The 66860-nt window shown below is 39.1% G+C and overlaps 2 protein-coding genes and 2 pseudogenes across 9 annotated transcripts; all 4 read right to left on the minus strand.

Moving 5' to 3' along the window:
• Positions 1-5864: 5864 nt before the first annotated feature.
• Positions 5865-12690, minus strand: LOC119540995 (annotated as a pseudogene).
• A 3894-nt stretch (positions 12691-16584) lies between these two features.
• On the minus strand, positions 16585-26918 carry ZKSCAN8 (zinc finger with KRAB and SCAN domains 8). The gene is made up of 6 exons (XM_037844884.1): positions 26754-26918; positions 22704-23183; positions 21901-22033; positions 20090-20181; positions 19680-19803; positions 16585-19004 (listed from the first exon to the last, which is right to left on the minus strand). The coding sequence occupies exons 2-6, from the start codon at positions 23118-23120 to the stop codon at positions 18043-18045; spliced, it is 1728 nt and encodes a 575-aa protein (XP_037700812.1). The 5' UTR covers positions 23121-23183; positions 26754-26918; the 3' UTR covers positions 16585-18042.
• Positions 23053-55641, minus strand: ZSCAN16 (zinc finger and SCAN domain containing 16). Of its 8 annotated transcripts, XM_037844907.1 has the most exons (6): positions 55536-55641; positions 54699-55158; positions 53658-53796; positions 43675-44094; positions 30687-30772; positions 23053-23183 (listed from the first exon to the last, which is right to left on the minus strand). In XM_037844907.1, the coding sequence occupies exons 2-5, from the start codon at positions 55071-55073 to the stop codon at positions 30762-30764; spliced, it is 945 nt and encodes a 314-aa protein (XP_037700835.1). In that variant the 5' UTR covers positions 55074-55158; positions 55536-55641; the 3' UTR covers positions 23053-23183; positions 30687-30761. The 8 variants fall into 8 exon arrangements, with proteins under 8 accessions (XP_037700835.1, XP_037700830.1, XP_037700832.1 ...); XM_037844902.1 differs by lacking the exons at positions 23053-23183; positions 30687-30772 and adding an exon at positions 39147-41546; XM_037844904.1 differs by lacking the exons at positions 23053-23183; positions 30687-30772 and adding an exon at positions 39147-41546 and having other exon boundaries at positions 54699-55114; positions 55536-55633.
• LOC119540996 lies at positions 51117-51961 on the minus strand (annotated as a pseudogene).
• Positions 55642-66860: the final 11219 nt, after the last annotated feature.

Raw genomic sequence — 66860 nt, forward strand, 5'->3', positions numbered from 1 at the left:
AACTGCAACTAAACTATATGTGATATGCAACAAACATTTGTTAATGTAACCCACTGAAATTTTGGGGTTGTTTGTTACATAACAAAAAGTCAGTAGACCATAATTAGCCCAAGCTAACTTGTACAATCTCAAGCTGTCTCACTGCACTAGGGGCTACAGAGAATGCACAAAAGTCATAGATAATCCCTGAAATCAGCGTTCATAATTAAATGAGCAGGATAAGAAACAGACAAATACAAAGCAAAACAGAAGGTGAGTGCTCCAAGAAAGCCAGAAACAATGTGCTATGAGAGGTGGCAAAAGGGAAAAGTTGCAAATGGTTACTGGAAAAGTAGTACGTTTGAAGAAGTATGATTGTTTGCTTAGAAATAGATGTCAATAGAGCTCAACCTAAGACAAAAAAAACAAACAAAAAAATTATGGTAACATATATAACTCAAAATATTCCATTTTGAAGTGTACAATTCAGTGATATTAATTATTAAAAATATTGTGCTACTCTATACAAATTAAAAAAAAATCCATAGGACTGTACAACACAGTGAACCCTAAAATAAACCATGGACTATAGTTAATAGTACAATCAAAAAATGTTCTTCCATCAATTCCAACAAACCTATCACACTAATGCAAGGGGTTAATAGTGATATATGGGACTCTGCATTTTATGCATGATTTTTCTGTAAACCTACAATTTCTACCATCACCAAAATCCATTATCCAGTTTTCATCACTTCAAACAGAAACTCCACACCCATTAAGCAATAACTCCCTTGCCCTCTCCCCACATCCCACACCCTTGATAACCTGTAAACTACTATCTGTCTCTATGAAATTTGCTTATTATAGGTATGTCATGTAAATGGGATCATACAATATTTTTGTGTCTGGCTTATTTCACTCAACATGATGTTTTCAAGGGTCATCCATGTTGTAGCTTCTATCAGAAATTCATTGTTTTTCATAGCTGAGTGTTTTGGTTTGCTAAAGCTGCTGGAATGCAAAATACCAGAAATGGATTGGCTTTTATAATAGGAGTTTATTAGTTCACAAATTTATAGTTCTAAGGCCATAGAAGTGTCCAAACTAAGGCATCAACAAGAGGATACCTTCACTGAAGAAAGGCTAATGGCATCTGGAGTTCCTCTGTCACGTGGGAAGACACATGGCCAGAGTCTACTGGCCACTCCTGGGGTTAGCTTCTGGTTTCTGTTGCTTTCTCCAAAATGTCTCTAAGTTTCTGTCTTAGCTTCTCTCTCAGCTCCTATGCGTCCTTGCTTGTTTCTCCCAGGGTGTTTCTCTCTAAGCATCTGGGGTTCGTCTCTTAGCTTTTCCAGGGCAAACTCTCCAACTCTTAGCTGAGCATTTCCAAACGTCTTTCTGTCTGCATCTCCAAGCATCTGGGTCTGTGTCGGCTCTGAGCTCTCTCTCCCCCTGAGCTCTCTTAAGTACTACAGCAAACTAATTAAGACCCAACTTTGAATGGGCACGGTCACATCTCCATGGAAATAATCTAATCCAAAGGTCTCAACCACAATAGGTCTACCCCCACAAGTTTGGATTAAAAGAATGTGGCCTTTTATGGGGTACATAATAGATTCAAACCATCACCCTGAGTAACATTCCATTGTGTGTATACCACATTTTGTTTATCCATTCATCTACTGATGGATACTTGGGTTGCTTCTATCTTTTGGCTATAGTGAATAATGCTGCTATTAACATTGATGTACAAACATCTGTTTGAGTCCCTGCTTTCTTTTGAGTATATACCAATAAGTGGGATTGCCGAGTCATATGGTAATTCTATGTTCAGCTTTCTGAGGAACTGTCAAACAGACTTTTTAATGACCTATGCTGTCACCAAGTAAGACATTTTCTAAACCTCTTTAAGGCTAAAGTGGTCTCTTTCATGCTCTTTAATACAGAATGTTGAAATCCAAACTAAGCACCAAAATTGTGATTAAGAAGATTCAGAGTTTTTCCCCTAGAAATAAATTGGCTATACTTACAAATCCTCTACTGCTCATACCCTTGTTGAAGTGGTTTGGCCTCATATATGAGCAAAAATACAAGTTCAGCTATCTATTCATCTATCCATCCCCAAACTCATTACCAAAAGGAAAAAAAAAGGACAAGTCCCTGTCAGATAATTCAGTCACGAATCTCAAGTCAGTACTTGCCCAATGCTTGCTTAAGGCGTCTTTGAAATTTAAGGGAAGCTACTTCATAATCATTTAATTTTCCATACATTTATATTCTCTAACACTTTTTATTAAGCAAAATTATCATACAAAGCAAAACCCCTAAGCATACTTAAGTCATAGGCAGAAATGCTGCACTGAATTGAAAATTTATGGAGGAGTGAACTAAAACTATACTTACAAAAATAACGTTGAGAAAAATAAGCCAAACACAAGAAGGTACCTGGTATATAAACTTTAAAAACTGGCAAAACTTATTAACGGTGTTAGAAATCAAGACAATGGTTACCCTGGGAGAACTGGAAGAGGGCATGAAGGGAAGGTTTCTGTAATGTTGGGTATGTTCTTTCTTGATCTGGGTGTGGGTTACACAGATGTGTTTACTTGGTTTAAATTCATAAACCTATGCTTACGGTTTGTGGACTTTTCTGTAGGTATGTTATAATAATAAATTTACACTAAAAATTTTCATGGGATTGTTTTAAGGCTTCCTTACAACAATCTATTTTACATTTCTCTATCATCTTAAAACTCTAGTTGAAGACAATGTCTGTTCTATTATTCAACATCCTTCACATGGGAACTCAAGCAATTTGTTTCTTTAGTTCCAGGAAAAAGTTAATCTCTGTAGTCAAATATCATTAATTTCTTTTGTTAGTAAAATGAAAAACAACATAGCTGACATATTTTCCACTTTGTCTCAATTGCCAGAAATCATCAAATCAATTTCAATGCTCCACTCTATTAAGTGAGTCATCTCTAAGAAGAGAGATATTACCATCTGTAGTAATGTGCATCTGTCAGCCCCCACCTAGATATACCTAGGTCCTAAACCTGCAATGCGATCTTATTTGGAAAAAAAGGTCTTTGCAGATGTAATTAACTTAAGGATCTTGAGATCATCCTAGATTACTGAGTGGGGGTGCTAAAACCAATGACAAGTGTTGCTATAAGATAGGGAAGAGAAGACAGAGAAGAGAAGGCCCTGTGAAGACAAGAGGCAGAAATTGGAGTTTCACAGCCACAAGCAAAGGAAATGCCTGAAGCCACCTGAAGCTGGAAGAGGCATGGACGGATTCTTCCCCAGAGCCTTTGGAAGGATCATGGTCCTGCTGACACCTTGATTTTGGACATGTGGACTCCAGAACTGTGAGAGAGTAAATTTTTCTTGTTTTAAGCCACCAAGTTTGTGATAATTTATTACGGCAGCCTGAAGGAAGCAGATGTAACCTGGGTCTGGTTTTACATATTATATTATGCAAAGTGTAAGTGTACCTTAAATCGTTTTTTCGAAGTGGGTAGAATATAAGACAGTAGCCTAACTTCCTAACCCCAATCCCTAAACCTAATACCCAAATCCTATATATACACATGGGAAACTCAGGAGAAAGATTTGGGTCCCAGAATTACTTGGTTATTATTTTTTTAAAAAACTGATTTCTCACCCCTGGGTTAACAGGCCTGAAATTCTTTTGGTCCCTGAAACTTATTCATGAGGTTCAAGATGACCACCAAATTCACAGAAATTACAGATTGCTTTGGTCCACAATGTAGGCAGGCAGGAGAGGAATACTTTCTATGAAGATGAAATGGGGGTTCACTCCTCAGTAGGATTCTGTGTTGTAGCTGTCCTACAGTAGCTGTGTTGTGGCTGTAAGAGACACTGACCCCATGAAACTCTGAGCCAACTTGTACCGTCAGACACTGAAGTCACAAATGCATGTGAAACAGCACATCATGAAGCTTCCGGTATTGGGGTGGTGCCCAAGTATTTTTAGACTTGGACGTCAGGGCTAAAGGAGAAGGCAGCCATGATTCTGGAGCCTAAGCTTAGGAAAGAGGACCTCATTCAGGGTTATGTTAGAGAAAGTAATGCACATAGTTACAGGCAGAAGTGAAGAGCCTCAGCAGAGCACCAGGAAGTTCTCTCTCTTCAGTGCTGGATATTAGTATAAACTCCTTTGCCTTGAGTCTTCCTGCCTTTGGTAATTGAAGAGTGTGGTTTCTCCTTGCTCTCAGAGATCCCTATCACTCCATTTCTGTGCTATTAACTTCAGTGTTTGAACGTTTACTTCTCTGGCCCCAGCTTTCTTGGTTTGTTCCTAGGATGGAGGTTTTCAGAGGGTTCTGGGTGGAATTGACCCTTCTGGGACCAACACTTAAGTGATGTCATACTCCACCTTAAACCAGCACAATTGTGACTACTAAGCAGTGAGTTGTGAGTATTCTGAATTGAGCTCATTAACTTTCTACCACCTTCTAAATCTGAGCTCTCCTGTTTAATATTAGGTATCAAACTTCGCATAGTCATTCAAATAAATCTTTGAAAGTCACCCTGAGTCACTGCCAACACCAACTTAACATTTCCCCAAGCTTGTTCCATTTTCAAACCTCTGAGCCTTTGGGTATGTTCCACTACACTTTGAGAAACAAAACTAAATGCAAGGATCAGAAGCACCTGAAACTCCTTGGGAGGCTTTTTGTTTTTGTTTTGTTTGCTTTGATTCAGGAAGCTCAATCAAGTTTAGGGGCTTATTGGGTCAGTAAGTCAAAAGGCCCTAGGGCTCTGGAAATCACCATGAAAAACTTTGAATCTTTTGGGATTCCCACCTAAAAAGAGCTAGTCCACCTTCTGCAAGATCATTAACCCATCTAATCATACCTAAGTGCATAGTGGTACATCAAGGACCAAAAAAAAGGAAGACCAAAACATTGTTATTCAACAAGGATATGTATCTCATATCCTGTCTCACCAATCAACATTGCTTCCAATTTCAAATTTTAATATATTTTACTATAATACTGGTAGTAACAACAACCAAAAAAAAAAAAAAAGCTTGCTTGCATAGAAAAGAATAGAATGAATGATACACAAGAGAAATAAAAACAATTTTTTAATTACTGAAGTATACTTTTACTAAATCAACACAAAGTACATTGTAGTAGATAATTTAAAAATGGCTTTACCTTAGGAGTTGTAAAACTGCATTCTCAGAATTTGATGTGATTTCCAGAGCCTTAGCCTGTCATTATGCTGATGGAGTCACTTTTCAGTGATTTCTCATTTCTTCAATATTCCAAGGGACCAAGTGCCAATTAAAGCATTAAGTTTTTTTTTTAATTAGAGAAGTTTGTGGGTTTACAGAACAATCATGAATAAAATACAGGATTCCCATATACCACCTCACCACCAACACCCTGCATTGGTGTGGAACATTTGTTACAACAGATGATACCACATTTTTATAACTGTACTATTACAGTCCATGGTTTAACACAGGGCTAAATGTTTGTGTAGTTCCATAGATTTTTTTTAATTCTTATTGTTACTGTATATACAATCTAACATTTGCCCTTTTAATCATATTCAGATATTTCAGTGCAGTTAATTGCAGTCACAATGTTGTGCTACCATCATCACCACCCATTACCAAAACATTTCCATCATTCCAAATAGAAACCCCATACATTTTAAGCCTTAACTTCCCATTCCTTATCCCTACTCCAACTCCTGGTAATCTATATTCCAGATTCTGACTCTATGAGTTTGCTCATTCTAATTTTAATCAGTGAGATCATAGACTATTTGTCCTTTTATCTCTGGCTTATTTCACTCAACATGATGTCTTCAAGGTTCTTTATGTTGTCGCATGCATCAGGACTTCATTTCTTTTTACAGCTAATAATATTCCATTGTATGCATATACCACATTTTATTTATCCATTCATCAGGTGATGGGCACTTGGGTTGCTTCCATCTTTTGGCAATTGTGAATAAAGGGCATTAACTTTTATCATTCCCTTCTTTTGGTGATAACCTGTTATGGAAAAAAAGCTTTTGGGGATATGTTCACTATATAAGTCACTGATGACACTTTCTTTTGGCATGTATTTTCTGGTGTTTATTAAGATTAGAGTGCCCACGGAAAGTCTTCCCACACTTATCACACTCACATGGTTTCTCTCCAGTATGGATTCTCTCATGTTGAATAAAGGTTGAAATCTGGCTGAATGCTGTCCCACACTCTCCACACTCATAGGGCTTTTCTCCCAAGTGAATCCTCTGGTGACTAATAAGGGCTGAGTTCACATAGAAGGCCTTCCCATACTACTTACACTCATATAGCTTCTCTCCCATGTGGATTCTCTGATGTTTGATGAGGGCTGAGCTCACAGTGAAGGCTTTCCCATACTCATCACACTCATATGGTTTCTCACCAGTGTGGATTCTCTCATGTTTGATAAGGTCTGAGCTCACACTAAATGCTTTGCCACACTCATTACATACAGAGGGTTTCTCTCCATTGTGGATTCTCTGATGTATAATGAGGTGTGCCCTCACACTGAGGGCTTTCCTACACTCATTACAAGTATAAGGCTTTTCACCAGTGTGGATTCTTACATGCAGTGTGAGGGTTGAGCGCACGCTGAAGGCTTTTCCACAGTGATCACACTTACAGGGTTTCTCTCCAGTGTGGATTCTCCGATGTCGAACAAGGCCTGAGCTCTTGGCAAACTTCTTCCCACACTCACTGCATTTATTCTGCCTTTATTCTGTGAGCCTGCCCTCATGCCATTCTAACTGGCTCTCATGCTGAGAGGCTTTTTCATACCCAGGAACCTGTAAAGTATCCCCATGATATGTACTGGGTATCTTTTTGTGGGGGTCCATTCTTACAAAACTCCTCTCTTCAGAGTTGACACCCTGTTCACACCTCTGACCTTGATTCCTGAAACAATAAACAGATCTTTCAAATGTAATTTATTCTCTGCTACTAAAGCAATATGATGTGATACAGACTTACTAGGAATTTCAAACATGTTCACTAAGACCAGGACACAACAATTATATGACAGAACAAATGTTTTCAATCACTCTGTACCATACATAATACAGTAGCATCATAAAACTATTGGAATGAATACCTAACCCAAATGGCTATTTAAATCTACATTCTGTAAAGGTATGTAAAAAATAGAATCTGGGACCTCCTGATCCTCTCAGTTTTCCTCCTCTTATACGTAACCACTTTTGTTAGTTTCTTGTCTGTCTTTCCATATGTATTTCCATACATATAGACTGTATTCCAAATATGTACTTTAATTTCCTCCTCCTCCTTTCCTACACTGTATTTTGTTCTGAATCTTGCTGCTTTAACAATAACCTATCTAGACACAGAGATCTTCATCATTCTTTTTTATAGCTGCCTTGTGTTCCACTGTGTGGTCCTTCCTTTTTCCTCATGTCTGTTTTTAAGCTTCTGATTGCTTTGCTCTAGTGCGGTGGGAAGGCTACAAATGAGTCAGGAGGTTTGTAGTCACATGGACACTGCCCTCCATGGCTGAGGAGCTGTACCACTTGTGCGTGTTGCTGTTCTATCAAGGTTCCTCTGAACAGTACATAGTAGCTCCTTGGCAACACCAAAAAAAGCTTACTCAGTGCAGTGGTAGGATGCACATGAACTCCTCATGCTACAGAGTCCAGAAACATGATTACCACCAAAGCATGTGCTATAAGCTGCTCTGCCCTTATTATCAAAACATGGAGAATTCCCAGACCTCTCCAGCCATTCTGCCACTGGCTCACACTGGAATTATCCTTGCCAGTACCTGCCCCAATGTGTCTTCTCTAATACACTCCCCTCTCAGCCTCAAACCTCTGGTATTGACTTCAGGCAAGTACAAAAGATAAAATATAAACTTTTCTCCATTATCTAATCTGAACAAGGCAATAGATTGTTCTTTCTGAGCAGTAATCAGACACCTACTGGTTAACATTTTTAACTTTAAAGGAAAGCTATCAAGGAGGATGAAGGGATGTTTACGCTCATCTTTCAGACCAAACCAAACAAAACCAAACAAAAAAACTTGGATGGGGTGAGGAAAAGCAATATAGATACCAAAAGAAAGGAGCTTTCACAAGTACAGTACTCAGCTAAGCCAGGGCAAAATGAGAATATTTCGACACAAAGTGCCAAATGACCCTCAACTACAAACGTCATAATACAACGCAAGGAGAGCTGAGGACCCAGGGCCAAGGGAAAATAGGGTCGGCTTCATCCTATCCCGTCTCCCCGAAATTCTGCCCTGTCAGAAAAGAGAGTCAGGGTCACTCCTGTGATCACGAGGCCGCCGAGACTCGGAGGGCACCACCAGGGACTGGGGGGACCCGGCCCAAGAGACTGGCCTGTTGTAGCTCTCGGCCACAGATCCTCTCCCAGAGTGTCTGGGGTGTCGGCACTGCCAGAGTGGCAAGGGCCAAGAGGGGTGAGGGGAAAGAAAAAGGGAAGGAAAGAGAAAAGGGGAAGGGTGTGAGAAAGGGAGTGGAAGAGTGGAGGAGGGAGAAAAGTGAGGGGTTAAGTCTTGAGGCAACGTGCTGCAGCACATAGTCTCCCCTTCTCCGCGGCTGTTCATCCCAGGGGGCTCACTGAAATCCCGAGGAGAAAGACAATTAGGAACTCACCTGGCAAAATGAGGTTAGACTACCTGACCGACCGACTGAGGACCTCACTCAGCCTAGAGAGGCCGATGTCGGCGGAATCTCGCCTCGGGGCACCTGGCAGTCCGCTCTAGGATCAGGCTGGTCCCCCTCAGTGGTTGGTGAGCTGACGACCAGGGCCGAGCATGAGAAGACGGGGATTCTATTCATTCCGAAGAGGGCAGTTTACACTTTTTAATCTCTTTTAATCTTGCAGGGAAGACAATACAGTCCTCCTCTCACATATACAAAAAACAAAATTTCCGAGGTCATACGACTGATATATCAGCAGAAATGAAATCTGAACCTAAAGTGGCCAGACTCAGTCCCAACTCCTTCCACCCGCATTCCAGGTAAGCTACTTTATGGTCCCGTAAGGTTTAACACTTAGGGAGTAGGCCCTAAATTCATTTGTAAATTTACTACTATTGTAATAAAAGTACCAACTTATCAAACTTTTAAAAGTAGAGTTTAAAATTCACATAAAAAAATCAACAAGCAAGACTACCTGGGAAAACGCTGAAAAGGGAAGACAACAAAAGGGGACTTATACTAAAAGATATTAAACATGTTATAAAGCCTCAATTAAAAGTGTGGTACTGGAAAGTGAGGCAGACAATTGGAACGGAATAGAAAGTCCAGAAATATATGCAAACACATGCAGAAATTTAGCATATAATAAAGGCAGCAAAACAGTAAGAAAAGATGAGTCTACTTCAATAAATTTAAGAACTGGGTAATCATCTGATAAAACATTAAACGGATTCCCACCTCACTCAGGGATAAATTCCAAGTAAATCAAAGTTGTAAAATGTTACAAATGAAGCCGTAAAAGTACCAGAGGAAAACATGGGAAGTCTTTTTTAACTTCAAAGTATGGATGACCCCAAATCCAGAGGCCATAAATGAAAAGATTGATAAATTTAATCCACACACAGAGAATCAAATCTCCTGCAAGGTAAAACAAACAAACAGAAATATCCTAATCAAAGTCAAAGACAATTAAAACATGGAAAACATATTTACAATTTATATCTCAGACAATGGGCAGCAAAGACGGAGCTCCTTAATAAAATCCTGTGGAAATAGCAGAGTTGAACTGGATGCCCTCCTGCTCCAGCCTTACTCTGAACATAACCCTACTCTGCTAAGGGTTAACAAAGGCACACTTATCTTGATCCCATTAAATAGAGGTTTTTTTGTTTGTTCGTTTTAATATCTCCTCAGGCCTTCTTCTTGGAATTTCTAGAAGACCACAGACAGTGAAAGTCTTACACTTACAACTCTCCTGTAGAGGGAAGGTCCTCTGTGATTGTCATTGCGCTGGTATATCCTTGGGTGGGAGCTGGGGAGACAAGTGTTCCTCCCTGTTTCTAGAGCTGGCATTTCTTGATTGTGTGCAAGAGCTGAGGCCTGGAAGAAACTTATGAAAGAATCTCTTTAAAAATAAGTAAATTAGCAGAACTAGAGATAAGTAGAAAAGGAGAGAAAGAAAATAATTACAACGAACACACAGATAGCACTTCCTATGTGTCAGTTTTCATGTAATCCTCATAACTTTAGGTAGGTGCTTTTATTGCCCCCATTTTATAGATAAGGATAAAGAGGTACAAAGAGATTCACTGACTTGGCCAAAATCACAGGTAGTCTGGCTTCAGACTTACATGCCTAAAAAGTAGTAGTAGCAGAAGAAAAAAGATAAGAAGCCCTAAGAGACTAAAAGTGTTAAGGTTACGATAAAGACCTCTCCCTTCGCACCTACTATCTGGAGTCATCCAACTCTCACTCCACATCTTTCAGTTTAGCCACTCCCTTCCCTCCTCCCCTAGTGTTGTTCCCAGGTCTGATGCTCCTCAGGCAAAATAGTCAGGAACTCATCCTTGACAGGCTTGTCTGGCCTCAGCCAGTGTCAACTGAGCGGGAGCATCGCTGACCTGGAGGGTTTTCTGGTAACAGAATCCTTGTGACCAGGGAAACCAGATCCTCTAAAGAAGCAGCCATGCAGTTTTTCTATAACTGGAGGGACTGTGACTCAGAAGATTCCTTTTGAGGGCGTCTTCTTCATAAATGTTTCTGTAAATTAAACTTTTTTCTCAAAGAAAAAACAAAGACTATCATAGTGTTACACTACTTAAGTTTACAGGGGTAAAGAGCATAATGTCAAATAAGGGGCTAATTTGCAATGAAGGGCTGTGCAATCACATACTGGGACAGTATGGTAAACAGCTTTGCAGCAGGCCATGGCCCTGTGCCACAGGAATCTCCCTGCCTTGTCTCTGGGCACTGCTGGAGGAGGGCTGGGGGTGGGTGGGTAGGTGAGAGAACAGCATCTCTGGAAGGTTGCTCTGGCCTAGGCGCGGATGGAAAAGTGACTCCCAAGGGGAAGGGCGATCATTTTATCGCCAAGCTGAAAAACAGAAGTCCATTCTGCATTCAAAAAGGTAAGGTCATGGGCACAAGAAATGGAACTGTAAGGGTAAGACTCTTCTGCATTTTGAGCTCCTAATAATTATTTCCAAATATTTGCAATTTCTCCTTTTGTTTGAAAAGGCGAGCTGAGGGTCCATGGCTCTGGACACACTAGTGCCACGTTTTAGTTGTGATTTAGGGAAACTGAAGACGGCAGGAAAGGTCAGTGTTACAATCCCGAGAGAGAAGCAGTCCCAACCCCGGACCCCAACAGTACTGAATCACGAGGGAAAGTGCATTTGAGTGGAACCCCAACCGCCCCTCTCGGGGATCTTGTCCACATTTCTCTGGGACAGGCCAGCCCCCAACAGACAGGATTTGAAGAGCTGCAGCTGTGTAAGGACCACCCGGTCGCCGTTGCGCGAAGACAGACCAGTCCGAGTCCGGAGAGCAGCAACCAGCCCAGCAGTGTCCCCACAGAGACGGAACTCCCCCATGGCACTTCCGGGGCGGACCCAGGAGCCCGGAAATGTCCGGAAGGGGCGCGATATCACCCCAAGCCTGGCGGGTCCTCCGCCCGCCTGGGGCGCCTGCCTCCATTCTGTCCTGCCTGTTGCATCTCTGCCCCAATTTCCTAATTCATCCTAGTGCAGGTGGCTTTTGCTAGCTGAGTTTCACTCAGGCTAGGGCCACCCTAGAATACTGGAATTTAAAAAGACTGCAACTGGGAAAAGACATCTCTAGTGCAAGTTGTACATTATCCCTAAAACTGATTCATCCAAGGGGCCGCACAAGCTTTGGTCTTCAGTAATGAACTGAAAATCAACACTGTATGTCTAGTGCTGTCTTGAAGTTTAGGAGCCAGACACAGAGGCTTTCAAAAAATGTTTATGATAAAGCAAAATCTGTCAGACTACTCAAGTCATTTATGAACGAATTTAACACAAGACATTCAGTATATTGATTTGGATACACTCCTTGTAAAAGGAATACTTTTCAATAAAATGAAACAAAGTTTGAGTCGCAATATATAAGCCCACCCATGGCGGGACATGAATTAAAAATATACAAGGATCAGACCTGGGGGGAATAACCAGCCAGAACAGAAATGGACAAAGTCTCAGGAGATCTGAATTCCACCAGTATCATTTACTTAATGGGTGACCTAGTACAAGCCATGTAGTCCTCTGGGCCTGCGTTTACTGAGTAATGTGTTGGAACACTAAATGATCTCAAAAGTCACTTCCAACTCTAGCATTCTATAGACTATGAAAAATTATACACAATAGAGTAATGCAGTTATTTAGTGTATTACATTTAAACTTATTTTCTAACTGGGGTTGATTCTTCCAAAACTGTTGAAGGAAGTACCATTGAACTGTGAAAGGAGGTTGCTTTAAAAGCCCATTTTAAAACTACTTAATTTAGGAAATCACATTTCCCCCTACATGTGTATTTGCCTTCCTAACTAGTATTAACATTGCAGGGTAAAAACTTTTTAAGTGGGAACAGGCTTTACTTGGCAAACTGCCAACTGTCTGGCTTGTGGTTTTCTCAGAGTTAGTAATTATTCCTGTCTAGAGGCTACCCAAGGGACTGCTAAAGAATCATGTGTAGTCCCCAAAGCTGTATCAGTTACACCACCCCCACCCCCCCACCCCCCCCACCCCCAAAAGAGAGAAGAGCCCCAAGTGTATTGCCTTTGACGCTATGGTAATGAACCAAGACGTGAAAGGCTGAAACTAGATTTGTACTCCTGCAACACTTTCCACTGACACAGGGATTGTGGCAGATCTGATGTTGAAAGCAACTTTAGAACATCAGTACAATTTCATTATGCTTAGTTCCATCATTACCCTGACATGTATGGTGCTATGAAACCCAAACATTAAGGCACCTTTTTCTTTTATAATCTTAAAAACCACAATCTTCACATTTAGGATTCTTTTAAATCATGGTATAGCGAATTTTCTAACTGCAGTGCCAGCATTTCCTACCTCTTTTTTCTTCCATTTACCTTAAATATAACTAAACCAGAGTTTCTCAGCCTCAGCACTACCTATATTTTGGGTCAGATAATTCTTTATTAAAGGGGCTGCTCTGTGCACTGCAGCATCCCTGGCCTCTACACACTAGATGCAGCAGCAAACGTCAGCCCCGCTGATGGGACAACCAAAAATGTCTCCAGACATTGCCTAATTTCTCCAATTAAGGACCACTGATCTAACTTCAGATACAAGGCCTACTTTGCTATGTTAAAAGCCTAAAGACCTCTTAATACAGCACTATTAAGAATCTCCTTTCTTTTTTAACCAATAAATAAGCCTGGCCAAACAAATGGAAGAGATTCTTAATTCAGCATTTCACCCATCTTTGGCTTTACTCTCAGCTATAGTCAGAGCCTGACAAACTGTATACTCTGAGGAAACAGGTCTGTATTTTCAGAGCAGACAAAATGGTAGGAAAAGACACATATCCTTGAACATTTCTTAGATAACATCATAAATAATCCACACAATAATTCAACAAGCATTTATTAAACGCCTACTGTGTGCTCAGCACTGTACTAGGCACTATGGGGCACAGAGATACAAATGTTAAAGTTATTATTCCTGCCCTCAAGGAGCTTACATTTTGGAAATAAATACAAATATAAAACGACAATACAGAGTGCTAGAAAATAATTACAAAGCAACATATTAGTAAGTGCATGGACCACAATGAAAACTAAAAAGATAAATGCTGAAGCAGCACAGAAAAAAGGAGGTCTCAGTGTGAGGTGAGGTCAATCGGGGGGCGCTCACTCAGAAGAGATACAGGATCTAGGTTTTGAAGGAAGTTATGAACATGAGCTAGGGTCAGACAGGAATCTAAACAAAAGGAATAATATGAGAAAGGCACAGAGGCAAGAGCTTGTAAGACAACAGTGGAAGCTTAAACATGACGAATCAAGGTGATTATGCTAGAGAGTAATGAGGCTGAGGCAGATTAAGCATGAAAGACAATGTACTGGAGAACCTGGAACACAATGCTGGGGATTCTCAAGCGACAATGAGATATGAAAATGGAATTTGAGAAGGGTCATGTCAGAAGCTATGTACAAGATGGGGATCCTGAGAGCAAAGAAACTGGAAAGAATTATAGTAACCTGGGTCTCAGATGATGTGGATTTGCATGGAGGGCAATAAGGAATGGTAGAAATGTAGAAGATCCAGCCTCAAGGAGAATGATTAAGAATTAAACCAACTTAAGAAGATTTTGGACATGGAGAGTGGAAAGCAGAAAGATTAAAAGACATCTCCAAGACTGGGATAGGAAATATGAAGAATATTGACTCTGTTCAAAAGTTAAGCAATGATGCCTGTTTGAAAGGAAAACAGCCCTTGAGGAAGAATGATTTCAGTTTTCAAATAACAAGTGTATAGCTACTTGTAGAAAATTCCCACATCATGAGATAATTCACAGGACAGGAAATATTAAGTTACTTAAATACAAATTGTAAGTGTAAACAATCAAAATGGATAAATAGGAATGCAATTAGAAAAAGCAGTGAATAAAATTAAGACATGGGGATTATTCTCAGTGGGGAGGAGGAGATGACGAATAAAGAAGAGCCAGAAAATGGAGAAAAATGACCTGAAAGGATCCCACAAGCCAAAAGAGAAGATAATTCTTAACATGCAAGCAGAATGAAACCGCATGAAATATATATGAGCTACAAATAAAAGGCCTTAATATTTATCCACTGGTGCTTTTGAGGACATTTCAGTGGTGTGCTAGGTTCAAAAGTTAGTAATGGAAGTTATGAGTAGATTGAGGAAATGAGGTTGAACAATGGATGACCTGTTTGAAACACCAGGAATGATAAGGGAGAAAAAGAACAGTCATTGGAAATGGGCAGCAAGGTTGAAAGTTCTTCCTGTTTTATGCTGTAGATGAACTTACTATTGTCATCCTAACTGTCCATCTGCCTATCCTGGCAAATAGATATTTCATTTCTACCACAATTTTCTTTTCTCTTGGGCAGTTTTGAGAGAAATTTATTTGAATCCGTAAGTTATTGCTTTATCCTCCCAGTTACTCTTTTAAACATATTTAATTTGCACAATTTAGCTTTCTAGTACTACCAAAACATCAAAAGCACTAACATTGAAAACTGATATAATTACAACCTGAAATGGCATTTTCAACCATTTCCCAGTAATTCTAATGGAAATGTACCATATTGCACATTCTCTTTTCCAGTACCATGATCAGGGATAAATATTTTAAAAACAGTTATCCAGAGGTAAGGTACCCATTAGAGGCAGTATAAGTATAGCACAGTAGTTAAGAGCACAGGTTCTAGAATCAGACTGTGTAGGTTAGAATCCCTACCCTATCACTTACCAGTTGTGTGATCCTGGTCAAACAACTCAACTTTCTGAGTCTCAGGTTCTCATCTATAAAATGGGATAATAACAATAATATCTACTATAAGCACAAGAAATGCTTAACATAGAGATTGGCATACATTAAGTGTGCAATAAATGTCAGTTATTATCTGGAGCTTCAGAACAAATTGCTCCATATGGGAATCAACCACCACAGTCTGGCACTGCTATCTTGCTCCATGGAGAAAAATTTTGAAAACTAAAGACATCTTTCCTAGTATTATGCTGGACTGCCACAAAGGCATACAAAAAACACCTTATCATGCCAGGTCCTAAATCAAAAAGCTAAGGATAGGAGAATTATTGGTGAACAGTTCATTTTAGATTAGAAACAAAACAAGAATCTGCAGCATAAAGGAGCTTAATGCATGTATGTTCAGATAAAATGAAGTTTGAGTCATTTATACTTACGAGCTCAAAATAAGGTCACATAGATTGATCAATGCTATTCTAATGCTAAGAGTGAGAACTAGAGACCATGAATTGGCTTCTAGTTATGCAAAAAAAAAAAAAAAAAAAAGACCACACCACAGTCTCTTATATCACTAAAAACACAAAGGGGTGGGGGTAAAAAAATAAAGAGCAATGGAAAGGACTGTTTTGGAAAAATTAATCAAGGAGTCCAGGATGACAAGTGACAGGTGGGTATCAAATGTTTTAATGAAATAGGAACAGATAACCTTGATGTTCATCTTAGTGGTTAAGGTGGGCCATGGTGGAGGGAAGGGGTGAAGAATGGATGCTATAGGGAAGGGACTTATGATCCCAAACATGGACCTCTATGATGCAGAATTTTATGAATGATTTTTAAAAACATCAATCATAAAATAACATGATTAGTAAGTGCTGTCCCTCATAGTCACAATGTGAAATTGTGTTTCTTCTCTTGGAATTTTCTTCAGAACTGTATCATATTCTTTTGAATATGCTTAGGGAATCAATTCCAATTTTGAGAATCAATTTGATTTCTGGAAATAGCTAAAAGTTATTTAATTTCAAGTCTGGTGAATAAGTAAGTAGCCAAGTGGTCAAAAACAAACAATGATTGTAGAGTAAGAACTGGTTTTCTTGTATAGTTTATTAAATGGTAATTTTGACAGTGTTCCAAATATTTGCAGGAATGGTAGCATTATTGAAATAACAGTGCTTAAAGGACAACCCACTTTTGGATGTGTAAGTTCTGGTGAAGGATACATTATCCCTCAGTATACTGAAAGCCTCAAAGATGAAATATATTGCCTGGTGATGATAAGATTAATATTATATCTTTGCTGGTAAATTGGAAACAAGGAGTACAGATGGAGGTCACCAGGATTCAGAAGAATGAGGAATTGTGAAGTGAGGTATTTGATAGATTACTACTGTGGATATTAAAGTTATAAAAGCTAATGACAAGAAACAGAATAGAGAATGATGAGTGAGGTGCTGAGGCCATCTATAAAAGTGGGACCAGGATATTGACATGAGTAACAGACAATCCAGTTAGGTGCTTTGTGCAGGCTGATAGAAGCCAGAGAGGGCCGTACTCTAACTGGGCCATAAGGGACGTGTGTACATTCTTTGCATGGATTTTTATGTCTTCTTCAATGACCTCTATCTCCTTTTTCACCCATGTGATGCCATAACCAGGATAGTGCAAGTATTTATTTGTACCATGGCTTACAGTGGGGAGGTGGAAAGGAGATTCAGAAGTCTCCAAAAGATGCAACTATCCAAGCTCAAGAGCAGCTGGGCTGAGTCTCCACTCACCTCTTTCTCTGCATCACTCCCACAATCATCACTAATGCGTCCACTTCCTTTGCTGACACAGGTACTGGGACTGGGGGTGGTGAAGCATACAGATGCTCAATGACTCAGTGGAGTCAGTGAAGGTGATATATGAAGAAAAATTCTGGAGTTCTGTTAAAAATATAGCATTCTGAATTTGCACGGGAATATGGATTTCCACTGACTGTAAGGAATATTAGAATAAAATAAAATGCGTACTTAAGCATAAATAGGTTAAATGTCTGTAAAAATTTTCCTAGAACTAAGATCTTAGAAAGCAAAATAGAAATAAAAGTCTCACATGGAGACTGCTTAGAAATTCAGAGCAGCCTCAGATCAAATTAGGGGCTACAACGGTGCCTTCAGGGGAATAAATGGAAGAAGGGAATCACAGAAGATGGGAAGCAGAGGAAATAGGAGAAGCCTCTCCCAAACCTATAGCTACTCACCCTAAAGATAAAGTTAAGTGCCTTGAGCTCCGGACAAGGAGTTTGTTGTAATGCTATTTTAGGCCACTGGGAGTTCTTCTCCATTAGACAGCTCTCAACACAGTCAAGCCAGTCAATCTGCACCAAGGCACTGGGCCCAAACTACTGAAGAGCTATTCTAACTTTTCCACCACTATTGATTCTGACACTAGTTAAAACTGTAATGGTGACAAACTTTCTGCCTTTTTACTAGGCTGAAAGGCCTGACCAGCATGTGTTTTCTCTGGTGTTGAATAGTGCTCCAACTATGACTGAAGCCTTTGCTAAATACCTATAGATTCAGATTTCTCTCCACTGTGGATTCTCTGATGTCGAATGAGACTTGACCTCTGAATAAAGGCTTTCCCGCACTCATTACATTGATAGGGCTTCTCCCCTGTGTGAATTCTCAGGTGTTGAATGAGGCCAGTATTCCCATTGAAAGCTTTCCCGCATTCTTTACACTTATAGGGTCTTTCTCCAGTGTGGATTCTCTGATGTTCAATAAGGCCTGACTTCTGACTGAAGGCCCTCCCACATTCATTGCATTTGTAGGGTTTCTCCCCAGTGTGGCTTCTCTGATGGCCAATAAGATGTGAGCTCCGCCTGAAGGTTTTCCCACACTCATCACACTCATAGGGTTTCTCCCCAGTGTGGATTCTCTGATGTCCAATGAGGTGTGAGCTATGACTGAAAGCTTTCCCACACTCATTACATTCATAGGGTCTCTCCCCACTGTGGATTCTCTGGTGTAGAATAAGGCCTGCACTTTGACTGAATGCTTTCCCACACTGATTGCACTGATACGGCTTCTCCCCTGTATGGATTCTCTGGTGCAGGATCAGGCCTGTGTTCTGACTGAAGGCTTTGCCACACTCCTTACAGTGATAGCGTTTTACTTTGTTGTGGATATCCTGATGGGATAGAAGGGCTGACCTGTAACTGAAGGCTTTACCACACACATTACACTGATAGGGTTTCTCCCCAGTGTGGATTCTCCAGTGTCGAACAAGGCCTGAGCTCTGAGCAAAGCTCTTCCCACATTCATCACATTTATGTCGTCTTTCTTGTGTGGGATTTCCCCGCTGCCTCTCTAATCTGCCCAGAAGGTCTTGGGCTTTTCCATGATCAAGACCCCTGATAACATCCCCGTTGCATTTGGTAGCTGTCTCTCCATGTGGTTGGATTCCAGCCGATATTACCTGTTTTGAAGCTAATTCCCTGTTCTCATTCCTGGTCTCACCACCTGAAATAAAAATGTAACAAATAAATATCAAGCCAATGTCGCTCTCTAATCTCTATGCTAGGACAAAGGAATCAAAGACAAAGGGAAAGGAATACACATGGAATACATAAAACTTATGTATGTCTCCATATTGGCTTCACAATATGGGAAGAACGAGCAGAGTCAAGGAGAAGTGCCACATGTCAACTGGAGAAATGGTACCATGAAAACAGAGGAAGACTAAAGTAGAGAAGGGGTCATCTAAGGATAGGTAAAAGCTGGGGAGTGGGAAGGAATATACAACTACTAAAACATCTAATGAATGGACAGAAATGGGCAAATGCCCCAAAGAGTGAATAAAAAGGAGGCGGCAGAAGAGGCCTAAGTAAGAAAAATCTATGTAAGGATCCTACTGGAACTGGGAGTAGAATAAAGGTGTGAATTCAGAGAATACTAGAGAGACATCAATTTCCAACTGGCAAACAGACCAATACTCAATTACAAACTGTGAAGTAAGCCCTGGATTGGAGAACAAACAGTTCCATTTTAGACCAGAAGAAGACTAAATATTGTATCCCTCTGTTGGATTCCAAGCTTAAACTCAACCAAGTCTTTCAACCACAGCTACCATACATGTAACAAACAAACAGACAGACAAAAAACCTTAAATATAATAACCACCAGAGCTTTCCTTACCCAGGGAGAACATGTTTCTGTAATTCTCTGGCCTGTTATCTCTACACAGATCTCGCTGTGATGGATCAAGAAGCCACTCCTCTCGTATAAGGGACACAGCCATGTCTTCAATCTTTTCCAAAGTCTGAAACAAAGCAAGATCCCCATTTAGGGACTGAGTCTATTCCATAGCTCAGACCCAACGCGTCAGAGAGAGCCACCAGTGTTGGGAGAGAATTCAAGAGGGGAACATGTAGTGTAAAGGGATGTGAGTAGCTAGGAAGAAGAGGAAAATACACCAGATTTATTGGGGGGGAAATCAAGGATCTATCATTCTCTGTGCAAAAGAATTCAGGGTGACTTTTTGGGTGGGTACTACTGCAAAAAATGCCAAGCAAAGCTATGGGGTTTCACTGAGGAACACAACTCACCTGGAATCCTGTGGTGAGAAGTGCAGCTGCCATTTCCTGATCTCCAGGGTCTCCCTTCTGGGAAGGGACAGGACTCTGAGCAGTAGTCATGGCTGAAAGAGGAGAAAGGAGCTATGAATGAGACAAGCCCTGTCCTGTAGTTGTGGGTACCAACACTAAGCCATTCCAAAATTGTTTGTATTTCAGCAGATATGCATGTCAGAGACTTTATGTATGAAGTGCTGACACTCTGGACCCTGGGAAGCATTCCTATGGTTGCCCACAAAACAACTTTTTGTAGTTAAACAGCAAAACTTAAACAAGAATCCTCCTTTTCCTGAAATCTTCACTATTACCCAAGCTACTGCTATCCTTTTGCTTGTGTACAGTATTTCTTTAGGTCTTACTCTCTCAGCAAACTGAATATGAGAACCAATCTATCTCTGTCATCTTTCTGAAATGTCTTCCTTGGCTGCCAGCATCTGCTTTCTTTACATACCAGGTAGCTTATTACCAAAATAAACAGAGAGTATGGTGTCTTGGACAACAAGCTTTAGGACTTTAGACAAGAACTATATTATAAACCAAAAAGGTTTCTATGCTACTTCTTTGGAAATTTTAAAAATCCATTTAGGTAGAATAACTTACTACAACATGCATAATTAAAAACACAAAATCTGAGGAAGTATCAGATGAGACTGGCTACCTTGTTCTACAAGAAAATAAGGACATTCACAAAAAAATGATGGAGACATGTCAAAAGGACAACAGGAGCCAAACTGAAGGGGCTTCCTCTGGCCAAATCTGAGATAATTTAGGTATCAAAATATAGTAAGAATAATTATGGAAAACATTACAAACGAGTCCATCTTGCTAAATAAAATAAAATAATAAAGTAAAACGGGGAGAAAGGAACGCTCTACCTTACAACGAAAAACAACTAACTAATAAACGCAGAAGGAATAATAACTTAGAAAAATCACCAGTTTTCAACCATCTTAGCAAGCACTGATCTAGTCAACAAGCATCAACAGTTACTTAAAAATAGTTTTTGGCAACAAAAGTTTGATGAGGAACAGGATATTTACATAGACTAGAGAGTATCTCCCCACAAATTACTTATTAATTACTAAGGGAAAATAGTAATGTTACAAAGATTAACCTGACAAGCAAGAATAACCTAATAAGAATATGCTTAATCAAGTCACAAAAGTTGACTTCACCAATGACAGGACAAATTCTTGTGTCTCCCCCAGAAGGACACAACATTACTTGTAGTGTGTTTCTGCCAAATATGTACAACCTGAATTTAAACATGAGGATACATCAGACAGACCCAAACTGCAGACAATTCTACAAAATAACTGACCTGTATTCTCAAAAGTGTCAAGATCATGAAAGACAAAAAAAGGCTGAGGAACTATTCCAAATTAAAGGAGATATCAATGTTACATTTCCTAATTGTAATGAATTTATTGTGGTTATCTAAGAGAATGCTCTTGTTTGAGGAAATACAGACTGAAATATTTACAAATAAAGTGGCACCACAATACCAGCAAAACCTCAAAAAAGCCTATGTTGTAAATACATAAATACACTGGGGTAAAAGAAATGTGTGAATACATAAGAATCCCTAAATTCTTTAATTTGTTCTTGTGCTTACCACTGGAACTGAGAGTCTGTATTTGATACCTAAATAAACCCAGATCTTGAGACTGGTCTGTAAACACTGATTCTAGGTCCTGGTTGTCCAGGAACTAGACAGGTGTACCAAATGAATCTTCTTTCCTTTCCACTTCTCTCCTCTTTACCAATGAAATCTGGTTCCTTACCTCTCTCTTGTGATTCAGTGGTTAGAGCTGAGCTCTCTTGTGGCTGGAGCTGAGTACCTGGAGCTTCCGGTGCAGATTCTGAATGTACCATGTCCTCCCAGAATACTCTATGTCCATGTGCACGAGCCGGGACCTGGAAACAATGGAACAGATGGATTACAAGGGAATTCCTTTTAAGAAATACAGTGAATGGTATAAAGAAGAGGACTAAAAACACATCCACAGAAATACATGATGGGGAACAGAAAGAAGCAGAATCTCATTCAGGGGATTCATTTCTGCTCAGGAATCATTTCTGCTCAGTGATTTCAGTAAAGGAAAAGATTTCTGCTGATGACTTCCTTGCTGTACGAAACACCAATATTTAGTGCTGCCAAGGTAGGGGAAGAAGGAGAATGACAAGCAGAAACTTAAAGCAGTGCTGTTCAGTAGAAAGAATTTTTGGTAAGGAACTAGGTGACTTGAATTCTGGACTCAGTTCTACATTTTAACTCTGGGAGTTCCTGAGAAAGTAATTAAGCTCCTTAAGCATCAGTTTCCCTTCTGGTAAATGGGAACACCAATAAAGTTATAGGGACATTGGGAGGATAAAAATTGCATTTATATGCTCTACAAAACTAAACAGAAAAACAAAAACAAAACACTACAAATACAATTCATGCCACATTACAACTGCAACTGTTTTCAACCTTACCCAACAGAAACATGTGCTCAGCATTTATCCTCACACTGTGGTGTCAATGTCCCTCCACCCAGCTTCCAGGACTCCCACAGTCATAGCATGCACACTTCCTTATACTTACTGGTCGCCCTAGTATATCAATTTGTCTTTCCAAATCCTCCAATAGGGTCACCACCTCTTCTCCATTCTCTAGCTGATGTTCCTTAACCAGAGTCTGGAGCTCCTCAGGCAGGATGGTCAAGAACTGCTCCAGCACCAGCAGCTCCAGGATCTGCTCCTTGGTGTTCAAATCTGGCCTCAGCCACTGATGGCAAAGTGCCCGGAGTTGGATCAGAGCTTCTCGGGGTCCCAGTGTCTCCTGGTAGCATAACTGCCTGAAGCGTAGGCGGAACAGCTCTTGGCCAGGAGGGTTATTTTCATGCAGACTAGATTCCTGGTCCCAACCATGATCCTCCTCTACCTTGACAATCACAAGGTCCTCTTCAGGAGCTTGGTCTGGTGGGGATGAGGCTGAAGGCTTTCTTGATTCTGCAGCCATTTAGGGCTGGCAAAGCTCAGGAGGCTTGATTTCACTCCAAAGTCCTCTTTCCTAAGGGTACTTCTGAGGGTTTGAGAAAATGACAACAGGGTTAAGAGAAGCCAAAGATCATAGTAATTTACTAAGATATCTTAATAAGCTTCCTTAAACTTCATGGTTCAGTCATTTAAATGATCCTCTCCCTGGACCCCAGAAATAACTCCCTACATACTTAACCTTCTGCCATGCCAGCCATGTCAAACCTATCTGAGGAATAATTCCTTCCTTCTGCTTTCTTTACCTGAGGATGTGAAAAACAGCTAAACAAAGTCAGGAAACCATGTAGAGTAGGTTTAATTCAAACTCCATATTTAACCTCAGCTGGCCCTCAGTGCTACTACTGACTCCTTGTAGTTTCCAACATGAGCTGTACTAACCTGTTTCCATACAGTTCAGCTCTCAACCTTTCTCTCACTCTCAAAAGATGAGATTAACTTCCATATAATCTAGCTCTAATTATACATTGTCAGGAGCTGTCCAAACACTTTCTTCTTCTCCATTTCATATTCATTACCCTACCTGTGCTCCCTATCTTCCCTCCTATGTCAAGGCTAACCTTCTACTATGTACCTTATTTCCAGCTCTAGAACTCTTTTCAGAGCACTGGTCTCACATCTCCAAGGAACCTGGATACCTTGTCAACATCTGCAATCCAAAAATCTAATCCCACACACTGACCTTCCAGAATGTTAAATGAAACCATACAGTATGTAGCCTTTTGAGTCTGTCATCTTTTAATCAGCATAATACATTTGAATTCATTAAAGTTGATGCATATATCAGAAGTGTATTCTTTATCTGGATGTACATTTGTTTATCTATTCCCCAGATGAGGGATATGAGTTGTTTCTCCTTTTTGGTGATTACAAATAAAACCATCATAAACATCTGCACATGAATTTTTGTTTGAACATAACTTTTCATTTCACTTGGGTAAATATCAAGAAGTGGAACTGCTGGGTCTTACGAAGTATATATAGCAAACCACCAAACTGTTTTTTGAGGTGGCAAGGAAAATATGGGTAAAGAGCTAAAGGATATTAAGAGAATGTGTGAGTATAAAGAAAAATTTGAAAGTATAAAAAGGACCATAACAGAAATTACAGGGATGAAAGGCACAATACTAGAGATGAAAAATACAGTAGAGGCATCAGGTCTTGTCCATTCCCTATCCAGTTCAGTACTTTTAGTGGCTAACTTTCCATATTTTAATGTCTTCCCTCTCTAATCTGAAGAGGCTACATCACTTTGCAGTCCAGTAGCAATGTATGAGACTTATGGTTGTTCCACATCCTGACCAGCACTTGGTATCATCAGTTTTTAATTTTTTTAAAATTTCAGACATTCTAATAGGTGTGTAATGGTATCTCATGGTTTTAATTAGCATTTCCCTACTGACTAATAATGTTGAGCATCTTTTCAAATGCTTATTTCCTGTCTGTATATATTCTTTGATTAATTATCTGTTAAAAATTTTTGCCTCTTTGGGTTATTTTTTTATTACTGAGTTTTAAGAATTCCTTATGTATTCTGGATGTAAGCTCTTTATGAGCTATACGATTTACAAGTATTTTTTCCCAGTGTTATCTTGTCAGTCTCTTAACAGCGTCTTTTGAAGAGGTTTTTTTTTTTGAAGACTAATATCAATTTTTTTTCTTTTAAAGATTGTGCTTTGGTGTCATATCTAAGAAATCTTTGTCTAATCCAATGTCACAAAGATTTCGTCCTGTTTTCTTCTAAAATTTTTTTTCATTTAGGTCTATGATCAGTTTTAAGTTGATTTTTATATGGAGTTTGGGATATGGATAGAGGTTTTTTTTTTTGAAGACTAATATCAATTTTTTTTCTTTTAAAGATTGTGCTTTGGTGTCATATCTAAGAAATCTTTGTCTAATCCAATGTCACAAAGATTTCTCCTGTTTTCTTCTAAAATTTTTTTTTCATTTAGGTCTATGATCAGTTTTAAGTTGATTTTTATATGGAGTTTGGGATATGGATAGAGGTTTTTTTTTTTCTTTTGCATATGGATAGTCAAGGTTCATCTTTAACTTGTGAACAACTGGCCATCTTATAATAAATACTCCTCAATAGTAGCTATAAAATGTTTTAAAGTTAAGTGTGCACCATTTAAGAACCTGACATTGCTGATGAGGTATTAAATCAATTCACAAAAATGAAACTGATATATCACCTAATTAATAGATTTCTTCATAATTTATCATACCAAATCAGGCATCAAGTCTTGTCTATTCCCCATCCAGTTTGCTACTTCTAGTGGCTAATTTTCCATATTTTAGTCTCTTCCCTCTCTAAACAGCCAGTTTTGAGGATTACAACCAATAACTAACAGATTACAAAGGTATGTGCTCCCAAATTAGTCCACCATGTACTCACCTTTCAAATGGTTTTATAGGTACACGTCATATATTAAGTTGGTAAGTACCTTTTGGATAAAAAATGCCTCTTACATACCATCCTCCCTAAAGAACATCTAGCCAAGTACACTGATTTATGAATTTAAAATAAACAATTTTAAGGTTTCTATTGGATCTCAAATGCTATAATCCTGGGAACTACTGAAGGCACAACTCCAGATTTTAACAGTATTATTTTTTCAACAGATATAGAATGTTTGCTTCCTTTGGACTAATTAAGTCTAATTTCAGAAATGTTTGGGAACTGCAAACAAAACAAAAGAAAAAAGATATTTCCCAGGTATCAAAAATCAAGAAAAGGTAGGTGAAGCAAAAAATGCTTTATAGCTATCTCAAATTGTCTTAGCTTAATGTTTTAACATCTACCACACTTTACATTTAACCACAAAAGAAATTCAGAGCATGCATGCATTTGCTAAAACAACGACTGCTGCATACATGTATTTATCTGATCGAATTAAACAACTGAAATAAGGATTGTTTTTAAAGGTAGTGGTCATGGTAGTATTAACGTAGCCTGATAAAAATCGCTCATGACTGAAATGAGTTTTGGAAATGATTTTTCAACAAGGATCTGCTTTAGTTTTGTTAAATAAAACAAGTAAGGTAACCTGAATAAGATTAGATTCTGTACTATCTTGAAATTGTCAAAAATGTTTTTTTGTACAATTATCCAGTCAACAAATCACATTTTCTGGATATACCCCCAAAACAGAGTAATTTAACAACATAAATGGAAGGTTTCCGTGGGTAAAAAGCAAAATATATCTTTAAAAAGTCACATAAGTGAGAATCTTACTGTAATTGAAACGCAAAATTGCTAAGTGGAAACAACTCTGAACATGGAACTATTTGGACAAAAAGCTAACAGTGAAGGGGCCTTTTCTGTTTTCAGACAAAATATCGACTTCAACATAATAGCACAAAACGATTAAAAATGATAAAAGCGAACCCCCAGGAGAGGTTCCCAGCAGAAACTTCGGGGACCTTGGTCCGGCCTGCACCGGCGACCAAGACAGTGCCTGAGAGTTAGTCATCCCTGAGGGCCGAGCTCAGCGCAGGACCCCTCGACGGTCCTCACGGGCCTGTCCTCACCTGCGGCCTGGTCAGGACACAAAGCCCCTCCCTTCCTCCTGCCCAGAGCCAGAACCGTACTCACAGTGAGTTCCAGAAGCGGCCCGGGATAGAGAAGGGAGACTACAAAACCTGAACGGACCCAAAGAACCAGCGGCGAGAAACAGAGGGCAAAGCTGTACTCCAGGAAGGTCCCTCCAGCCGCTAACTTCCAAACCCGCGGAGGCACAACACTGGCCGACAAGCATCTTGCCCCAAGGCACTTCCGGAAACTCTCTAGGAATCCTGGAGGTCTGGGAGCTCTATGGTCGATCTGCCCAGGAGACTAGGGCACCGCGCCCTTCACGGGCAGTAAGCTGCATCTCGGGTTTCTTCTGTGCTTGGGCGTTACAAGTTGCGCAGCCCCTTGGGACTGCAACCTGCTGAGAAATAACTGACCTTGGTGTCACCTCCGCCCCGCTCCACACGTTCGCTGGCTAGGGTAACGGTCCCCCGGGGGCAGAGCCACAGGCGTTCGGAGGTCGGGGTTAGGAACTGGCAGAAGCTAGGAAAGCGAAGGAGGAGGGTGCGCTTTATCTATCTCTATAATGCTAATTAACTGGACACGCGTTTGGTCCTGTTAGACACCCCTGCTCTTTACTGTTCTCTCTTCATAGACTAGTCCTCCCACATAGACTGCAAATTACTTGAGGAATTCCTGCCAAACAGTTCATAGTTATTTTTTTAAATCCTGGTGGGACCTAGTAATAATAATACACATTTTACTATTAAGTTTTCAAACAATAATTGTAATTGAGTAGTAAAAGTTTTGAACCTTTACATATTTCCCATCCTTTCCTATCTTAATGAATTGCAATCTCTTACAAAACCTGCTTTGTCATCTATCTTTTTTAAGGCTAAATCTCTGACATAAGCTAGGAGGTGACCACAAAGTTTGGGAAACAAATCTATGTTCATTCTTTATATACCCGTTGTATTAAAGCTTTTAATTCTTCAGACTAAATATTCGGGGGTGGGGATCGGGGAAGTGTCTTTTATTTTTGTTGTTGTTTCGGACCCGCATTTTCCCCCTTCAAACCATTCCCAGCTACCCATTTATTCTGAGTTCTCAGTTGCCCCACCCATCTTCACCTTAAATTTCCCTCTTTATCTGCTTCTGCTGATAGCCACCACCAATGTTTCTATCCTTTATTCCCGAATCCCAAAATATTTTATAATATCTGCACAATGTGGAGTTCTTTGGCATGACCCAAATTTGAATACAAGTGGAAGTTCTTCAAACATAAATTTATCATAAGGTAGAAGAAACAAATAACATACATTTTATAGGTAGTAACCTGCAAAAAATGTGGAGATTAGGTAAAAATTGAAATTTTTCATAATTGTTTCCAGTTTCAACTTTCTCTTTGTAGAGCCTGAAAAGAGGTCTCTGGAAAGCCAACTTAATACATGTAAGAAATGGCATCTGCTACCAAATAGATATATCTTTCCCTCAAAGGACAGGCTGATCATAAATATATCTCATTCATTTTCATAAAGGTTTTTGAGACTCAACTCCACTGAGTATTGTAAAGGAAGTCTCTTGTAAAGGAAGTCTTCTAGGAAAAAAGGCATTTCATTCTGAAGTTGGATTAATTACATGAAAATTGAGATGAGTATGATAGACTCAAAAGACAGTATTCACTTTTGTATTTATGAATACAGAGCAGATGCCAGTTTAGAGAATGTAGCCAACAGCATTAAAAACCAAATAGCAACATTAACTATATTCTCTGCAGAACAGTAATTTATGACATTTCTCCAAAAACTAACATATGGTGTTCAACAGTAAAAAGGCAAAAAAATCACTGGCAGTTGCTACTCAACTCAAGACACTATTTTCAACAGAATTTCATGTCTAGTTTGGTTCTCTGTTTCGGAGCATGGCTTGCTTTTCAGATGAAAAACCTGGAGAGGAAGGAGTGGAGATAGTATGGAGAAAGGAGGACACACCCAGGGCAGAAAAATACTGGGAGTAAAAAGAGGTGCATTTCTCTGGTCAGACAACTGAGTAAGGAGATAGTTATTCTGAGAACTTCTCAAATAAAGAATACTGTACTGATCTGAGAGTTGGGGAGGTAGCAGGAGCTTCTCTATGAGACTGAAGATAGCAACAGGAATAATTTTTCTCCAGGGAAGTCAGAACTAGGCATCAGTGCAGCTTGAAAGTGGCTCTTTTTTAATAGTAGAACTTTATAAGTATCTTGTTACATCACCACACATGGCAACCCCATACAACCTTGAGTTCCATCATCACTGCTGTTGAGTTTTTCCATTACGTTCTGGTACCAGTATGTAAAAGGCACCTTTGACACCCTGTTTGGTCTTGGCTGAAGTTTCAATGAATGGAAACCCATAACTCCTGGCCAGTTTATGTGCTTGTTTTGTGTCAACTGTCCTTATAGCCAAATCACACTTGTTTCCTAACAGCACCATAGATACATCAACTTGCTTAATATGCTCCCTGTAGGGGTTAATATCTGTAAATGATTGCTATTACTGGTGGCAGACACACAAAGACTTGGCCTGTCCTCATGTATTGGTCTCTCATGGCACTGTACTCCTCTTGTCCGGCTGTATTCAGTATGTCTAACAGATAGGTTTCACCATCTATAACCACTTGTTTTTGGTAAGAATTCTTAAGCTCTGCTGCCTTGGCTTCAGACAGATTCAGGACTACAACCGAGAAAAATGCTGGAGACCCCTGAACCACCATAAATAGCCCCCACCAGGGAGCAGCACTTCTGGCCCCACCCAGTACCTTTTATTTTTAATTATATTTTAAAAATTAACATAGTAAAACATCTTATCAAAATTGGAATCTAGAAATATGTAAAGTAGAAAAGCTGACGACTTCTCTATCCCCAAATGCTATTCCTAAAGTGTTGGGAGACAATTCTCCAAGGATCTTTGCTATTTTTCCAGGACTTGTGACAGATTTTCTTTCAGACTGCCTTTTCAAGGACGTATTTTCTTGTGGAGCAGATCTGCTTTCTGACCAGGATAATAAAGAAAATGCTTCGCTCTGCAACAAGGTGGACAAAGATTGGGTTTTCCTAAGCTTGAAGTTCCTTAGCTGGGACACCAACCCACTGTGTGAACAGTATCCACCCAAGGTCTTCCAAATCACCCCCACCCCCACCCGTGGGCTTTAGAGGCAAGGGAAACATGAAGCTCATGATGATTAACTTGATGTCCTTTGTCCCTGACCCAGGAATCTAGTCACATGTATAAACACCATATGTACAAACAAAACACATAATTACCCAATCTAACTCTGCATAGTTTTCTTCCAAGAAAAATGAAATACTTATTTTTCCATCAATTGCTTTTTTCCTTGGTAATTTATCATTTTAATAGCTGAATAGTATTCTCTAATAGCGTATGCCATAATATAATTATTCCCTAATTGTTAGACATTTAGATTTTTTCCTTTTTTTTCTTACAGTTAGCAAACTTGCCTACTTTTTGCTGCCCACCAGAATGTTTCTCTCTCTACCCCAAAAATCACTGTTATATTTCCCCCAGTACTCATCTCATTGTTTCCTGCTTAATCTAAAGACGGGTCAATTATTCTAATAATAGGTCTCTCTCTCTCTTCTCAAGATTGCATCATTCTATTTAGTACTCACCCAATTCTGTTTTATTTTACTTTCTATTATTACATTGGTTCTTCAAATAGACTATAAGCTTCCTCAGCTTAGGTGTCTAATATGTGTTCTGAAACCTCTTTCCCACTTACTGGTGGTGGCCCTTTAAGCATGTAGCAGATGCTCCATACATTTCTGACAGGAAAAGTGGTTTATTTTGACTTGTCTTGTCAACTAGGTAAGCTTAATCCATCTGATTCCCTTCCCCTTTCTCTTCTATTCTTAATTCCTCCTACCTAGATCTGTCCTCAGTCATCCGAGCAAGTACATATCAAGAACCTATGATGTGCCAGGCACCAAGTTAGGTGAAAGTGCTGGAGTGAACTTACAGTGACTGTCAATCTTTTGCATTCCTCATGGTTTCTCCCTTACCCAGGTCCAGCACATTTTCTTCACCAATCCTCTCACATGAGCTCTAGAAAAGCGACAAGCAGTTAAATTAGTCCTATTTATCTGATGTGGATGAAAATGATGTCAGGCATGAGGGAAGGGAGAAAGGAGAAAAATGACCAAAAGCTTAATTTTTACATGTACTTTTACTTCATCACAACCACTCTATTAAATACACACTACATTATTACCCTCATTTACACAAATGACAAAACCAAAGCTTGGAGCAGTTAAGAAATTTGCCCCCTTGAAAAAGAAGAATGAAGTTGGAGGACTCATGCTTCCAAACCTTAAAACATATTACAAAGCCACAGTTATCAAAACAACATGGTACTGGCACAAAGACAGACACAGACAAATGGAGTAGAACTGAGAGCTCAGAAATCAATCCTCCCATTTATGGCCAACTGATTTTTGACAAGGTGGCAAAGACTACTTAATTGGGAAATAACAGTCTTTTCAACCAATGATGCTGGGAAAACTGGTTCTCCATTTGCAAAAATAAGGAGGACCCCTACCTCATACCATATGCCAGAATCAACTCAAACTGGATCAAAGACCTAAATATAAGAGCTAGAACTATCAAACTTCTAGAAGAAAACATAGGGAAGAATCTTCAGGACCTTGAGTTAGGCAATGGTTTCTTAGACTTCCCAACCAAAGCACAAGCAACAAAAGAAAAAAAAATAGATAAATAGGACCTCATTAAAATAAAAAAACTTTAGCACCTCAAAGGACTTTATCATGAAAGTAAAAAGACTACCTATACAATGGGAGAAAATATTTGAAAACCAAATATCCGATAAGGGATTAATATACAGTATATATAAAGAAATTCTTCAACTTAACAACAAAAAGACAAACAACCAACTTAAAAATGGGCAAAAGACTTGAAAAGACATCTCTCCAAAGAAAATATACAAATAGCTAGAAAGCACATGACAAGATGCTCAACATCATTACCCATCAGGAAAATACAAATCAAACCACAATGAGATGCCATTTCACACCCATTAGAATGGCTGCTATTAAAAACAAAACAAAACAAAAAGAAAATAACATGTGTTGGCGAGGATGCAGAGAAATAGGAACATTGATTCATTCAATGTAAAATGGTGCATCTCCTGTGGAAGACAGTTTGGTGGTTCCTCAGATAGCTAACTACAGAACTACCATATGACTAGGCAATCCCACTACTAGGTATATACCCCAAAGAATTGAGAGCAGGGGCTCAAACAGATATTTTCACACTGATGTTCATAGCAGCATTATTTACAAATGCCAAAAGATGGAAGCAACCCAAGTGTCCATCAACCAGTGAATGGATAAATAAAATGTGGTATATACAAACAACGAATATTATTTAGCCAATTTTAGTAATGAAATCCTAGTATGGGTGACAACATGGGTGAACTTGAAGACATCGCGTTGAGTGAAAGTCAGACACAAAAGGACAGATATTGTATGATCTCACAGATTTGAAAAAATTAGAAAGCGAACTCATAGAGTCAGAGTCTAGAATATACGTTATCAGGGGAAGGTGATGGGGGTGGGATAGGGAATGGGAAGTTAAGGCTTAAAATGTACAAGGTTCCTATTTGGAATGATGGAAAGTGGTAGAGTGGTATATGTGAATCTTGTATTTTATGCATGATAGTTCTGTAAACCCACAATTTCTGAAAGAGGGAGGAAAGAAGGAAAGAAGGAGGGAAGGGAGGGAGGAAGGGAAGAAGGAAGGAAGGAAGGAACTTGCCCTCAGTCCTAGACCTAACTGGTGAAGCCAGAATTTGAACCCAAGTTTAAAGGATTCTACCGTCAGTACTCTTCACCCATTTCGTTCTGGACCTCAATTCCCTTAAGGATCAGAAATACAAACAGGGGCCACTGTTTGTCTTCCTTAGTCCCTATGGCCCTGACATCCCAAAGAACAGCAAGCAGTCAGTGAAACAGGCGTCCTTTCAGGCTTGGAAACGCCGACCCAGAAACGAGAATGGAGGGACGCTCCTCGAAGCCCCTCACCCAGGCTGACCCAAATCCGGAATGTTCCTGGTCTTCTTCTCTCCCGGAAGACGGAGGCACTAGCCAACCGTGCTGGGCTAAAGCAGCAGGACCCTCCTCTCCCCATTAGCGGTCTACTGGGATCTTTCCTAAAGCGGTAGCCCTGCGGTTTGGCTCCGCCTCCTGGAAACCCCTTGGCTTTGGCCCCTCGGCTTCGGCCCCCTCAGTGACCCGGCCCCAGACACCCGCTCTGTAGGAAGCCGCAGGCTGGTGGTGACAGCGGCGGGAAGGGCACGAACCGGAAGCCGCTGACCGCCTCAAATGCCTGTTCCTAAAGCCACTTCCGGGATGTCTCATGGGCATCCTGGAGATTTACACTAGCCGGTTGTTAGTCGACTTTGGGAGAAGCGGCCGGCCTCCGTCAGGCGGGTCCGAACCGGTTGTCTTACAGTGTGTTCTCGGATTCCCTCAGCGGGCCTCCTTTTTTCAACCTGAAAGGTCCTGGGCCTCTTTCCACCCCGGAACCTAAGTGTTTAGGGAGCCACGAAAGGTCGAGCCCCTTTCCCCGCCCTCTCGCGACCTCTAGCGCCGTCGCCACTTTCGGTTATTAACGGCTGAAGAGCGGCCCGGTAAATGCCTATGTGAGCTGGACGTCTCAAGCGCCAGGGTTTGGAAACCGCTGGGAAAGAAGGGCTGGCGGGTGAGTGTCGGGATGAGGGTGAGGAGTCTGGTGTTCACTGCCTGTGTACCGGCTGGACCTTACAGCTTAGGATTGGGGTTAAGGTGTATCTTTAAGGAGCAAGCAGTTCAGAATTATGGTCATTGTTAACATTATGAGTATTATTTAAATACACAAGAGCAACAATGCAATTCAAGAAGATCAAATATCAGTTAACTGACTGAAGCAGCTTTAAGGAGAAGAAAATGCGAAACATAAAGCTGACGAAAAGACCTAACAGCGCTAATAATGGCCCTTACAATGTGCTAGATGCTGTTGTAAACACTTTATATTTTTAGTCACTTATTTAATTCTCAGTTTTATCAAGGAGATACCATTATACCATCATTTTACTGATGGGGAAACTGAGGCACAGAGAGAGTAAGTAAATTAGCCAAGGCCATGTGACTGATAACTGGCAGAGCAAGGATTCATACCCAGCCAAACTGCTTTGTGTTCTACTGCCTTTCAATAACCTGATTTTATCTGTTTAGGAAATGTGTTACATAGATGAAAATGTAAGTTTGAACAGAGACTTGTTATTGTAGCAGTGTAATAAATTCAGGATTTTCTCATTTTCTGATTTTGTAATAAAATAAATTCAGGAGGCTTTTAAAGTTTAGATCACCTTTCAGCCATTTTGTGTGTACTATAAACATCTCTCTCTTTCACTTTTTTGCCTCCTGATCTTGGTTCCTAATGAAAATGAACAACACTCTAATATCTAGGAAGAAGGTAGTGGCTTGGGGGCAAAAAGAGGAAGAGAGAACAAGAGAATTCTTGGTAGTATCTTCATGCTGGAAGAGCAAAAAGATCTCAGTTTTTGAGGAGCAGACATCTCAGAAAGAATTAGAATGATTGAGTAGTTGAAATACAAGGACAGAAACAAACAAAAACCATTTCTTACTAGGTGGAAAGACCCACAGAGGCTTCTACAGATTGCCTTTTCTGTGGGGCTTTTCACTGCAGCATATGTGATAGATAAGCCCCCCTTCATCCTGGACTTTTTTGGGGCTCAAAATTCTCTCTCACTAATGGGAAGAATCTGTAACTGGAGCTGTAAGCCACAAATGTCTTTATACACCGCCCCCGTCAAGATTTGTAGGCATAGTAATAGGTTAATTTCCCTTTATTTCCTGGACTCCCTTGATTGTAGCTCCTGTTTGAAATTTTAGACTGATTTAACTCAAGAATATGAGGTAGAGGAATGTATCCTTTCATATAAAGACAGGGCAGTCCTGCTGCTCAGCTAATTTTTGCCAATCTTAGGAAGCTGTGCATGAGTAATTTGCTTTTTCAGGTCTTTCCTTGCATATCCAAGGTACTTGTCTTTCATAGCACCTATTATGATTTGTAATTAGAAGTTTTATATGTGTTTGTTTAGTTTAATGTCAGTCTCTTATACTAAAAGCTCCATGGTGGGAGAGAAATGTCTCTTTGTCTCTTGACCTTTGTGTATCTAATGTGTAGCTCAGTGCTTGCACTGTTAGCATAGGTACCCAAATCTGTTGAATTAAGAAATTTCTCCTTCTACTATAGCAGAGTACGGAGATTTGGAGTAAATTTTCAACTGAGACCAACTGTAAACACTCAGATGTAATGGGAAAAAAAATCTTATAAAAACTTCCAAGGGTTAACCAGGCAGTGAAGAATTATAAAGGAATCTGAAGGGGTAAGCCCAGCACTCAAAGCCATTTTGCCCTAAGGGCATTTGATAATCAGAAAAAGATAGTGTGAAACTGAGCTTCCATTTTAGTGGCCTCATAGTGGTAGGGGACCAAATTGCAAGGCCAGGGTCTGCCAATGGTGGTAACTCTTATAAACCATTCCCCACTTTAAATTGGGACCCCCAAAGGGCTACATCAGGGTAAGAGTGAGTAACAAGCAAACCAGTCCTTGCATGAACTTGCATTGAGTTTTGAGTCATTAACGGGCCGGGGAGCTTAAAGCCTTCAATCTTGATTTTCATAATCCTGGACTGGTAGCAGCTAGGAACCTGGTAAAAGCAAATGTAAATTATCTCTGAAGGAAGATACTATTATCCTTGGATTCAAATTATTCCTACAAAAACTTTTTCAAATGCAATGTCCAGCACACTCTTAGAGATAACCAGATAAGCAAGGAAACCAGTTTCAAGAAATACAGACTAAGAAGCAGACTCACAAAGATTTGAATATTGGAATTGTAGGTTGGCCACAAAACAGCTATGCTTGCTATCTTCTAAAAAATTAAGTTTGAAAATTTCAGCAGGAACTGGAAACAAATACAAATAGCATATTTGAAGATCTGGGAAAAAAAAAAATTCTAAAAAACCCCAATAACCAAAATTAACTTAGTGGATGCTTTAACAGATTAGATGTGGTTAAAGACAGAATTAGTGAATTGGAAGATAAGTCAGAAGAAACTATTCAGAATTGAGTGAATTAAGCCATTGATCAGCAGACCTCCCTTAAAGCAGAGCTTCTTCTCTTTTCTCATTTGAGATTATTGGTTCTGAATCTCATCAGGGTTGTTGGCAATTTCCCTTTAAACAAAGGAGTTCTTTAACAAGGGTTTCTTCCGTGGAGAATTTTAAGGAGGAAATAATAATAAAATTCTTCATTTTAACAGATTAATTAAGCCCATAATTCCAGATTTTCAAAGTCCCTGCTCTTGTTCCTTGCCTCTCTAGATTCTTCTCTATCCTTGTTTTGTTTCTATTAGGTTGAGTCATATGAAATTTTTATTTGACTCCTTTTGACCTACAAAAATGGCAATTTCTTATGTTTAACCTGATACATAAGCATATTTTCAGGTGAGAATTTAGGTGTCTACACAACAGTCTTTCAGCAGGTTGTTCTAACTTTATTCCCCAAGGTACTTTAAATCTGTTTATTTCTATTCATCTCCATTGCAAACCCGTGGCCCAAGCCACCACCTTCTCTCACCTGGATTTCTGCAGTAGCCTCTTGACTGATCTCCTTGTTTCTGTTCTTACCTCCTTAAGAAGCCAGAATGGTCTTTTTAAAGACAAACATCAAATTGTGTCACTCCCTTCCAGTGGTGCCCCATCACATTTAGAATATACATCCCGGCTCCTGCTCACCTTTCTGACCTCATGTCAGTCCATGTTCCCCTGATTCCAGTGCTGTAGCACAATGACCTTCTTTCAGTTCCTGTAAACACATCAGATTCATGCCTACCTTACAAACTTCTGTTCTCTGTGCCTGGAATGCCCACTGCAAAGTTTCCCAAGGCTGGACATTTGTATTTCATCTGCATTTCAGCACTCCAGAAAAGCCTTTACTGACCACTTGTAGTAGCTATTCACTCTTTCATTTCAATTCAGTATTATATTTTACATACTACTTACTTAATCTGATATTTGTCTTGTTTGTTTCCCTTTAATGCAGGCTCATAAGAGCAGAGATCTTATTTATCTTATTCCCTGCTATAGCTCAAGAACCTAGAATAGGGGATGGGTACATAGCATGCACTTAATATTTGTTAAGTGAATGAATGGGAAGAAATAAGTAAAAATCTTTGGTGTCATAGAACTTAGTCTCACAGAAGCACATAACCTCACAGAAGTGCTGTCCAATAAATAAAAATATAATGTGAACCACATGTGTAATTTAAAATTTTCTACCAACCACATTAAAAAAGTAAAAGGGGGAAGAGGGCGGCATAGAGAGGAGTGGAAGCTAAGTAGTCCCCCTGGAACAACTAAAAAAAAAACAGAAATAACTAGTAAATAATCCAGAATAATTATGGGAGGACAAACGAGACCATCCGCTCATCATACACCAACCTGAATTGGGAGGAATGCCCAAGATCACAGCATAAAATCTGTAAGTAAAACCTGTGGATCCAAGTCGTGAGACCCCTCCCCCATAGCCTGAGCTGCAAAGCCTCGTGGTGCCAGAGAGAAGCTCTCTCCCAGCAAGCGAATATAGCTCAGCTGAGCTCCAACTGGGGTTTTAAGTAGCGAGTGTGAACTGCTCACTCCAGGTATGAATCCCCAAAAAAGCAGAGACTTTGGGTGATGACTGACCTTGGAGAGCCGGAGGGTCGCCTTGGACTAGGTCTGAAGGGGACTAACTGTTTCTTTTTCGGCTCAGTGGAGAAAGCCTCAGCCATTTTCAGTTCCCAGTGCTGTGACTCAGAGAAGGGTGGAGATAGCACATGCAGAGAAAGACCACTGAAATGCTAATGACCTCCCTCTAGGGGGTCTCTCTTCTCTAAGAGGAAAGGGGTGGAGCCCTTTCCATTCAGAACCAAACCCCAGAGCCTGGGGGAACACGGCCATACCTCTGCACACCCGTCAAGAATTATAGGCTAACATGTGCCACCTGCTGGGCAGAAAATCACAGCAACCTGAGGCATCACAGGGTGTACCAATTGTCTAAGACACACCCTCAGGGAAACCAGATACTGAATATTTCTTCCTTCTGGGACCTGAGCCTGTTCTGGTCTGGGAAAGCCTGATTGGGGTAATGAAGGAAACCATGCCTAGACAACAGAAAATTACAACCTACGCTGAGAAAAATGAAATTATGGTCCAATCAAAGGAACAAACTTACACTTCAACTGTGATACAGGAATTGAAGCAACTAATAATAATTCAAAAAGTTTAGGGAAGATATGGCGAAAGAGCTGAACGGTAGAAATTGAAAGTTCGAAAAACCAACTGGCAGAAACTATGGAAATGAAAGGCACAACACAGATGAAAAACACAATGGAGACATACAACAGCAGATCTCAAGAGGCAGAAAAAAACACTCAGGAACTGGAGAACAAGGCACCTGAAAGCCTACACACAAAAGAACAGATAGGGAAAAGAATGGAAAAATATGAGCAACGTCTCTGGGAACTTAAAGACAAAATGAAAAGCAAGAATTTACGTGTCATTGGTGTCCCAGAAGGAGAAGAGAAGGGAAAAGGGGCAGAAGCAATAACAGAGGAAATAATCAATGAAAATTTCCCATCTCTTATGAAAGACATAAAATTACAAATCCAAGAAGCGCAGAGTACCCCAAACAGAATAGATCTGAATAGGCCTACGCCAAGACACTTAAAAATCACATTATCAAACATCAAAGATAAAGAGAGAATCCTGAAAGCAGCAAGAGAAAAGCGATTTATCACATACAAAGGAAGCTTGATAAGACTATGTGCAGATTTCTCAGTAGAAACCATGGAGGCAAGAAGGAAGTGGGGTGATATATTTAAGATACTGAGAGAGAAAAACCACCAATCAAGAATCCTATATCCAGCAAAACTGTCTTTCAGATATGAGGGAGAGCTTAAAATATTCTCTGACAAACAGACAATGACAGAGTTTGTGAACAAGATACCTGCTCTACAGGAAACACTAAAGGAAGCACTGCAGACAGAAAGGAAAAGACAGAAGTGAGAGGTTTGGAGAACAATTTTGGGAGATAGTAGCACAGCAATGTAAGTACACTGAACAAAGATGACTGAATATGGTTGAAAGAAGAAGGCTGAGACCATGTGGGACACCAGAACAAAAAACAAACAATAAAGACTGGGACAGTATAACTCAGGGAAACCTAGGATGCTCAAGGAGTGTAATAAAAGGTACAAATATGTTTAAAAAAAAAAAAGTAAAAGGAAATGAAATTCATTTTAATAATATATTTTATTTAAACTATTACATCCAAAATATTTAAACATGTATTCAATAAAAATTATTAATGAACTATTTTATATTTTTTATATTGTCTTTAAAAACTTGTGTATATTTTATACTTACAGCATATTTCCATTCAGATACTAAATTTTCACTAAAAATACTTTCTTTATATTGAGATTTCATAAAATTTAAAGTTGAAAAAGTAGATTCACATACCCAAGTTGTTCCAAACATACTTAAAAGTTTTCCAATAATTGAATCAACTATCAATTTTTAAATTTAAGTTAAAATAATTAGCTCTTCAGATGCACTAGCCAGATTTCTAGTGCTCAGTAGTCACGTGTCTAAGAGGCTACTGTATTGTATAGTGCAGCTCTAGATCAAGAGTAAGATATCAGTGTTCATGGTTGGGTCAAGGGGCAAAGGAGAGGGTAGCACCAGAAGTGTGGTTTGGTGGAAGGAAGGAAAGCTGCAAAAATGCAGTGTCAGCCCTTTGTGCAAGTCAGATTTGAAGACAAATTCCTCTGACCCTTTCAAGTATGGGAGGTATGGCTTCCTAAAGTAGACTGTTTCTTTAGCATGGTTACTGCAAAGGCTTTTAGATACAGAATGTGGGGAAGGCAAAGGGTCCAGCAGTGCTTGTCACATGTAGCATTTCTAAATAGAATCATCTTATAGTATATGATGTGAAACAGTTATGGAAATCAGATCACTTTCCTATAGAGCAGTAGTCCTCAGCCAGGGGTGATTTTCCACCACCCCCCACCACCACCACCCTCAGGGGACATTTGGCAATGTCTAGAGACATTTTTACTTGTCACAATTGGGAGTGCTATTGGTATCTGGGTAGAGGTCAGGGGTGCTCCTAAACATCCTACAATGCAAAGGACAGCTCTCCACAACAAAGAATTATCTGGAGCAAAATGTCAGTAGAGCCAAGGCTGAGAAATCTTGCTATAGAGGATCTGAGTAAGAAAAATTGAGATAGCTCGTCTTTTACAACCTCAGTATAATTCCCTTGTGATATTACTAAGGGGCAAAGCATTTCCAAGCTTCCAGGTGTTTTCACCGTCAACAGACTTTGTGATTCGAGTTTAATGAAAAGAGTTCACGCTCAGAATGAGAATGTGGACCCAATTCAGTAAAGATAAGTGATGTGTGCTGTTTACATTAGACTCAAGCTCCTTGGGAGCAGAGGCTGATCTGTTCACTTCTGTATGTATCATATGACCCCACTGTCTCAAATATGATTGATGCCAAAGTAGTATTAGGATTACTTGTCTCCTTCTCTCTGTCCTCTATCTGCATTCCTTATTTAATCTTTTGTCTATTTCCTATGCTCTTGTTGTTCTTTTTGTTTGTTCATTTTTCCTTCCATTCCTTTCTCCTCTGTCTCATTTTCTCCTTCATCACTGCCCACACATACTTCCTATAGCCTCTTGCCTCCCACTCATCTTTTCTCTCCATTTGTGGCTGTTGGCTCCTTCTCATTCAGAATCACCAGTTCACCCCAACACTCATGTTCCCTAGAGCAGCCACTTACAATCACTGTCTTCTTAAAACTACAAGTTCTTTTCTCAAAATAAAATAATAAATTTATTAATAAAATAAATAAATAAAAGAATCCCTCCATAAGGATGGGAGGAGCAATGTTTATGCTTCTGACACAACTCTCTTAGAAGCTGCTTTCCATGTTCAGAATTCTTTTAAGAGAACAGGTGCTGTCCATCCAGGAGTGCTCTCTGCTGGGAACCAGTGAATTTGATAACCGTGTTCAACGTGTTACATTTTCTCTACCAATAACTGGCTGTGCTTGAACTCAGTAGTCTTTCCAACTGGTTGCACCATCCTTGATTTCTTCTGTGAGTTTCTACAGATTTACAAGGATATTGCCTGCTTCTCTATAGTATTTCCAACTGCTTTGATTAGATCTCTTTTGGCCTCTTGACTCTTTTGGTTTTTGCCTGCACTTGCCCCAGATCCCAGTGGCCTTTTTTTCTCTTGCATACTTTACTCCAGGCTGTCCCTGGCCCCATATTTTTCTTTCCCTCCCTGACTCTTAACATTGCCCCTCTAGCCAACACCTTAAACCTGCAGTGGAACTGATGGCAATCTGGGAATCAACACCAAACTTAAAAAGCATAGCAGCATGTTTCAGTGCTCCAAATTACTCTCTACCTAGCCATTGAGAATGTCCAATTCTAAGACTAGAACGGTATTTTGTACATAATAGGTATTCAAAAGCTACTAGCTAAATTGAATGTTCTGTAATATGAAAATCAGTCTGTTGTGTTTTTGCAATCTTCGGACTCCAAGTCTTGTGGCAGTCAGAGTCATTTCTCATTATAGAAGCCTCTCTAAATTCAAGGAAGAATAAGACCAGAAACATGCATTTCCCCTTTAAAGACTGTGGATAGCTTCTAAGCATTATAGTGTTTCTTAGCAAGCCTAAAGGTGAAAGAAGAGCAGTCATTCAGTAAGCACCTTAAGTTTCTAATTCTAAAGATTTAATACTTTTCTCATCATGAACATTAAAAAAGATCCTTTGTTTTAATTGTTTCAAATGCTTTGGACAATTGCTTAGATAATTATGCCATAAAACAGATGTTAGTGTGAAACTTGATGTTTTAAACATTTTTATCAGTTGGTGTATAACATTCAAAGTAAATTTACATTTTTGTTTTTAAAGGAGCATTATGCTCAAAAGATAATAAAAGTTCAGTTTATCTTGATGGTGTTGTAAGGAATGATTTAAGATTCACCTTGCTCTAGTAGTAGATATAAAAATGATTCTGATGGTTTTCCTGATCTCAAACACAATACAAAATACAGTGTGCATAATTAATATTGTCAAGTGATATGAAGAGATTAGATCACTTCTTTGCTGACTGTTTTGGTGATGGCTATTTCTAGAACCCACCAGGGAACCAGAGATTTTTGGGATCTTGATGGTTCTGTGAATTTGAAAGTGCTGGGTTTGTGGTCACAATTCCTGTCAATCTGTGAATTCTGAAATTAGGGATGTAAAACAATTGCAAATACATGAAATACTAATGCATTCAGAAGCCGAAAAGGAAACAAAACAAAATAAAACAAAAATCTGGATTATTCACTATCCTAAAGTATTGGTATCCTAAGAGTTCCAGTTTTTTATTAGTGTAGTGTATCTGACGGGATGCTACTCTTTAAAGGCAATCATACTCTTTTAATAGAGGGTAGGTGGTAATTTTAGTTTTCAATTTAGATTGGGTTATTGTATTTACTTTAATAATCATCTTCCTCCAATTATAGTATATGCCTTTTTTATCAGGCTGAAAAAAATGCCATGAAGTTATTACTAAATTATTTTCTTTTAGGGTGTTTGCATTTTATCTCCTGTTGCCATTGCAGTCTCCTCAGGTGTTTAGCTACCTTTCTGAACTCAGAGTCACATAAAATCAAGGCTGGAAGGTATCTTACCAGTGATTGATTTAGACCAGCAATGGCCACTAGAACTTTCTACGATGATAGACATGGTCAATATCTATGCTGTCCAATACGGTAGTCACTAGCTACACGTGCCTACTGAGAACTTGTAACGTGGTTAATGTGACTGAGGAACTGAATTTTCTATTTTATTTAATTTGAATAAATTTGAGTTTAAAATTAAATAGCCACAAATGCCTATGGCTACCATATTGGCCAGCACAGTTCTGGCTTAACCTCCTTCCATCTCCCTCCATTTACAATGACCTGAGACCCAGAAAAGAAGTGTCTTATCCAAAGTTACAGATCCCTAACACGCTATTATCCCCCTTTCCAGCAGCTCCTGATAGTCAGTTAACTACTTTTTCTTCCATTTTAATGTTTTCCTCAGTCTGCTATCTTTTCTGATGGCTTCCTTTTTTTTTTTCTTTTAAATCATTGGTCAAACAAAATTATCACACCCCCATTTGATAAAAAAAGGGATAAATATTTAGACTGTTATATAAGTAATGATGACAAACAAATCATTGGCATTGTTTTAGTTCTTAATTTCAAAAGCAGTTTTCATCTATTTTAATTCATCCTCACAACATACCTGCTATGTCTCTAATTTCATCTGCACTTTACAGAAGGGGAAAAGAAGGCAGAGAAAAAATTTTAATGTCTCTCTTAAAGTCATACACTGAGTGGTCAGGTTAAAAGGGGCTAGAACAAAGAGAGATGGGATTTACTGTGTTTCAACTAGGAAACATTGACATCTTGGGCTGCAAGTGAACAGTATTGTCAGTGGACAAGGCTTTCTAAAATGGTAATTCTTAATTTCTCCCCCAAACTGAACTAATTTAGAAACAGAGAGAAATTTTACTCAGGTAGATTCTTGGGTGCCAGGGAAGATTTAATAAAGATTTAAGCTTTCCCTACATTCAGGAAACTTACAAGATCTCTAAGGTAGATTGTCTGCTAACTGATTAGGCCTGAATATCTAAAGAACTTTTCATTCTTTCACCATATTAATAGTGCTTGTTTGCCGTATGAACTCTTTGATGTCGAATAAGGGCTGAACTTACGCGGAAGGGTCTCCCACACTCATCACATTCATAGGGTTTCTCACCTGTGTGGATTCTCTGATGCTGAATAAGACCTGTGCGTCCACTGAAATCTTTCCCACATTCTTTACATTTATAGGGTTTCATTCCAGTGTGTACTCTGTGATGTCCAATAAGATGTGAGCGTTGATTGAAGGCTTTTCCGCATTCATCACATTTATAGGGCTTCTCTCCAGTGTGAATTCTCCTGTGTTTACTAAGGTCTGAGCTTTGACTGAAACTTTTTCCACATTCATCACATTTATACCGTCTTCTTTCTCTCTGTTGCCACTCTAACCTGCCCTCACTTTCAATAGCACCTCTGGATTCAGGATGCTGAGGAACCTCTTTGTTAAATCTAATGTTTATCTCCTCAAGGAATTCCATGTCTTTGGGCATATCCTCCTTCTGGTTCAACTCTTCTTTCTTAGTCTTGGTTTTATCACCTATAACAAAAAAACAAACAGTGCCCAAAAGGTCCTATTCTAGTTTTGAGTAGCAAAAAATCTATGGAAGAAAGAACATGTAAATGTTATATATTATAAAATGAGAAGTCATAAGCAACACACAAATCATATTTTTGGTATCATCATACCATATATTCAATATATAGGGAGGAAATTAAGAAGAGGCCGGTAAGGATAGCAGCAGGATGTGTTATTTAGCAGTAGATTTAAAAGGGAGAAAAAGGCAAAAGTTGTGGATTAAGGGCTACCTGGCAATCCTATGCTAGTTAAAAGTTAGAGAGAAACCCATGCAGAGGCCTGAAACAGAGTTGGGAGTGAAAGTGAATAAACTTGGCACATAGCAAGTACTCTAAATATTTGTTGAGTTCTATTAAAAAAAAAAAAAAGCTACTTTGATGACTTGGAGGCAGAAGAAATTGTCACCTATTTGTGTATGCTGAAAATACCACTTCAACAGACCTAGGAATCCCAACTATGCAACAATCATTTAAAAATGGTTAGGATAGTTTTCAGTGGTTCACTGAACACCTTGGCGATGACGGAAGAAACAGCAAAAGCTACCAGAACATTTCAGTGCCAGGCTGGGTATAGAAAGCACTGGCTCTGGCCTAGCCAACTGCCCTTGAATTCCATTCCTCATTGTCATCATCATGTCCCCTTCCTGCCAAATCTTTCTCAAATCTTCCTCCCTACAGTCATTTTAATCAGGCAATGGACTTTCTTAAAAGTTTGGTTTTTGCTCTAAGATAACATTGTTTTGAAATCTACATATCACTTTATCTCCGGCTAGAAATCATGAGGACTAGATTAGAGCCTGGCTCTGCTGATAATTTTTTGTTTAAATTTTGGCAGATGATAACCATTTTGGATTCCTCATCACTTCTCTACTGTTTGGATAATCAGATGAGGAAATGTATTATAAAGCATTTGGAAAAGTATAATGTATGACAGAAATATCACTGTTAGTAGAGTAATATTTATAGAGAAATCATAGATACATCCATACTATTAGGAAAAAAATATTGGCTCAGCAGCTTCTTTTACATATGGGAGTCACTGCTTTTCCTGTGAGTTATTGATAAAGATAGATCACCTTAAAAAAAAAAAAAGACACAAAGTCGGCGCTAATAGTCAAGTCACCATCTCCACAGTGATTTACATCCTCAGGATGAGCCTCTCCAACGACTTTAGGAAAAAGCTGGAGAAAAATCTCTCGTTAGGACTTTGAAAGATTGGAAATTCACAGTTTTCCTTGGTCAGAAATTTAATGATAACCCTCTCCCTTAGATCTACAGTTGAACAATTAAAGCATATTGCAGGGAAACTGTCAAATGTAAACTTTTCTCAGCTCAGGGACCTGCAAAGTGTACTTGGCTGGCTGAATGGAGTTCCAGTGTTGTTCCAGGGTCCAGACCTTGTTTCAGAACTGACAAAATTAAGAATCTTTGGGTTCTAGCATTTTCTGTCAGGGCTACTCTTCCAGTGTTATTTTGGCACATGTAATACCAAGGATCCTTATCAGTTATAATTCCAGATAGGTCATCCCTGCGGTTCACTGAGATGAGGATAAGCCCACAAAGACCATTTCATTACTATGTACCAGTTTCTTGAAAGTATAAGTCAGAAATGACAAGATTGAATACTGAGCGAAGTGGAAGTGAACCAGAATTAAGGACACTGACTATCACCTATTGCCAATGGACAGAGTTGGTTTTGTAGGTTAATAGCATATCCAAAACATCCCATTTACTTTTAAAATAGTATAAAACACATTACAAAGAATTGTAAGATATTCAGCTCTCCAAGATCTTCTGTTTATATAAAGATAATTCTGTATTAAGCAACTACTATTATAATTGCCAGTTATGTATATGGAGATGATTCCCAATACCCTAGCCAACAGCTAATACTAATACTCTCCTGCTGGCTTAGATATGAGTTTTTTTTAAACAAGCAATCCTACATTAAAGTACTTTTTGGTCTCTGTATTCAATACTTTTATTTTTAAAAGATACTGACTTTTTGATCATCACCATGATTGTTTTTGAAAATTGTTCTGAGCTAGCAGGCAGGAGTCCTACGTTCTAATTTTAATCTCAGCTCTACCTCTAATTCTTGTTAGAAACTTAGATGAGTTACAACCACTGTGGTTTTCAACTGAAAATAAGGGGTTGGACCAGATATTAAATACATTTAATAAAATTTAAAGGCACTTCTTGAAATGTATGTGTTGTGGTGATTTTTGTTTGTTTTTTGGTGGGGAAGTGTGGTGGTGGTCGAGGGGCACAGATAAACATTGTGGAAGGTTGTTGGTGTTGCACCTCAGGAAAAAGTCATATTTATACTGTTCAATGTAGACAAAATGGACTTCCCTAAGATTTCTCAGACCTCACAGAATAGCTAGATTTCCTGAAGCATCTCACAGTAGTTTAGATTACAAAAAGAAAATTCATATTTTAAATGCATAGTATTTCCTTGAAAGGTTATTTTGGCAGCAGCACTTGTGCAAGCCTCTATAATTTTAGTTATAGGAGGTGTGCATTATTCTTGACTTAGGCTAACAGGAAGCAGAATGCAAGTACCCTAGAAGTATTTATAGAGAAACAGAAAGGAAGACCATTTAGGATTGAAAGGTTTGCATAGATAAGCCATTAGGGATAATCAAGGATTCTGTTTTTTTTTACATAGTGGAATTAATTTAGCATACTGACATGCTAATTATTATTGTGACCTATTTTGTGAGTTCATGTCCTGTCTCCTCCCAAAGGCTGGGAGATTACTTATTATGTACTTCTTGACAGAAAATAGAAGACTCCACATAATTAAGCTTACTAAAGCTTATTAAAATGGTCTGTACCTTTTAGCTTCTGGCCCCTTGACACTACTCTTGCTAAGACTACCATTAACTGCCTAAATCCCAAATTCAATAGACTTATTCAAATTCAGTTCAAACTCAATCTATATCTGTGTTCTGATAATTAGCACTGGCTACTGCTAGTCTCTCCTGGCTAAAACCTTCCTCCTTTGACTTTAGTGACACTACTCTCTTCAGCTTCTTTTACCTCCTTAACATCCCCTGCTTTATCTCCTTCACAAAATCCTCTTCCTCCACCCAAACTTTAAATAGTGGCATGCCTCAGAATTTTGCATGTGGGTCTCTTTTTGCTTTATACATTCTTTCTGGTCTTTCTCTACACTATGTTTTCTATTTTCTACCCAGGGATGACTCCCAAATCTCTTATCTCCTCCCACACCTTCCTCCTAAATCTACATATTTCAAGCTATACTGCCTTCTGGATTTTATTTACTTGGATGTTTCACAAGCACTGCAAATTCACCTGTATAAAAATTGAATTCACACAGATATACCCTCCCTCCTGATTTTCCTATCTCAATTACTGGCACCATTCTCCACCCAGTTGCCCAAGCCAGAAATCTGGGATTGTATTAAAACTACTCCCTCCTCTCTCCAAATCCAGTCAGATTTGTTGATTCTACTTCCTAAATATCTCTTGTATTTTCCCCTTCCTCTCTCTCTCCACTCTCTCTAGCTTTATTACCCCCTCTGTTTCACTAACCTCTATATTTGGGAGTGGTCACCCCTAGTGCCAGGTTCCTACCTTTTCTCCCTCCTATAGTTGTGTACTCATTCACTTACAGACTTTGTAAAATAGAGAAGAAGAAAATAAGTCACCTGTGATTTTACTCTTTGGAGATAACCACTGTTCACATTTGGAGATATCCTTTCAATAATTTTTCTAGTACATAGGAACTATTTAAAAATGGAATCATGAACAGTGATCTTTTTTTTTTTTTATACTTTATTTTTTTAATACAATAGTTGCCAGCAATAAACTGGTGTATGAGTTCCAAGAGAGAGAAAAGAAAATACAAGCATTCTATAATAAGCTTTCATTTGCCTTTTCAAGCAATTCTAAAGAAAATACTCCAATTCGTTATGGCTTCAGGAATTGAACATTTTTTTCCATGATAAGAATGTAATTATCGTGGCCCCAATCTTGATAAGTTGTAAAGGTGGAATAAAAAAGGCCTATATAGTATATGAATAATGAATGCTTCCCTCTCTTTGAATCAAATAATGATTATAACCAGTGTAAGAAATTTGTATCAATAAACTTAATGAAATGTGCATCAAAATGTGTATGAAAAAATACATGCCTGTTTCCTCTCTTTTTAACTTGGAAGATATTTCCTAAATGGATTTTTTTTAATGCACAGAAATGAAAGCTCTCTATATCCATCTCTGGAGAGATTTAAAACCTAACAGAGAAAATAATAATGCCTAAATTCGAGTGGATCAGCTTGGTGTAAGAATAAATGTCAGAAATATCTTAATCACATACAGGTTGCTCAAGGGTTTAAAGATTAAATTGTGAAGGCCAAAGTTACCAAGAAATAAAATCTCATTTGAATTTTATCACAAAGTTACCAATACTAGTAAAAGAAAACAGAACTGTATAGAAAATCTGCATCTACATTTTTTCAAAAAAGATAACTGAAACAGAGCTTTCCACCTGTTGAATACAAAAATCTCTCAAAATTCCTTAGAAAGTTGTAAGACTCCCCATTTATATTCTCATCTCCTCACTGAAGAGGAATAAAGGGGAAAATGGGTAGTTGTAGAACCACTATCAGATGATTTCCTTTACACCAACATACACTACATGAAATCACCATGAAAACTTTTATGTCCCAAATCTCCCAGGATTTTTAAGCTCTACTCTTTCCACAAACATATGATGGGGTAAAAGCACGTTGTAGAATCATCCTTCTTCTTAGCTTCTATGCATTTGCCAATCCCAATTTCATTTTACTAACTTCCCGGATAAAGGAATAAAATCTGTCTTTCTACCAGGAAAAGTAAGTCTGTCTTTGTCGGTCTCACTACAGCAGCCAGGTGTGACAATGAGCACAAAGGCCTCCTTGGTCATCCAGCTGGGCAGCCAAGTGGAGTCACTGGATAAAGACTTCAAAAGACAATGAGAATAAATACCTGACGTGAAAATACTTCACAACTGAGTTCACAATGTGTTTTTCATCAGTATATTTTGAGGAATGGAGTTCTTTCCTCTGCAAGTCTTCCACTTGGCACCACTTAGTAGAAAGAACAGGCACCCCTTCTCAAATCTTTTTTTATCCAGCAAGGTTCAACATCACCTGAATGCTAAGTTGCCACTGTTTAAAAAGTAGGTGAAAAGTGATCACTGGGGCCTCTGTGCTAATGTAGATGTAACACTTTGAGCTTTGACCCGCAGAAGCAACTGAAATGTAATCCCTCAATAGATAATGTGTGAAGCGCCTGATAGTGCCTTTCCTGGAACCAGATAAATCATTGTCCAATGTCTAATTACAAAAAGATGTGTGTCAAACCTTGTGATCAGCAATAAGGAGTTCTTAGAAAGGAAAAACAAAGGAATCTTCCTGAGCCACGTGAATACAACATGGAGCTTTTTCTGTCATCTTTCTATACCAACCTAATTACTGACATGTAAAAAATGGAGTATGCTTATAAAAGTCTGGCTGCTTCCATAAAGCTAGTGCTTACTAAATGTCTGCATATAAAAGGGAGGAAAACATTGCCATTTTAAAGCAATACACTTAAATTTTTCAAAAACAACCTATGAGAAATAGCACTTCTTAAACAAATTAGGTATAAAAATTACCAAAAATGTATTTTAGTCACAACCACAGTCTTTGGAATAGTATTTAGAAAGCTCATTAAAAAAATACAAATGAATAAATAAATAGCAAACTTTTGTTTTATTTTCACTAAGTTCCTCCTTCCCTGTTAGAGACAAATAATTCCTGGTATAGGACTTCAATATAAAAAACAAAAAACAAAATTCATGCAGAGTGCTATTTCTCAACATGGCTATAGAAAAAACTTAATTCAGTGAAGTACACTGATTGAGATTAGGCAAAACTGAAGTAAATACACACTCACCACAACACGATATTTCAGTCCAAAAGGAGTGAATGATCCTGTACCCAAAGTCTAACAATAAATTTGGGGGGGTGAAGGTGGGCATTGATAATCTGTGTATTTTATCTTGCTTTTAATATAGGATGAATAATCCATTCTTTACAAAAATTATCTACATTAAATGTGCTTTAGAAACAATATTTTACTTAATATTTTGACAAACCCACCCCACATTCCTTAGGTTAATTTCTGTATAAGTGTTAGTTTACATCACTAATCATTGTGCTGCTACAGCTAAATCAACTAAATATTAGTCTATGTAGTGTTGCTCAAAAGATCTACAAAGGTATAGACCTATGTTTACCCAAAAAAAGGAGCTTTTAAAAATAAAAACAAACTGGAAGAAAGCAATAATATTCCAAATGAATGGCACTGGGCAAATTGCATGTAACAAATAACAGATTTAGATAGATTATCAGGTGTTCATCGGTTTCTCTCATAAGGATTAAATGCTTGAGGAAGATCTTGAGACTACCTTCCCCTCCCTCTAAACTTTCAGCTTCTACATAGGATCAGATGTTACAACTGGTATAAATGATAAATGCTATTATATAAAAATTCATCTACAAAGCAAACTAGCAAAATCTGTAGTGACTATTCATAAAAGGATCTCTTCATTGGTGGTAATATCCTTTAGCACATATCCAGGATAGACTAAATTGATACAGAATATTTCTGATACAGTAGCAATCCTTTCATATACTTTTACTATTATAAAATTCCAAAAATACATAAATACTCCTTGTACCATGCGTTATACACCATTTTGGGGGCAGACTGATGAAGTCATGGCTACCACTTTAACAGTTAAACACCGCACCTCGAGAGTTCTGCCATCTATCCACAGTGTATGGTGAGGGCTTGGAGAGGTGGCAAACTGCCTCTACATTGAAAACTTTATAATGGAATGTCTCCAAATTAGAGGAGAGGGGGAAACCGGGAGGGGAGGTAGGCAGGGTAAGGGAATTTTAAAATAATACTGCTTGGGAGCGTATATTTTAAGATAGCTACTATACCTTGTCTATCCTTTATCCTAATCTTGAATAACTGCATATTCATGCAAAATAAAATTTCTACTTTATAGGAAGAGGAGCAGTCTGTTAGGAAAAGCATATTCTGTTAGGGGAAGATGTGAAGACATCTCTCTCATAAGTGCCATTTACTTGGTGAGTCTTTTGGCTACATCACTATATGCTATTTCAACCTCCTTGTCACTGGGACAGGTATTGGTGAACTCATCCCTGCTATAAGCATTAGTTAAGTATCTCCAGATGCCAGTCATTCCTTTCGGGATATCAAAATTGCAATACTTTTTGGCCACCACCTTGACAATGTGCAGTTTGGGCAGCAGGTTGCAATCAGCTAATGTCATTTCATTGCCATCCAGAAATTTACGTGTGGAAAATTTAATATCCTCCATACTATTCTCATCAATTTCATCAGGGAGGGGAGAATTCAGATATTCGTCCAGTTTCTAAAGTGTTTTCAAGAGACCCCTCTCCAGTGCTTCATTAGCCTCTGGCCTTGAATTCTTAATATATGCAGAGAATTTGGCAAAGATATCCATTCCAGCAGTATTTGATTCTGGGTGTTTTGGTGAAAGCTTTAAGTACTTGGGAGGGCATAAGACTTCTTCAAGAAATTCCTCAATCTTATTTACATCCGTTTTGACTTCATTGTTGAAAGTTATAAATGGTGGGTGGGTCCCGGGAGCCAAGTTCTGCAGGTCTGCAGGCTTCCTTTTCAGGTCAACAGTAGTGACACTAAATACAACGCCTTTCAGCCAAAGAATCATGAAGAGCCTCTGGGAAAAGGGGCAGTTTCCTATGCTTTCACCTTCACTGCCAGCCTAAGAAAGGAAAATCCGAGTAGGGAATCTCGGTCTTTTCCAGACGCCCAGGAGTGCCTGCCCTTGACGAAGAGCTCGATGATGGGCTCTTTGTCCTCCTCCTTCAGCCCGTTCAGTGGCATCGACAACGCCATGGCCGGCTTGGTGGGTTCGGACGGCGGCTGCTGCTGCTCCGAGGCTGCTCTGGCTGCCGGCTCCCGCCGCGCTGCGCTTCCTTCAAGAGTCCCGGCGTAGAGCTCGCAGTGACCTCGGCCTCGCAGCACCGCCTCACGCCCCGCGCGCGACTGAACTGATCTTTTAAAGACAAATCTGTGTCACCTACTTCTCAACTTAAAATAATATGGCAGCTCTACATCTGACAGGATGAAGTTTTGTTTCTTTAGCATGGCATCCAGGAGTCTTGACTACTGGTCTTTGCTTTTCTCTCATACAAAATCCTCTATATCAAAAATTAAACTCAAGAGTACAAGCTGTTCTTAGAATGCTTTATGCTCTCACACGTTTGCTCACTGTTGTCTCAGCCTGGAATTTCCCCCTTCCCAGTTTCTACCCAGCTGACTATTTCGGCTCAAGCAAACCTACTCTGTGAAACCAGTAAGGCCTGCCACTGGGATAGCTATCCTTTCCTTTTTAGTTCACACTGTATCTCTAGTATAGTAATCATCACAAGGTATTGCAACTACTTCTCCTCTGCTTCTGAAAGAAAGGAATTTAGGTGTCTTTATATTCCTTGCATTTAGCAGGGTGCTGGCATATAGCTGCTGGTCAATTAATGTTTAATGAAAGAAAAAGAAACAGAACAGGAGGTTGTCTACCTCACCTCCAAAACGAACCAGTAACCAACACTCCACTCCTCAAATTAAAGCACGGAAACACTCCTTTAAATAATAGAGTTGAATGTTAACCTTTCCAAATATTAACTAGAAACATTTTAGCTCAAAGAATAGTTTTTCAGATTAGACAAATCATCTGGCAGGGATACCAGAGAATGAAAGAACCATATTGGTAAAATCTAAATAGTGAGAATAGAATTCAGAATAGGCAGAGTATAATATACTGTCCAGGGGAGGCATTATGGACATAAGAACCTCTAGAGAAAAGGAAGGAAACACTGAGAAGGTTAGGGTTTGGACAAACTGGGATTTAAAATTTGCCTGCTTTTTAATGTAGACTGAAGATATACTAGGTACTCTTGTTTATAATTGTGATTAGTGAGCTTATTAGTGGGATGGGGGACCAAACCACAACTAAAACCTACTAGGCAGCCTGATACGCAGACAAACACAGAACAGTCTATTGTATGGACTGATCCTTGCTCTCCTACTTCTTTCAGTGTAGGGGTGTCATAAGTTCTCCCATCTCAAAATGGAAATTTAAGGGAATGTGGAATTAGAATCACTACATAATGCCAGATAGAAGTATAAAGTATTATTAACTTGAATGGGTAGTTAAAAACCAATTTCCCCGATCCCACCCCACCAACCACACCCCTTGGGTGGGGGGTGGGTAGCAAGTTTTGAGTCTAGTGAAAAACTAAAATTTAATTCTTTCAGTGACTGGGCAAGGGTAGGAAGGGGAATAAAATATTTCACAGTGATGTAGAGAAGCAAGTAGTACTTTAATTGAAGGTGAAAGTAAAGAAAGCTCTTTTCTAACTAAGGAGCCACCTCACACCCACAAAACTCTTACCATTCCTTTGGGACTCCCTAGATTCCTGCTCCAGCTGGGTCTTCTTGGGATGGAGCTGGTCAGTCAGTGACTCATGTGGCTTTTCCAAGGGGACCAACTTGTCCAACAGTATATCCTGTCTTTCTGAATTGGCTGGGACCTGAAAGCAATGAGGTATGATTAGATTTGTAAGGTAGATTTTGTGGAAATTGAAAGAACTGGAAAAAAAGATTTTTTAAAGCATCGTCCACGGACCTAGAAAAGGGGACACATTTCTCATTGCAAATGACAATAATAACTGAGAAGAGACAGAGGCTAATCTCTACAGCTCAAGACACTGGAGACAAATTCAGTGACTCTTTTCCCATTGACCTGTGGAAGTCCAGGATCATAGAGTTTTGGGACATGGAAGGTACCTTAAAAATCTAGCTTAACTTCCACCAAATGACATTTTTTTTCTGTAACTGTGCTGTCCAGGATGGTACCCACTACCATATGGCTAGTCCAAATCAAGATATGCTGTAAATGTAAAATACACACTACATTTTGAAGGCTTAATGCAAAAATAAGATTACATATTTTGGGTTAGATAAAATATATTAAAATTAGTTTTACCTTTTTTTTTTTTTTCCTCCATCTGGCTACCCGAAAATTTAAATTATATTTATGGTCTACATATTTCCTTTGGACAGTGCTTTTCCATAATATCCTTGACATCTGCTTGAACCTCTACTTGAATACAGCTGTGGACAAGGAATTCATTACAAGATAACTTTTTATTTATGGGTAGCTATATATGTTAGAAAATTCTTTGTTTTCCTGTGATACCTATCTGCCTTCCTGTAACTTCCCATTGTCCTTGCCTTCTGTACTGACAGATTCAGTCTAGCATCTCTTTTCTCTTTACCCAACCACACTTTAGTGGCAGTCAGATCCCTAAGCCTTGTTCTCTAGGCTATACATATTAAATACCTTCAGGTACTCTGTCATATGTCATATACCTTTTGCTTTAGTTGGCTTCATATACTCTAATCTCTCAATCAAAAGACACCCCCTTCCCACCTGCTTTCGGGGTTCATCAAGCTCTCTCTCCAGATCCTCCAGCACAGTCACCGCCTCCTCTCCAGTCTCTGGATGGTGTGCTTGCACCCATGCTTGCAGGTCCCTGGGAAGAATGCTCAGGAACTGTTCTAGCACCAGCAGGTCTAAAATTTGCTCCTTGGTATAATACTCTGGCCTCAGCCATTGGCGGCAAAGCTCCCAGAGCTGGGTAAGAGCTTCACGGGGTCCAGGTGCATCCTGATAGCAGAGCTTCCTGAAGCGCTGCCTGAAGAGGTCTCTCCTGTGAGGACTGTACTTTTGTGAAACGGAGTAATGGTCCTCTACCTTTATCATCAGAAGTCCATTCTGTTCCTCAGGTTCCAGGGCTGTGGCCATTCTGGGCTTTGTTGTTGAGGAGATTAATCCTCTATCTGGAACTGATTCAAGGAGAGTCTTTTAGGATCTTGCCTCAAAGACATTCCTAAGACATAAAAAGTTGTTACTATAGAGAAATGACCAAAGCTGCTGTGAACACAAACCCATAAATAACGCTGAACCACCAGGGCTGAGTCAGAGAAAACAGTCTCACAGGTGGCTGTAAAAAAGAACAGTGAAGCAGTGACATGGATTTTAATCTGGGCCCTACTGTGTGATTTAGAGCAACTTTCTTAACTAGATTAGAGCTACCGATTCTTATCTGTAAAATTCTCGTATTTACTTATAGGGTTGCTGTGTAGATAAAATAACGTATGCAAAGCTGCTGGCCTGGCAGCTGGTCAGGGGGGCGAGGGGTTGCTGCCGACCACAGTTTTGCCCTGCCCTCTCCTCTTCTTCAACCTGGAGCCAGGAGAAACTCACCTCACTAGCACGAAGAGGAACAGGTGCAACAGCTGGGGTCAGCTGGGCGCCCCGAACAAAGACAGGACTCCCGGCGACGGATGGGCGCGCGGCCGCTGGCAGCCGGGCACTTCCGGGCCGCTCTAGGAAGCCTTATCTCGGTGGCGGTTGCCAGCCTTCCCTACTTCACACTTGCTGGTGAAGGACTGGATTCCTGTTCCTTGATTGATTCGGCTACTGGGTCCACAAGCACGTTTTCTTTGCTCCTTTTGTAACAGTGACTTTTAAAACAATCTTAAAAAAAACCGTAAGCAAGCAGGAAATTGTAAAGTAACCTTAAAATGTAACCTTTAAAACTGGAACAGGCTATAATGAAAGCTCTTATTCTCACAAAGGAGCAATTTGTAAATGTAAGGCCTGCAAACATATGTAAAGTTTGCACCTTTCCCAGGGGTCACCTGGAAAACAGGAGATAAAAAATTACTGAAGTTCTCCAAACCTGTTACAAGTTAACTAAAACAATTGACTCCCTTTGTCTCTAATGGGTTTAGCCAATTAAAGAATCACTGGGAGACTGCCCCAAACCTCCCACATAGATAGGCCTTTTGTCTATCACTCTTGTTGCATGTTGACTGAATAATTATCTCTCTGTCTCTGAACCTGGGTATAAAACCTAACTGGAGAAACACAGCAGAGGCAGATTTGGGAAAACTTCCCCTGCTTTGTGCCAGCATAATAAACCAGCTTTTCTTCTTCAGCTGGGTTTGGTGTGACTTCTATTAGCCTTGCGGAGCAACAGACCCATATTTGGGAAGTGCCCCTTCTTCAGTTTTAAATCTTTTCCCCCCTCTGTATTAGTTAGGGTTGTGTAGGGAAACAGAATCAATGAGAGGTGTCTGTGACTATCAAATTTGTAAAAGTGACTCACGCAACTGTGGATATGCACGAGTCCAAATTCTGTAGAGTAGTCAGCAAACTGTCGATTCCAAGGAAGATGTCCGATGAACTCCTCAGGAAACAAACCAGCAACTTCGACGAACTCCTAAGGAAATGAACTGGGATCTTCGACGAATGCATTTGATGAACTCCTCAGGAAATGAACCGGCAACTTTGATGAACTCCTCTGGAAATGCTTCACTGGGCAGCTGAAGAAGAAGTGAAGGTCCTCTATCTGTCTTGCTTACAAGTCTTCAACTGATTAATTGGATTAAATCCAGCCAATTGCATTCTCTCATTGTGGAAGACACGCCCTTTGCTGTGTCATCAGTCACAACTGCAGTCAATTGACTGATGATTTAAAAAACCAGCCTGTTGGTTTATTAACCAGCCACAAACGTCCTCATAGCAATTGTTAGGCCAGTGTTTGCTTGACCAGACAGCTGGGTACTATCACCTGGCAAAGTTGACACAAGAACCTAACCATCACACCCTCTCAAGATTTTTTTTTCATTTAATTGTTGAAGAACTTAAGTGAATAAGCAATGCATTCACATGATTCGAAATTTAAAAAGAGTAAATGTCCTCGAGCATCTACTTCTTTTTTTCAGTTTATTTATTTATTTATTTATTTATTTTATTAAATTCAGTTTTATTGAAATATATTCACACACCATACAATCATCCATGGTATACAATCCACTGTCCACAGTATGATAACATAGTTATGCGTTCATCACCACAATCTATCTCTGAACATTTTCCTTACATCAGAAAGAACCAGAACAAGAATAAAAAATAAAAGTGAAAAAAGAACACCCAAATCATCCCCCCATCCCACTCCATTTGTCCTTTAGTTTTTATCCCCATTCCTCCACTCATCCATACACTAGAGATCCACAAGTTCTTCACAATCACACTGTCACCCCTTGTAATCTACATTATTATATAATTGTCTTCAGGAGTCCAGACTGCTGGGTTGGAGTTTGCTAGTTTCAGGTATTTACTTCTAGCTATTCCAGTACATTAAAGCCTAAGAGGTGTTATCTATATAGTGTGTAAGAATGTCCACCAGAGTGACCTCTCGACTCCATTTGAAATCTCTCAGCCACTGAAACTATTTCGTCTCATTTTGCATCCCCCTTTTGGTCAAGAAGATTCGAGCATCTACTTTTGGCAATCAGGTTTTCTGTGATATGTTTATACTTCTGCAAATAAATTATGCTGATATAGACTCGTCTTGCTTTTATCCCCTACACAAATGGTAGCATACTATACACTCTGTTCTGCACTTTGCCTTTTTTCCCCTCCTACCAACAGATCTTGGGGATTGTACATAAAGGATTTCCTCTGTCTTGCTCTCTTTTTAAACAGCTGCATAGTATTCCATTGTGTAGATGTGCTGTGGTGGTTTGAAGCTGTATGTACTCCAGAAAAATATGTTCTTAAATCTAGTCCATTCTTGTGGATGGGAACCCATCATAAGTGGGACCATTTAATGAAGTAATTTCAGTTAAGGTGGAGCCCAGCCCAATCAGTATGGGTCTTAATCCTATTACTAGAGTCCTTTATAAGAAGAATGAAATTCAAACAAAGAGAAAGCCACAGGAGGCAAGAAGCTGAAACTGGAAGAGAAGGGAGAGACCAGGAGATGCTCCCCTATGCCTTGTCATGTGACAAACTAAGGACTAGGGATCACTGGCAGCCAGCGCCAGAATGTCATGGTCTTTGGAAAGAAATCATTGCCTTGATGCCTTGATTTGGACTTTTTTTTAGCCTCAAAACTATAAGCTAATAAATTTGCATTATTTAAGCTGAACCATTTCATGTATTTGCTTTGTATTTGCCCAAGAAACTAAGACATATGCCATAATTTGTTAACTATCCCATTGATGGTCATGTAGGTTGTTTCTAATCTTTTGCTTTTTCAAACACTGCTGCAATAAATTACTGTGAACATACATCATTTTTCATTTGTAAGGATATATACAAAGTCTATATTCCTAGAAATGGAATTATTAGAGCATAGAGTAGGGACATTTATACTTCTGTTAGTGCCAAATCACCATTCATAGAGCCTACTAGCAATGTTATTGTTTCCTTGTACTTATCAACGTAGTGTTGTAAAACCTTTTGAGCTTTGCCAGTTTGGGTGAAAAAGGCTCTTAGTATTTTTCTCCATCTTTCCTTTTCTTCCATAAATATTGAAACACACCTACTAAGCCAGGCACTATTCTGGAAACTGGAACTATAGTTTTGAACAAAACAATTCTTTTGCCTTCATGGAATTCATAATCTAGTGGCTGTGGCAGCAGCAGAGAATAATCAAATAAGAAAAACACATAGTATATTAGATGGTGGAGGCAGGTATTAAAAAGAGAATAAAGAGGAGATGGAGTTTGGGGGGTGAGAATAGGGTAATGCAATTTTAAATAATATGGTCAGGGAGGGTCTCATTAGTAAATTGACATTTGAGCCAAGATTGAGGGAGTTAAAGGAATGGAGCATTGAGGGTAAAGATGTTTCAGGGAGAGGGATAGCAAATGAAAGTCCTAAAAAGTAGAGTGTTTGAAGTGTTCTAGGAACAGGAAGGATGCTTTTGTATCTAGAGCTGCATGAGCAATGGGGAGAGTAGAAGGTAAGATCAGACAGGTTAAAAAGGGTTTTGGGGGGAAAGGAGAGGGAGAGATAATAAGGACCTTAGATGAGTGCAAGGATGTTGATTTTACTTCAAGATGGGAAGCCATTAGGGGTTTTTGAGCAGAGGGCTAACATCAACAGACTTAGGTATTGAAAAGAGCATTCTGGTGTGTTGAAAATAGATTTGTAAGTGGAGGGGATTAGGCAAGGCCAGAAGCAGGGAGACAGGTTAGGAAACTACTGCAATAATCAGATTTTAGTGTCTCAGACCAAAGTAGTAGCAGTGGAGATGTAAAATTAATGAAACAAAGACATGATTTCTATTTTTTTTTTACTGGGGTATTTTCATTGGTTACAAAATAAAAACAGACAAAACCCCCACATGTTATGTATGCATTGATCATTTTAATAGGAATTCATTTGTGAAGCCATTAAATTGCTTGTTAAATTACTTTAATACAAGTATGCATAATACCTCATTATCTGTTGATAGTCCTACATTATATATATATATATATATATATATATTTTATAACACAGGTTAAGTTTTTTTTAATAGATATTGCTCCACAGAAGATATACAGTGATCTAAAAGCAAATGAAAAGATGTTCATATTAGTTATTAAGGAAATGCAAACCAAAACCATGAGATACCACTTCACACCCACTAAGATGGCTTTAAAAAAACAACAACAGGTAATAACAAATGTTGGCATGGATGTGGAGAAATTGGAAGCCTGATTTCCTGATGGTGGGAATGTAAAATGGTGCAGCTACTGTGGAAAAACAGTTTAGCTGCTCCTCAAAATGGTAAACAGAGTTAACCTATGATCCAGCAATTCCAGTCCCAGGTGTATACCCAAAGAGACGAACCCACGTCCACCAAAAACCTGGATGTGGATGTTCTGAGCAGTGTTACTCAGAATAGCCCAAAGCAGAAATGAGCCCAGATGTTCATGAACCAGTGAATGGGTAAACAAAATGTGGGTATCCATATAACAGAATATTGTTTGGCCATAGAAATGGTACAACATGGATGAATCTTTTTTTTAAATAATTTATATTATTTTATTCAACACGTGAAGATTTGATATTCTGGTTCTCCTAGGTTGTTTAATTTTCATTTGAACACCTTTTATTTTAAATAAATCATTCTTATAAAGAATGTATTTGATTTCTGAAACTAGAAAACTATCTAAAGAGTAAAATTAAAAGCCCATAAATTCATGCCCACATTATGCTACTTAAAACGAGCCTTTACATTAATTTATTTTTATAATTTGACAAAAAAGTTATTTCCTGAATGTTACCTCAGTTTCATTTAAATGATAAATTCTTCCCTTAACCAAATATTGTGGGAATTCCTTTATACATTGTAGAATTATGAAGCTGTAATGAGTGCCAATAATTTTAGCTATCACCTGGAAATTAGTGAAGATGAAATAGTGATTGATGTGCTATGGTGGATATAAAAGATATAGAAAAGCTATTGTTTTCAGATAAATAATCTCTCTCTGAAATGTCTATGAACAATCAATTCTGATCTTTTAAGCACTAATTTGGAAGGGGATCACAAAATAAGATTTTTAATAATTTTAGTGTTGTCAACCACCCATTTTTTTCCACTTTGATTTGTTGAGTGCCCATCTATGTGTTAAAAAATATATATATAAGAAAACCCCACCCCAATGACTGAGTTATTTTTAAAGTGCATTGGTGGAATATAGCACCATTTAACTAGGGGTTTTATGCTTCCACATGCATTTCAGTTTCATTATTTTTTATTACTGACTGGTAATTGTACTCTGAATTTCATTCATTCAGCAAATGCTTACTGAGTGTCTGTCATGACGTGTCAGGCTTTGTTCTAGGCATCAGAATAACATGGATGTATCTTGAAAGCATTATCAAAGCAAAATAAGTCAGTCACAAAGGATCAAATATTGAATGATCCCACTTATATGGAATGTCTGGAATAGGCAAATCTATAGAAACAGAAAGTAGATTAGTGGTTGCCAGGGGCTGGGGGCAGGGAAGAATGGGGAGTGACTGCTAAAATGGGTGCAGAGATTTTTTGAGTGGGGAGGATGAAGATATTCAAAATTAGATAGTGGTGGTGGTTGCACAACTCTGAATATGCTAAATGTCACTGAACCTTTAAAAGGTGAATTGTATGGTATTTGAATTTTATCTCAATAGAGCAGCTATTAAAAATATTGAAAGGTTTTAAATATTACCTTTAGGGAATCTGACTGGGGAAGCACTTGATCAGGATCTTAAAGATCCTGACTATGTCATTGTCTAGCAGTTCCATGATTCTATATCTTCCATCTCTTCCGTGTACACTAATTCATTTATCAGATTGTTTAGGTTTTCAATTTCCTTATTGGTCTTCTGTCTGGTTGATCTATCTATAGGAGAGAGTGATGTGTTGAAGTCTCCCACAATTATTGTGGAAACATCAATTGCTTCCTTTAGTTTTGCCAGTGTTTCTCTCATGTATTTTGTGGCACCTTGATTGGGTGCATAGACATTTATGATTGTTATTTCTTCTTGCTGAATTGCCCCTTTTATTAGTATGTAGTGGCCTTCTTTGTCTCTCAAAACATCCCTGCATTTAAAGTCTATTTTATCTGAAATTAATGTTGTTACACCTGCTTTCTTTTGGCTGTAGCTTGCATGAAATATTTTTTTCCATCCTTTCACTTTCAGTTTCTTTGTGTCCCTGTGTCTAAGATGAGTCTCTTGTATGCAACATATTGATGGTTCATTTTTTTTGATCCATTCTGCGAATCTATATCTTTTAATTGGGGAGTTTAATCCATTTACATTCAACGTTAAAACCATGAAGGCATTTCTTGAATCGGCCATCTTATCCTTTGGTTTATGTTTGCCATATTTTTCCCTCTCTCTATTAATATCCTTTATTGTACCCATACTGAATCTCTTTAGTACTGAACCTTTCTCCAAGTCTCTCTGTCCTGTCTTTGTTTCTCTGTCTGTAGGGCTCCCTTTAGTATCTCCAGTAGGGCAGGTCTCTTGTTAGCAAATTCTCTCAGCATTTGTTTGTCTGTGAAAAATTTAAGCTCTCCCTCAAATTTGAAGGAGAGCTTTGCTGGATAAAGTATTCTTGGCTGGAAATTTTTCTCACTCAGAATTTTAAATATATCGTGCCACTGCCTTCTTGCCTCCATGGTGGCTGCTGAGTAGTCACTACTTAGTCTTATGCTGTTTCCTTTGTACGTGGTCAATTGCTTTTCTCTTGCTGCTTTCAGAACTTGCTCCTTCTCTTCTGTGTTTGACAGTGTGATCAGTATATGTCTCGGAGTGGGTTTATTTGGATTTATTCTATTTGGAGTTCGCTGAGCATTTATGATTTGTGTATTTATGTTGTTTAGAAGATTTCGGAAGTTTTCCCCAACAATTTCTTTGAATACTCTTCCTAGACCTTTACCCTTTTCTTCCCCTTCTGGGATACCAATGAGTCTTATATTTGGACGTTTCATATTATCTATGATATACCTGAGGTCCATTTCAATTTTTTCAATTTTTTTCCCCATTCTTTCTTTTATGCTTTCATTTTCCATTCTTTCATCTTCCAGGTCACTGATTCGTTGTTCAACTTCCTCTAGTCTTGTACTATGAGTGTCCAGAATCTTTTTAATTTGGTCAACAGTTTCTTTAATTTCCATAAGATCCTCCATTTTTTTATTTAGTCTTGCAATGTCTTCTTTATGCTCTTCTAGAGTCTTCTTGATTTCCTTCATATCCCGTACTATGGTCTCATTGTTCATCTTTAGTTCTTTGAGTAGCTGCTCTAGGTGCTGTGTTTCTTCTGGTCTTTTGATTTGGGTGCTTGGGCTTGGGTTATCCATATCGTCTGGTTTTTTCATATGCTTTATAATTTTCTGTTGTTTTTGGCCTCTTGGCATTTGCTGAACTTGATAGGGTTCTTTTAGGGTTTGTAGACCTATTGAAGTCCTTATCTCTAATTTATCAGATCTACAGCTTCGTGGAGTACACTTTCTCTAACTAACCAGCAGGCGGCGTCCACGAGCCACCTGTTCTCCACAAGCCAGTTCTCCCCTGCTTAGCCTTTTTGGTGAGTGGGAGAGTGAGTCTTGTGGGGCCCAATTGGTGTACCAAGCTTGCGTGTGTAGTTGGTGTTGCCTGCCCTGTATGTGGGGCGTGTTTCTGGGCAGTCGGGGGGGGGGGGTGGCCCTAACAATCAAATCTCCCTGGTGATCCTAGAGTTTTAAAGCTGCTGCAATAGTCTAATCCTTCACTTCAGTCCTGCCACAGTTTGTCTCTGCCACTGACCCACAAGTCCTTGGTATTGGCGTATGGCTCCTGAGACTTGCAAGTAGGCCCCTCTTCCAGGCTGTGCACCCCGGGTCCTCTGTTGAGGGATGACTGTGCTATGTCACAGGTGAGTGCCGTCCCCCCAGGGCAGTTCTGGGCTGCTGGGCTGTGTAGGGAGGCTCCCAGTCTGCTGAAATGATGGCTGAATGGGGCTTTGTTAATTCACACTGCTCCACCTTCCCAACTCTGGGACAATCAGCTGAGGTTGCAGGGAAGGCTAATGTCCACGCCCAGTTTTGTGGTGTGTGCCTGTTATTTGAAGCACTTCCGTCACACTGGGTTGTCTGGGGCAGCTCTGGGCTATGGGGCTGGCGATGGGCAGGAGTGTTTCCTGTCCACCAGGATGGTGGCTGTGAGCGGACACCCCCCTTTTCTTGGGAAGTTGTGGTGTTTAGTGAATTTTCTCAGCCACTGGATTATTGCCTTTTGTCACAGAGCTCTCTTAGTTCTGCTCTTGACTTGACGTGCCCAAATTGCAATTCTTTGACCTTTCTGTATTGGGCTTCTTAGAGTAATTGTTTTAGAGAAAGAAAAAAGGATTAAAAAAAAAAAAAAAAAAAAAAAGGGCCCTCCTCAGAGATCTAATGGGTTATTGAAATGCTAATAGACAAAGCAACCAGGGCCATTAAGGAAAGGTCCACAGGGCAGAGAGATCAGCTTTTCTTCGGGATTTGCATATGCGCCTCAAGGCCTGAGCTCCGCCCTTCCCCTTTCTGTGTTCACCAGACCTCCAAAAATCCTCTGCTTTTATTTTGGAGTTTTTTGTATTATTTTTTTTTTCTATGCCTGTCTCCTCTCTGCTGGGCTGGCAGCTCTCAGATTCTCTGGTGTCTGGTCTCAGTCTATCTATGGTTTGGTTAGAGTATGGATCAGCAGAATGAGTTTCGGAGAAGGGCTACCACTGCAGTTCTCCCTTCTCCTTCCCGGAGCTGGCAGCCCCTCCTCCCACGGGACTGAGCCTGGCAGGGAGGGGTGCGGGTCCCCTGGCCGCAAAAACTTACAGATTTCGCTGATCTCAGCAGTTCGACATTTTCATGAGTGTTGTATGAAGTATGCCCAAAGTCAGATTGCTCTGTGGTGTCCAGTCCACGCAGTTCCTGGCTTTTTACCTACTTTCCTGGAGGAGTAACTAAAACTTACAGCTCACCAGTCTGCCATCTTGCCCCGCCTCCCCTACATTATATTTTAAAGAGGGTTCCATACCATGGTGAAATATATTTTGGAAACACTAAGTTAGGGGAAATGACAGTAATTGGAAATTCTTAAGGTCCTATGATAGTTTGACACCCCCTTTTTCACTGGCCACAGCAGGTATACTCTCACCTGTCAGTTCTGTAGATATGTGGACAAATCTACTTTAAATTTCTCCTTGTTATATTTCATTCAGTTCTCGGCCTCCCCCCACTTTTTGATAATAAGAATAGCATGTGCCTTTGCAGAAAATGCTTAAGATGCAGTGCTCCCCCTAGTGTTTCCAGGGTGAGATGTGTCTGTGTAGATGAGCATTCCCTTTTATCTAAATCTGTTATTTCAGCCTTTTTTTTTTTTTTTTTTTTTTTTTTACTATCAAATTTAGTCTTTATTAAAGCCATCAAGATGGTTGGTGAGTCCTTTGCAAAAACAGAATGCTGATGAATTTTAAGCTGTGCCAGTTTGGCAACTCTTCCAGTATACTTATTGTGCCTTAATTCATTTTAAACAGCCAGCTAGAGTTCAGCCTTCCTTTTGATCTGTGAACTATCCAATACTGCTCCAATAAATCACTTTGGGACTTAGGTTAACCAGGGTTGGTTTCCACAGTTTGTAGTTAAGAACTGACACGTACTCCTCCTGATTCTGAACTACATTTGCTATGCCTCTTTCATAGGGATGTAAAATAGATTTGCCTTGGATTTTGTGATGTAGTAATGCTGGTGTGGTAAGAGAATTGCATCAGTTGCAATTACCTAAGTAATAGATCCTTGTAGTCTTTCTAAAACTCCATTTTAATAATATCACTTTTCTCAGAAAAGTAGATTCTGGTTATCTTTCAGATCGACAAGAATTCCTCAGTCTTTTTCCAAATAGACTCCATCATACCTATCTGATTTATTTCTCAATACTCTTCTATATTGTCCTTCTGCTCCAGTATGACTCCAACCCCAACTCCTCGTTCCTTTGTATGGGCCTTTTCCAAGGTGTTTTCCCAGTCTAGAATGCCCAGCTCTTTCCTCTCTGCTTTTTCAAACATCACCCATTCAGAATAAATATTAGAGGGTAATCAGGAAAAGTGGGGGCCTACGGGGGAAGTGAGGGAGTTTTAGACCTACCAATTACATAGTTTTAAACATCAGCAATTAAAGCAGTTGTGCTAGACTAGACAGACAGATAATATAAAATAAAATAGAGGCCAGGAATATATCCAAACTCACAAGATTATTTAGTACATGCTAAATGTGAAATTTCAAATTATTGGGGAAATGAATAGTGTTGGGACCACAATAATGAGTTGGCTGGGAACCTGGAGGGGGTGGAGAGGGGAAGCCAAATCATTTCTTGCTTTTTACACCAATTCTAGATCAGAGTTAAATTCATTCACTCGAAACAAATTTATTAAGTACCTAATTTATGCAAGGCACTTCACTAAATGCTGAGGATACTGCAATGAACAAAAGAGATACATGTGCTTAAATAGAAAAATTGAAATCATTAAAATATTAGAGGAAAACATTAGTGAATGTTTTTCATAACTTTGGAGTGGGGAGAACCTTTCTAAGCATGACATAAAACCCAAGTGACATAAAGTCCAAAGCCATAAAGGAAAAGATAAATGAAACTGGTCACATAAAACTTTAAAAGTTTTGAATACGAAATATATGAACTAAAAGTAAAAATGTAAGTTCAAAGTAAAATTTGCCAAACATGTAAAAGAGGGCTGATTTTCCTAACTTACAAAGACCTCTTACAACAAATAAGAAAAAGATGAATAAGCTGATTAAAAAAAAAAAAAAAACTGGCCAAGGATTTAAACAGGTATTTATAGAATACAAATATTAAAGGACAATAATGAATATGAAAAAAGTGTTCAAGTTCTCTAATAAAGAATTTAAATCAAACAATAATGAGTTTTTTTTAACCTTTCAGTTTGTTAAAGACAAAAAGATTGATAATACCTGATATTGTAAAGTTTGTTGAGAAATAGTACTGGAATCTTTGTAAACAAACTCATAAAAACAAAAAACTTATGAGACACCAATTATGAGAAAAAATTTTTTAGCCATAAGTGACATATAGCAGATGAGGAGGAAAGTCTACTACTAAAATTTTTAAAAATCTCAACAAAATTGGTGATTTTCTGGGTACATTTTTGAAAGCCAGTTAGCAAGACATATTAAAATTAATAAATCCATACTACTTGATCCTGCAACT

Source organism: Choloepus didactylus, chromosome 7 (assembly GCF_015220235.1).
Source record: "Choloepus didactylus isolate mChoDid1 chromosome 7, mChoDid1.pri, whole genome shotgun sequence".
NCBI classification, from domain to species: Eukaryota; Metazoa; Chordata; class Mammalia; order Pilosa; family Megalonychidae; genus Choloepus; species Choloepus didactylus.

Bases quoted from the DNA above. Each gene is read 5' to 3' on its own strand.
- ZKSCAN8 (XM_037844884.1), bottom strand. From the start codon at position 23,120: ATGGCTGCAGAATCAAGAAAGCCTTCAGCCTCATCCCCACCAGACCAA. The intron at 20,182-21,900 runs GTAAGGAACCAG...CTCCTCTTTCAG, and splicing joins CACTGAATCACAAGAGAGAG to CCATGACTACTGCTCAGAGT. The intron at 19,005-19,679 runs GTAAGGAAAGCT...TTTTTATTTCAG, and splicing joins CAGAAACATGTTCTCCCTGG to GTGGTGAGACCAGGAATGAG.
- ZSCAN16 (XM_037844902.1), bottom strand. From the start codon at position 55,073: ATGGCCACAGCCCTGGAACCTGAGGAACAGAATGGACTTCTGATGATA. The intron at 44,095-53,657 runs GTAAGAGTTTTG...TTTTTGTTATAG, and splicing joins TAGGGAGTCCCAAAGGAATG to GTGATAAAACCAAGACTAAG. The intron at 41,547-43,674 runs GTGAGAAACCCT...TTTCACCTTTAG, and splicing joins GCATCAGAGAATCCACACAG to GCTTGCTAAGAAACACTATA.